Consider the following 72,089-nt stretch of genomic DNA (forward strand, 5'->3'; position numbering starts at 1 on the left):
TTTGTTGCACAGCAATAGAAAATTATTACACAAAAGTACAAGATTTATTTTACCAAGTCAACAAAATATAATTTAATATGAATATAATTAGTTCAAATGATTTAATAAAATTACACCCATGATTGTAAGTAGGCTTCAATTAATTATTTGGTTAACTGATGGCCTTAGGTGATTCTCAGGTAGATCTCTCTATGTGATTTTCTCTCCTAAATTGCTTATGTCAATCTATTTTTACATGATATTATCGGAGCAGCAAGAAAATGAGAGCAAAAGATGTAATGTTTCTTGATCCCTATTCAGAATTCATGCAAAATTCAATTCTGTGAATTCTGTTGATCAAAGCAAGTCCCAAATCAAGGGATAGGGAAACAATTATCTACATTTTAATGGGAGAAGCAGCAAATCATTTATAATCATTTTAATAATCCACTGAGATAATTTTGAAGATGACTCCTGTGCTTTTGACTGATATAAAACTGGTGAGAATTGACTATGCAAAGGAAATGGTTAGAGAAAGAATTCTCATCAGAATATAATAATAAGCATATGACATATACATAGAAATTGAAGATGTGAGATTTAGATATCAAGAAAAAAAATGTGGTACATCATATCTCCACATGGTGATGTATACTTTTTGGAGGTTTGAGAAGTTATCTTAATGCAACTGTATATACTAACCATACTCTTATTAAACAGCACAGAGAGAATGCCATGTGTGAGTGCAAGTGTTAGTGTGCAAAAGGAATAATGTAAGCATATTTTATGAAAAGGAAATTATATTTCCTACACACTTTTATTCCTGCTTGGGAAATTCCCATGGACACAGGAGCCTGGTAGGCAAAAGCCCTTGGAGTCACAAAGAGCTGGACATGACTGAGTGCCTGAGCATGTACACACTCACAAAATTAAATAGGTAATTTGCCACATAACTCCCATTCCACCCCTTTTCTAGTTACTTATAAAAACACAAATCCTAAATTTCCCTAGGGCAGAGTTATTAAATATATATGTATGTATACATATATTTGGAACCCACTATAAATCCTAAAACAGTTCTTAATAGAGTAAAAATTTTAATAAACATTTACCTTAAATGTAATTGAATATTTTTAATGGTAGAATAAAGATCAGTTATTTTAGAGAGGCTGCATTACTTAGATATCAGGCAGGATTCTATGATGGGCTGCCAAGATCAGTGACCAGAGTGGATGTGCCTAAATATTTCCAGATAGTGTGAATTTAATGCATTTTATTCCCATGACAAGGATAATGCATATGTCACATGGACTTAGGAAAGAGAGGTTATCCAAAGCAAAGCTGACCTAATTATGTGAATCCTTTAAATCTGGGTCCAGAGGTCAGAGCCTGAGGAAATCAGGTACTCTAAGAATGAGAGAGATTCGACAATGTAAGAAAATTTCTCCTGGCTTTAATGATAATGAGGACAACCCCTCAGTCCATGGAGAAACTTAATTCTGCCCGAAACCTGGAAGAAAACCCTAGCTGCAAGTGAAATGGTGCCTGTAGCACCTTCATTTCTGCCTTTTGAGAACCTCAGCAGAAAACCCTGGTAAACCATGCTCAGTGGTCCAATTTCTGACCTACAGACTGTGAGCTAGTACATTGAAATTGTTTTTACTTCCCTTGTGACTCAGCTGGTAAAGAATCCACCTTCAATGCGGGAGATCTGGCTTTGATCCGTGGGTTGGGAAGATCACCTGGAGAAGGGAAAAGCTACCCACTCTAGTATTCTGGCCTGGAGAATTCCATGCATTGTACAGTCCATGGGGTCACAAAGACTCAGACAAGACTGAGCGACTTTCATTTTCTCTAAATTTGTAGTAATTTGTTACAGCAGCAATAGAAAACTAATATATATAGAAAGGAATTAAAATATAGGAATTGAAATACTTTTGGAAGAAATACACTAAAATCATTATTCTTTGAAACCGCATTCCTCTATATTCCATGCAGATTAATAACAGGTTTTTTAGACTGTGAAAGTGAAAGTCTTTTAGTGATATCCGACTCTTTGTGACCCTATGGACTATACAGTCCATGGAATTCTCCAGGCTAGAATACTAGAGTGGGTAGCCTTTCCCTTCTCCAGGGGATCTTCTCAACCCAGGAATCGAACCCAGGTCTCCTGCATTGCAGGCAGATTCTTTACCAGCTGAGCCACAAGGGAAGCCCCAAAATATTGGGGAGGGTAACCTATCCCTTCTCCAGGGGATACTAATGACCCAGGAATTAAACTGGAGTCTCCTGCATTGCAGGTGGATTCTTAATCAACTGAGCTATGAAGGAAGCCACTTTTTAGACTGTAAGGTTAGCTAAATAATATGAGGTCTCTTTTCTACATAATTTCTTGTCAATACTTACAGGCTACAAGGCAAAATGTCTGACTTCCTGAAAGATAACATCAGCTACTCTTAAAGAGTTATGTCAATATTAATTTAAGAGGTGTTTTGCACAAATGTTAGCATTGATAAATTCATTTTGCTCTTCTCATTCATTTAGTTTACAGACTATATAACATGCTTCCATTTAAATTATGTATGTGAACATTTGTGTTTCTAATAGTTATCAATCATTTACAAGATGAATGTAAATGACAGTTTCACAATGCATGCTATAGATCTCCAGAAAAAAGAGATAGAATAAAATATAATCTAGGTGATTAAAAGGTTTCTGAACCAAAAACACCATTAAATATTTATTTGCTTTTGAGAAGAATGTGCTTCTTTCCCAGAGCAACTATTGATCTGTGTACTGCTTTTTTCCAATAAATGATTTCACATTAAACTCAACTTGGTTCATGATTTTCTCACACAGAACAGTTATCCCCTTCATCTAAATGACTGGGATTCATATTCTTACATTTTCTCTAAGGTTCAATTAAGTTTTAGCCCCCAAACAAAATATTTAGTTAAGTCTGTCTAAAGTAAATTCAATTCCAATGAAGTTATATTGACTTACAATGTTTAAGTATGTTGCAAATAATATCCCATCGCCATCATGACATTTTATATAATAAGTTCATTATAATATTTGTAATACAGCATTATTTTCTACTTACTGTGAGCAAAATACGTTCAGAGATAAAAACTACAGTAGGATGTCTGCTCAGTTCAGTTCAGTTCAGTCGCTCAATAGTGTCCGACTCTTTGCGACCCCATGAATCACAGCACGCCAGGCCTCCCTGTCCATCACCAACTCCCGGAGTTCACTCAAACTCATGTCCACAGAGTCGGTGATGCCATCCAGTCATCTCATTCTCTGTCGTCCCCTTCTCCTCCTGCCCTCAATCCCTCCCAGCATCAGAGTCTTTTCCAGTGAGTCAACTCTTCTCATGAGGTGGCCAAAGTATTGGAGTTTCAGCTTCAGCGTCAGTCCTTCCAATGAACACCCATGATTGATCTCCTTTAGAATGGACTGGTTGGATCTCCTTGCAGTCCAAGGGACTCTCAAGAGTCTTCTCCAGCACCACAGTTCAAAAACATCAATTCTTCGGCGATCAGCTTTCTTCACAGTCCAACTCTCACATCCATACATGACCCCTGGAATAACCATAGCCTTGACTAAATGGACCTTTGTTGGCAAAGTAACGTCTCTGCTTTTTAATATGCTATCTAGGTTTGTCATAACTTTCCTTCCGAGGAGTAAGCATCTTTTAATTTCATGGCTGCAATCAGCATCCACAGTGATTTTTGAGCCCAAGAAAATAGTCTGACACTGTATCCACTGTTTCCCCATTTATTTCCCATGAAGTGACGGGACCAGATTCCATTATCTTAGTTTTCTGAATGTTGAGCTTCAAGCCAACCTTTTCACTCTCCTCTTTCACTCTCATCAAGAGGCTTTTTAGTTCCTCTTCACTTTCTGCCATAAGGGTGGTGTCATCTGCATATCTGAGGTTACTGATATTTCTCCCAGCAATCTTGATTCCACTGGTGCTTCTTCCATCCCAGCATTCCTCATAATGTACTCTGCATATAAGTTAAATAAGCTGGGTGACATACAACGTTGATGTACTCCTTTTCCTATTTGGAACCAGTCTGTTCTTCCATGTCCCATTCTAACTGTTCCTTCCTGACCTGCCTGCATATAGGTTTCTTAAGATTTAGGTCAGGTGGTCTGGTATTTCCAATCTCTTTCAGAATTTTCCACAGTTTATTGTGATCCACACAGTCAAAAGCTTTGGCATAGTCAATGAAGCAGAAATAGATGTTTTTCTGGAACTCTCTTGCTTTATCCATGATGTAGTAGTAGGATGTCTGCTACTTGATTTATATTTTACACCAGAGATTTTATTCCTTGTGTTAGAAGACAACGTTTCTGCCTTAAGCTTAATTACTAGTGGAGGGCAATTAAAGTTTAAAATAAGAATATAAGAATAAGAATAAAATTCCATATAGTGAGTAATACTATACAAAAGTATAAGGAAAGAAAGAAGGTTGGGGATAGGGTATGATTGGGCTATGTTATTGGGTGATCAGGGAATCTCTTTGCACTACTACTATATGAGGAGAGACCAAAGTTATGAGAAAGATAGAGACAAGCAAAGAATAGCCTTAGACACACATATACAATAAATATAAAGGTCTTCACCAAGGACAGCTTAGAATACTCAAAAAATAGGAGAAAAGGCTGGAACAACTAGGTCATAGTGAGAAAAGGATAGAATGTTTTGAGATGAAGTCAGACGGGAAACAAATTATGGTGGCTTTTGAAAAACAGAAAATCACATATAGAAAAGTGATCTGGTTTATATATCTTTTATAATTCTCCATTGGTTGGCTGTGTAAAGAACTTCCCAGGTGGCTCTAGTGGTAAATAATCCACCTGCCAATGTAGGAGACAGAAGAAATGTGGGTTCAATCTCTGGGTCGGGAAGATCCCCTGGATAAGGAAATCTCAACCCACTCCTGTATCCTTGCCTGGAGAATTCCATGGACAGAGAAACCTTGTGGGCTACAGTCCATGGGGTCACAAAGAGTCAGACACAACTGAGCACATGAGTTCATAGAGAAGAAACTCTAGCAGATAAATGAAAGAAAGGTCATTATTAGGAGGTTAAAGTTATACTCCAAGGAATAGAATCTGTGTAGTCCAACCATAAAAATCATGATATTATAGTTTATTAGAGAAACAATAAAAGTGGTAAAGCAGGATTGTATTTGAAATATATATAGAAGATAAAGTTGCAGATGAGGTTCAGATCAATGGTTAGAGTGGTTCAGCTAGTAAAGAATCTGCCTGCAATAAGGGAGACATGGGTTCAATCCCTGGGTTGAGAAGATCCCCTGGAGAAGGGAATGGTTACCCACTTCAGGATTCTGGCCTGGAGAATTCCATGGACTGTATAGTCCGTGGGGTCACAAAGATTTTGTCATAACTGAGTGACTTTCACTTCACTTCACTTCAGCCACTATAAGGGAAGTCAAGGATGACAAACTTAATTTGGATTCTCCCCAAAAGTAGACTTTGAGAAAAGAATTCGGTTTCAGATAATTTTAGGATAAATAAATTTCATGAAACATGTGGAAAAGCGAGGACAGTGAGACAAGAAAGGAAGACAAACAAAATAGGATTGTATTCATTTAGGAACTCTATCCTATCTGGATCTCTGAGGAACACAGAGAGTGCTTTGCAGAATTAGTCATGTAAAGAACAAGAGACTGAGCAATTTGTCCACAATATTTTCTTCATCTTTGATGAATGATTGATGGTTTTTAAAGTTATGAGGCTGGAAGAGAGAATCTATGGAGAGAACACATATAGAAAACGAAAATCATCAGAGGGCTGAGACAGGGAGCAGTAAAATATTTAAAGTCAGGGGCATGAGGAGAATTTAGAAAAGGAGACTGACGTCAGTACAGTCAGGAGAAAGACAAGTTCAGAAACTTTACAATAAGATATGTGCTGAGTTACAAGGACAGGGTGGATTCAGTTGACTACATTTTCATGGCAGCTTTCTTCTTCCTGTCTACTGAAACAAAAATGAACAATGTAAAAGTTGTGAGTCAAGTTTTATTTGAGCACCTTAATTGTAATGATAGCCCAGGAGAACAGCCTTCAGACAGCTCAAAGGAACTGCTCAAAAGAGGTAAGGGAGGAGTTAGGATGTACATGAACATTTTTTTTTCCTGGGAAAAAGCATGTAGTTAAACATCAAAAGATTACTGTAAACCAGAACAGAAATCTCAAGATTAATGATATTACTGCTTTACTACTAGGCTTCCCTAGTAGGTCAGTTGGTAAAGAATCTGACTGCAATGCAGGAGACCAAGGTTTGATCCCTGGGTCCAGAAGATCCTCTGGAGAGGGAATGACAACCCACTCCAGTACTCTTGCCTGGAGAATTTCATGGACAGAGGACCTGGTGGACTACAGTCTATGTAATGGCAAAGAGTCGGACACGGCTGTGTGACTAACTCCTTTTTATGTTTTGGAAGATTCAAGAATTGGGGGCCATTGAGATTTTTCCTTAGATACATAAGTGTCTTAATTATCTAGGGTTCAGTGTATACAAAGCACAGAACACTGCATGTTATGTTCCACCCTGAATTTCCCCCAGGCTCACTGTTGGTGGGCAACTGCAGTGGTTCTTGGCTTGATTCTTATAGAATTGGGACAGCAGACCTTTTTTTTTTTTTTACAGTCACATATTATACCCTTTCTTTGTTGTCTTTTTCTTCATAGAACATATCAACACCTGAGATTATAAATTATTCTCCTTTGTTTTTCTATGATCTTTCTTTTCTTCTCTAGGATGTAATTTCCAGAACAACACAGACATTATCATTGTTACTGTTCTCATGTGCCTAGACTAGTGCTTTGCATTAAGTACATCTCATGAAATATTGATTGAACAACATAATCGTTAAAATCACTTACTAGTGAGCTGTGCTCAAAGCTAAGAATTCAAAACATGAAAGTAAGGAAATTGAGCATAGTAAACTTTCCTAAGTAGTTTTGTTATGATAATGGAACATAAGGGAGCAGTAGCTAGAAAGGAGGGTTGGATTTTGCATTAAGGAGTATTACAGCACTTAGTGGCTTTTCAGAAATGTTCACATAAAGAAGAAATCCGATGATGGAGTAGAGGAGTTACTTACAAGAGAATCCATTTAGTAGGCAAGAGGGATGGTGTCTCACTATAATTCAAGAGTCCATACTCCTAATGAAACTGGAAGGAAGCCAGAATTTGTAGGTAAGATGTAGGTAGACTGATAAATTTGACGGGGAGGAATTAGGTTGTTATATTACTGCTTCTATTTTCTTAGTGAAATTGGAAACATAGTCATCAGTAATATTAAGACAGAGATGTTGTAAGGTTGTTGGACATCTGATGATGAAAGAGACGATATGACTGTAACAGAAAAAGAAACTGAACAGATGAATAATAGCAATTACTTAGATATACGTTTTAGAGGGGTCGGGGGCAGGCCACATGGCCCAGCAGGCAGGATCTTACTTCCCTGACCAGAGATTGAATCCATGCCCCCTGCAGTGGAGGCACAGAGCCCTGAGCACTGGACCACCATTGAAATTCACAGCCCAGGAGCACAGATCCAATAAAAGACTGAGATTTAGTCATGTGATTATAAGAATGGTCCTCTCCCCCACCTCTTGTGATCACATCAACAGAGCTCCAGCATAATGTAGCCACAGATTACAGCTGAAAGAGGGCTTCCCCAATGGCTCAGAGATAAAGAATCTGCCTTCAATGCAGGAGACACAGGGGATGCACGTTTGATCCCTGGGTTGGGAAGATCCCCTGGAGAAGGAAATGAAAATCTGCTCCAGTATTCTTGCCTGGAAAAAGAGGAGCCTGGTGGGCTATAGTCCAAAGGTTTACAAAGTGTTGGATACAACTAAGCACACAGGAACAGCCAAGAGAGTGCAATCTCCAACCCTATTTTTAAAAACTCTTAAAGAAACACAAAGACAACAGAGGGATAAACAAGGACACTCAAGGAATTTGAAAATCCTTGGAACATAAAGCTACAGCACACATTTAAAAACAAGCCAGTTCCTAGCCAGATTAACAGATTAATTTTATTAACTTTAAAGGCCTATTGATCTCAGTGCCTTTTAACCAATAATATCTGACATTTGATTTATGAGGGAGCACATGGGACATTACATAATGATTAAGGGATCAACTGTTTAAAAATTTTATAAAACTTTTTCAAAGTGAAAAGACTGATACTGAGACTTCAGAAGTGATGAAGCTCGTGGTAACAACAAGTTCTCAGTTATGACCATGGGGGCTTATGGTTGGTACAATCACCAGTAATGTTGCCAGCACTTGGATGAAGAGGAAAGTAGTGAGAAATGGGCTAAAATCTTCAGTTTATGAAGTATTGGATGAATGACACAAGGATAGGGTGTAAAGAGGAGGAGAAATGGTAAAGAAGAAGAATTAGGATCAAACATCAACAGATAATACAACCTTTACACATTTTGCCTGAAATGGGGATGAAAGGGAAAAATAAACAGGAAAATACCTGGCCACACTTGGAAGAAATTTGGTATAAAATGTGTTGTTGAACCATAAAGAGTGTTCACTTAGATCAGGAAGGTAATGGAAATATGGAGTGGAAAAATGGATAACTTCATTGGAGGGACTGATGCTAAAGCTGAAACTGCAATACTTTGGCCACCTCATGCGACGAGTTGACTCACTGGAAAAGACTCTGATGCTGGGAAAGGTTGGGGGCGGGAGGAGAAGGGGACGACCGAGAATGAGATGGCTGGATGGCATCACCGACTCTGTGGACATGAGTTTGAGTGAACTCCGGGGGTTGGTGATGGACAGGGAGGCCTGGCGTGCTGTGATTCATGGGTCGCGGAGAGTCGGACACGACTGAGCGACTGAACTGAACTGAACTGAACAGGGTGTAAATGGATTATAGGGGATTATTTAAAACCTGAGATTCCACTGATGAATGAGATAAATAGCAATGAAATTCATAATGAAATTAGTTATGAGGGATTTTTTAGAGAAAAATGGTGACAAATTCTGCTTTTTTCTTGGAGGTTGGTTTGGTAGGCCTTGTGTAGTGGTGACACAAACAATGAATTCAGTCACAAAAACAGGTGATAGGGTACTTTTTGTTGTGTTGTTTATTCGCTAAATCATGTCCACCTCTTTGTGACCCCATGGACTGTAGCCCACCAGGCTCCTCAGCCCATGGGATTTCCCAGACAAGAATACTGGAGTGGGTTGTCATTTCCTTTTGCAGGGGATCTTCCCAACCAGTTTTAGGCCTCTCTCAAAACCCACAGAACTATGTGCAGCTTATAGGCCTAATATATATGTATATATGTACAGTGGAGAAATTGTTATATTCTCTACATTCTCTTCATTTTAGGATTTATATTTTAAGTTTATCATTCTGTAAAAAGTACTAATGGATTAATTATAAATTGTAATAAAAACTACACACCATAAAAATACTAATTTCTAGTAAGACTTCCATACAACTACTTCCCTTCATCAACACACATAACCTTAGCCTGTGTGTGTGTGCGTGTGCTCAAGTCATGTCCAACACTTTGTGACTCCTATGGACTGTAGCCTGCCAGACTCCTCTTTCCAAGGAATTTTAGCCTAAACATCATTATTTATAGTCATTCATATGTATTTCAGACATCATTTTCTGAGTAAGTCAGCATGTTTAAAACTTATTTTCATACAAATTGCATTTGTGTATTTGGTTGTTTTCCTTCTACTTTAGAATGATCATTTCCTAAGTACAGTGATAATTATGATGTTCTTTGGCAAAATGAAACTCATGATGCTTGAATTGAAATAAACGGAGCATTTGCTGTTGTGGGTATGAGAATTAGTGCTGCCATATATGCCATTTTCATTTGAGATAATCGATAAATCAGGAAGCTTTTTATTATTTCAAGGGAGAAGTCATAATATTTTTGTGTTATCTGGGAGAAGTCACAATATTTTCCAGTGTAGTTGTAACTCCCAATATTCTGTTAGCAGTGTGATTTTTATTTATTTAGTTTGATGTAAAAGAATTGCTTCTTCGAAAATTTGCTCCTTGTCACCTTGATACTTCTCTTTCTATTAGGAAATTCAAAATTTGCATCAAGCCCTGACAAGATCCAGAATTTATTCCGATTTTAGTCTTATGAAGGGAAGGAAATGGAAAATAAATTTGATATCTTGAGGCTTAGTCTTTTTTTTAACCCATTGCTCAAATGTGGACTAAATAATACTAAGGGGAAAATAAATTTGAGGTCCTAATTGTCAAAGCACTTCTATGTTGTTTAAATAATATTTTAAAATAAAACATATGAAAATATATTAATCAAATAATATTTCCTGTGAGCTGTAGTTTCTGAGAAGTGAGCAGCTCTCATTCCTGTAACTCTTGTAATCCAGTCATTCATGTGCCTCCTTCATGAGGATTCAGTACGTCTGTGGTGCTGTTATCCCTCTGATAGGAACTCTAACTCAGTGTAAAGCCCCAAAGATCTGTTACTTATTTTTATTTTATATTGTACTATATTTTATTTACAGTGTTGTGTTTGTTTCAGGTGTATAGCAAAGTGATACAGTCATATATATATATATATATATATGAATTAACAAAAGCAGTTCCCGTCTTTTGATGGGGTGCTCAAGGTTTATAGCATAAATGGCATTATTTTGAGAGAGGGATAACTTAGGTATGACATTGGGTTTTTTTTTCTTTTTGCAGCTTGATGCAGTTGTAAAATAACAATGTAGGTTTTTACAACAGTGTATTCTATAGTATTTTTTCATTTGGTGAAATTTTAACTATTAATGTTTTAGGCATTGTGCTTTGTACCATTTTGTAAATAAAAATTAAAAAAAGAAAATATATTAAATAAAAAAAGGAAAATGCGTTTATTGGGTTTGTGATACCTAAGTAGTATATAAAAAAGTAGATATTTCAATACTTAAATAGAACATATCTGAAATCTGAAAAATAGTCAAATGAAACTTTATATAATTCAGTAAAACCTGAACTATATAATTGTTTGATAGCAATTAAAATATAAAAAATAAAATAGAATTTGAGGTTTAAGTTGGTTATATATGAATTAAGATATAAGCATGCAAAAATGGCTAGAAGGCAATAAAACAGTACAAATAAGAAGCTGATAGAAGTATGAATTAGGAAAAGATAATCATACTTTATCATAAGGAAAGTACCAGTTAAGTTGCCAGAGATTTAGTATACTTTTGAAGGGTAGACCCTGATGCTGGAAAAGATTTAAGGCGGGAGGAGAAGGGGACAACAGAGGATGAGACGGTTGGATGGCCTCACCAATTCAATGGACATGAGTTTGAGTAAGTTCCAGGAGTTGGTGATGGACAGGGAGGCCTGGCGTGCTGCAGTCCATGAGGTTGCAGTCGGACCCAACTGAGCAACTGAACTGAACTGAGCTGAACTGAAGGTTTATAATTTGTGTCTCAATCCTTCTCCAATTACCACTATGTCTTAATAGCTAATTGTTAAAATGAGTTTTGTGACTTGTTTTTATACGTTAAAAACTGTTTTACAATCTATTGCTTTTCCATATAAATTTTAGAATTAATATTTATAAAATTCTTGCTGTAATTTTGGTTAGGAGTGCACTGAAAATATAGATCAAATAGAAATGTTTGACAGTTTAACAACATTGATTCTTCTAATCCTTGATCATAGAAATCTCTCCATTTATTCTTTGATTTCTTTCATTACTGTTTGTAGTTTTCTAGATACAGATCATTCACAACCATTGTCGAATTCATATATAAGCATTTTTTGAATGCTATTGCAAATTCCCATCTCTTTAAGAATTCTCCACAGTTTGTTGTGATCCACACAAAAGTTTAGCATAGTGATTATAATACGACTTTTTAAGTCCCATTATAAACTAAAGAGCCTCTTGATGAGGGTGAGAGAGTGAAAAGACTGACTTAAATTTCACTTTTCAAATACCTATTCCTTATGTAAAGGAAAGAGTTGATACATTGATACAGCATACTGTGACTGATAAACTCGCTTTTTAGTTCTTGAAGAGGTTTCTCTGTAGATTCTTTGAGAATTTACCAAAAACTATCATGTCAACTGTGAGTAAAGAAATTTCATTGCACTCTTTCTAACATTTTAACATCTTTTTAACTTTTTTTTTCTCTTGTCCAGTGGCATTAGCTAGGATTTATCATACTGTTGAAAAAGAGTGATGAGAGTGGATATCTTTGCCTTTTTCCCAATCTTTGGGTTGTGTGGTAGTTTTATGTTTTAACTTGGCAGCATACAGACTCCAACTACTCAATCACACACTAATCAAGGTGTTGTGAAGCTCTTATATAGTTAGTACCTACAATCTGTTGACTTTAAGTAAAAGAGGTTATACTTGATAGTCTGGGTAGGTCTTATTCAATCAGTTTAAAGATCCTGAGAGCAGAATTGAGATTTACTAAGGTCTGGCGTGCTGTGATTCATGGGGTCGCAGAGCCGGACACGACTGAGCGACTGAACTGAACTGAGAACAAGAAAATATCCTGTGAATATGCCAGGTTCTTCTGTATTATACTAGTTTCCAGTCTGCACTTTCTAACATCATGCCCTAAGGATTTCAGAGCCTAATGAGTCCTCACAGTTCCATAAGCCAATACATTTCAGGGTAAAGCTTATAATAAGGATAATATATTTCACTCAAGCAACAAGTTAAATATGGATATATTAATAGTAGGAATGATATAGAACCTCTAACTTTGCTGGTTATTTGAGTAAAGGTTATTTCATTTTCCATTATCTATCTATTATCTAAACCTATATATAGCTTAATGATTCTTTTTCTCTGCTGAAACCAGACTAATACAGAAGTATAGAACCTCCATTAACTATTATGTTAGATAGAAAATTTCAGTTTATGCCATTTCCTAGACTATATAAGAGATATTTAGAGATATGGGTAAATTTAAAACTGTTTAAAACATTTGTATATTTTTAGTATTTTATCTGTTCTTTTTCTTGCTCAGGGCTGGTAGGCTGGATCTGAAAAGTTAAAGGCAAATGTTTCAATAGGGTTTGATCCCTTTGAGTCAAATTAATTCTTGAGCATAAAGGAGGAAATGATGAACATTGACTGAGGCAATAAGCTAGTATAGTAGCATCTAGAAAGAGGCTAAAGGATGGAAAGACAGAGACATGGGTGCCATGTTGTGACCCATTGGAAGTTACAGCCAACATGACTTCCATGAAAGAAACTATGAGCAAAAGTGCACCATTCACTCTTAACTAAGAGATTTTACATAGGCAAACATTTCTGAAACTATAGATCAGTTATTTAGGATAGTCAAAGATTTAGAAAGGACTGATTAGGACTATGGGTATGTCTATTTTCTGCCTAATTATTGCTGTGAGGTTTGATTTGACCAATCTGGGCATTTTATTCATCAGTTCCCCTTAAAATGCACCAGGAAATAGGAAAAGAAAGAATAGCTGTATGGAGACTTAACGGTATTTTCTTACGTTGTAGGTAGTGTTAGATAGTGATTAAATCTCTAGAAAGAATTTAACAGCTGATTAGAACAATTTTAACCTGTGAAACATGTATTTTTTTCAACTTGGTTTAAAATTTTTATAAACACTAAGTAACCATGTTCCACATATTAAAATTGTTTTTTTTACAAATACATGTCTAAAATAAAGATTATATAAGGTACCCAGTGATTAGATTTGGCATTAAAACAAATGTTTGCTTCAAATCACAGCAAAATTATAATGACTAAATACCCTCACTTTGTATGGAAATTAATAATTCTATAAAATGAAATTGAAAATTGGTAGCAGTAAAAGAAAGAAATACAGGCTAAGTGTCTTCTTTGGGGATAAGGGGTGAAACCCATCTTACCTTTACTCTCAAGATTAACGGCACAAATGAAGCTTTTTGAACACCACTCTTGTGGGGACATCCATACGCTGATCTAGAAATTCAGGCTTCATAGTCTCAATTCTAGATCAATTAATGCCAGTTTCTCTCTGGCTTTTGCCTTGGAGAACCTGTTTAAGGAAACATAAGTAATCCAGAGCTGTGAAGAGTTAAAAGGCCCACTCACTCTCTCTGGGTCACCTGCAACCAATAATTGGATACCTTACTTACAATGATGCAGGAGAGATCCGAGTTTATGATGAGTTTCAAAGGCCATGTTCATTTAGGAACCAACTCTCTCTGGATTCTCCTGCTGAGTTCCAGCAGGGTGATGGGCTGAAATCCCACCCACAAGCAAGACACCTGTGGATCACCAACTAGGTATAGCTGAAGAAGGCTGAAGTGAGAACTTGGTTAAATGGAAGAAAGTATTGACAATAGCTGGCCTTCTCCACGCACTCAGTTTTAAAGCAGGAAATGGGATCATCAGGCAAAACAGATCAAGTCACTATTATTAAAGAAATCATCTCAATGTGGTTGATTTTGACATAGCTGCAATTATAGCATTTTCTCCTATTTTTTACACTACAAAAAGGAGGAAAACAAACTATTCATGGTCTAAGTAGCTAGAAAAGGTAGATTCATGGCTTGAAAAGGCAAATTCTAGGCATTCCTTCAAAGAGTCATATGTTAAATCAGTATTGATGTTTGTTTTTTTACACCTAGGGTTTTTAGCCTGGGTATGTAGGTTGAGGCCAAGTCCCTCTGCAGGAAAAGCTTATTTTTAAACTTAGAAAATGTCAATCATACTTCAACTTTAGCAAAAAGAAAAAAATCAACAAAAAGTATACTCTGTATGCTGGGATTCGAAGGTTCCAACATGCCGCTATAAATCTGTGGGGGGTTTCTTTCTTCTGATAATTCTAGAGCCTGTTACCATAGAAAGGCATTTCTTCAATGGCTGGTTGTAGTTAGTTCATGTTTTTCAATCAAAATTTGCAAATGTATTTGTTGCTGTATAGTGATTGTTTTGCAAAATAAAATTGCTTGTCACCTAAAAAAAAAAAAACATTTGTATATTTAATTATTCAATCATTTACTAAATCCTATTTTAGTCACTATGCTAAAGCCTTTCACTGTGTGGATCACAACAAACTGGAAAATTCTTAAAGAGATGGAAATAACAAACCACCTTATCTATCTCCTAAAAAACCTGTAGCAGGTCAAGAAGCAACAGTTAAAACCAGATATGGAACAATAGATTAATTCAAAATTGGAAAAGGAGTACAACAAGGCTGTGTATTGTCACCTTGCTTATTTAATTTCCATGCAGGGTACATCATGTGAAATGCCAGGCTGGATGATTCACAAGCTGGAATCAAGATTGCTGGGAGAAATATCAACAATCACAATATGAAGATGTTACCACTCTAATGGCAGATATTAAAGAGGAACTAAAGAGCAGAGGAGAGTGAAAAGGTTGGCTTGAAGCTCAACATTCAGAAAACAAAGATCATGGCATCTGGTCCCATCACTTCATGGGAAATAGATGGAAAAACAGTGGAAACAGTGTCAGACTTTATTTTTTTGGGCTCCAAAATCACTGCAGATGCTGATTGCAGCCATGAAATTAAAAGACGCTTGCTCCTTGGAAGGAAAGTTATGACCAACCTTGATAGTATATTAAAAAGCAGAGACATTACTTTGCCAACCAAGGTCCGTCTAGTCAAGACAATGGTTTTTCCCATGGTCATGTATGGATGTGAGAGTTGGACTGTGAAGAAAGCTGATCGCCGAAGAATTGATGCTTTTGAACTGTGGTGTTGGAGAAGACTCTTGAGAGCCCCTTATACTGCAAGGAGATCCAACCAGTCCATTCTAAAGGAGATCAGTCCTGGATGTTCATTGGAGGGACTGATGCTAAAGCTGAAACTGCAATACTTTGGCCACCTCATGCGACGAGTTGACTCACTGGAAAAGACTCTGATGCTGGGAAAGGTTGGGGGTGGGAGGAGAAGGGGACGACCGAGAATGAGATGGCTGGATGGCATCACCGACTCTGTGGACATGAGTTTGAGTGAACTCCGGGAGTTGGTGATGGACAGGGAGGCCTGGTGTGCTGTGATTCATGGGGTCGCGGAGAGTCGGACACGACTGAGCGACTGAACTGAACTGAACTGAAAGAGCCTCTTGATGAGGGTGAAAGATGAAGGTGAAAAAGGTGACTTAAAACTCAACATTCAAAAAAATAAGGTAGTGGCAGCTGGTCCCATCGGGCTAAGTCACTTCTGTCGTCTCCTACTCTTTGCAACTCTATGGACTATAGCCTGCCAGGCTCCTCTGTCCATGGGATTCTCCAGGCAAGAAAACTGGAGTGATTCACAATGCCCTCCTCCAGGGGATCCTCCCCACCCAGGGATAGAACCCACATCTCCTGCATTGCAGGTGGGTTCTTTATCACTGAGCTGCTAGGGAAGTCCCTGGTCCCATCATTTAATGGCAAATAGAAGGGAAAAAAGTGGAAAGAGTGACAGATTTTATTTTCGTGGGCTCCAAAATCACTGCAGACTGTGACTGCAGTCATGAAATTAAAAGATGCTTGCTCCTTGGAAGGAAAGCTATGACAAAGTTAGACAGCATATTCAAAAGCAGAGACATCACTTTGCCAACAAAGGTCCGTATAGTCAAAGCTATGGTTTTTCCAATCGTCATGTGGAGATATGAGAGTTAGACCATAAAAAAGCCTGAGTGCTGAAGAATTAATGCTTTCAAATCATGCTGCTGGAGAAGACTCTTGAGAATCTCTTGGACAGCAAGATCAAACCAGTCACTTCCAAAGGAAATCAACTTTGAATATTCATTGGAATATTAGCTTCAGCTAATGCTGAAGCTGAAGCTCCAAAATTTTGACCATCTAATGTGAAGAGCTGACTCATTGGAAAAGATCTTGATGCTGAGAAAGACTGAAGGCAAAAGGAGAAGGGAGTAACAGAGGAAGAGATGGTTGAATGGCATCACCGACTTAAGGGACATGTGTTAGAGCAAGTTCCAGAAGATAGTGAAGGACAGGGAAACCTGGAGTTCTGCAGTCTTTGGGGTGGCAAAGAGTCAGACATAATTTAGTGAGTGAATGACAGCAATTATAATCACATTGAACTTTACAGTACTGGCCTTTTGTTTAGACCTATATGACAAGTCAAATTAGAATTAGATACATTTGAGTAAAAATTCTACATCAGAGATGTCTAATTGAGTTTTACTGAAAAGGCCACCTATCACACAGAAGCTAAGAATTTTAACTTTTAGTTGTGATCAGAGTTAATCCCCACTACAGAGATGACTTCTTCCTACAGAGGCCTTAGCACAAAGGAAAGATGTCTTCTGTAGTAGGTTTGAAATAAACAAGTAAACAAATAAAACATACAAATCTGAATAAAATAACTATAGTCAAATTTAGCATATAAAATCTCCAGCATATGCTAAATATTTTCAACTGAAATATTCAGTATTGCTTTGTAATATATCTTAACATCAGTCATAAATGGACCATTCCTAGATTATTTAGATATGTTCATTAAAAATAAGTGCAATTTCAGCTGCTTGCTTATTGACTAATTTCCAATAAATAATATATATATAAATTTTAAAATAATACATGCATAAAATTTTATTAAGACATTAAACGATTTGTTTTCATGAATTTCAGTTGATATGATTTAGAAAACTACTAATTATTATTTGAATTTGTAAATATAAAAATTTAGTATCCTTCCAAAAATAGAATTACCTTTACTCAAATAGAGAACAAGGTTAGAGATTCTATATCCCTATTTTGCTTGTCACTCGAGTGGAATATATCGTCCTTATAATAAGCTTTGCTGTGAAATAACTGTGATTCAAATGTGTTTATGGATTCTCATATATCTTCAGCATAATACAAGTACTCTGTACAATATTGATCCAGAAATTGGATGCGGTCCAATCTCAAATATTTCAGGATTACTACAGGTCACAAAAAAATTCCTTAAGGTATGTAAGTCTTCAGGGAAAAAATTGCTCATACTTAAATTCCCATAAAAATAATTCAAAATCATTTTCCTAATATTCAGCAAAACTACAATTTTCATCCCTTGAGATAAACATTTTTGGGGAGGGAAGACAGAATCTCAGGTTTGGACAATATATCTCCCAATTCTTTTGCTTAAGGTGTACTTGTTTCATAGCTTTATGACTAAATTATGTATGAGATGAGAAAATCTGCTTATCTCTATTTTATCATGAGGATAGCGTATTTAGAATTTCTTTACTAAACCTTTTTATATTTAAATATTAGCTCCCAGTATTTTTGCATATCTTTATTGCTTCCCCAAATAACCACCAGCTAATCTTTATACACACCAACATACCTCTGCTTCGAGGATATGTCCCTATAATTTCTTCTACCTTATACATCTAGATTCTCAAATATATTCACTTCTGTTCCTTCTCATATTCAAATTATTTCCATGCAACCAGGCTTAAATTGAATGCCATTTCATTCTATAAAACATCCCCATGTGTAAGGGGAACAATCATTTAGTCCTTTTGTCTATTACCAAACTTGATAATTTTATACCACATTTGTGACACAATTTTCTATTATAATCATTTGCATATACATTTCCCATCATATACTATAATATTCTTTATATAAAAAAGTCTCTCCTTCACACAAACTGAAAATTTCTTTTCTTTTAGCTTTTTCTCTGGAATGTTTCTTTTATTCTTAATGTGCAGCAACCAAAATTTTATTGCAGAGTATTCCAGTAGAACTGGCATATGTTTTAGGATAGTAAATATGCAAGCTGTTTGGTTTATAACACTCTTTGTGATGAATTCTTCCATTTTGGCAGCTGTTTTGGCTACAATAGCTATTAGAATGTTGTCTTCAGAAAGAGAAAACACCCTCCAATATCCTCTTTATTTCATCTTTTACATTTGTTACTCATAACCTAGTACCAATCAAAATCTAAATACAACATTCTTCTGACCTTACTCAAAACAATGCTCCTTTTCTAGAAATTTTGTAAATATCTCCCAATAATACTTTATTAGTTCTAGATGTGATGAACATTTCTCTAAAAGCAAATGAATGATAAAGCACTAACACCCTCCTGTGATCTAAGAAATGCTATTTAGGACTGAATTAAACTTATTCTTATTGGGATATGTTTTATACACCATAAGATCTACTTCTTTGAGGAAATTCAGAATTACAAGTAGCTATTTCAAATCCTGAAAGATGATGCTGTGAAAGTGCTGCACCCAATATGCCAGCAAATTTGGAAAACTCAGCAGTGGCCACAGGACTGGAAAAGGTCAGTCTTCATTCCAATCCCAAAGAAAGGCAATGCCAAAGAATGCTCAAACTACCGCACAATTACACTCATCTCACACGCTAGTAAAGTCATGCTCAAAATTCTCCAAGCCAGGCTTCAGCAATACGTGAACCGTGAACTTCCAGATGTTCAAGCTGGTTTTAGAAAAGGCGGAGAAACCAGAGATCAAATTGCCAACATCCGCTGGATCATGGAGAAAGCAAGAGAGTTTCAGAAAAACATCTATTTCTGCTTCATTGACTATGCCAAAGCCATTGACTGTGTGGATTACAATAAACTGTGGAAAAATCTGAAAGAGATGGGAATACTGGACCACCTGACCTGCCTCTTGAGAAACCTGTATGCAGGTCAGGAAGCAATAGTTAGAACTGGACATGGAACAACAGACTGGTTCCAAATAGGAAAAGGAGCACGTCAAGGTTGTATATTGTCACTCTGCTTATTTAACTTATAAGCAGAGTACATCATGAGGAATGTTGGGCTGGAAGAAGCACAAGCTGGAATCAAGATTGCCAGGAGAAATATCAATAACCTCAGACATGCCAATGACACCACCCTTATAGCAGAAAGTGAAGAGGAACTAAAAAGCTTCTTGATGAAAGTGAAAGAGGAGAGTGAAAAAGTTGGCTTGAAGCTCAACATTCAGAAAACTAAGATCATGGCATCTGGTCCCGTCACTCCATGGGAAATAGATGGGGAAAGAGTGGAAACCGTGTCAGACTTTATGTTTTTGGGCTCCAAAATCACTGCGGATGCTGATTGCAGCCATGAAATTAAAAGAAGCTTACTCCTTGGAAGGAAAGTTATGACCAAACTAGATAGCGTATTAAAAAGCAGAGACATTGCCTTGCCAACAAAGGTCTGTCTAGTCAAGGCTATGGTTTTTCCAGTGGTCATGTATGGACGTGAGAGTTGGACTGTGAAGAAAGCTGATCGCCGAAGAATTGATGCTTTTGAACTGTGGTGCTGGAGAAGACTCTTGAGAGTCCCTTGGACTGCAAGCATATCCAACCAGTCCATTCTAGAGGAGATCAGTCCTGGGTGTTCATTGGAAGGACTGATGCTAAAGCTGAAACTACAATACTTTGTCCATCTCATGCGACGAGTTGACTCACTGGAAAAGACTCTGATGCTGGGAGGGATTGGGGGCAGGAGGAGAAGGGGACAACAGAGAATGAGATGGCTGGATGGCATCACCAACTCGATGGACATGAGTCTGAGTGAAATCTGGAAGTTGGTGATATACAGGGAGGCTTGGCCTGCTGTGATTCATGGCGTCCCAAAGAGTCGGACACCTCTGAGTGACTGAAGTGAAGTGAGTGATCGAAGGACAGATTTTTTTTCTTCAGGTCTCAAGCTATGTGTACCCTTCAGTTCAGTTCACTTCAGTATTCAATATCAAATAAAGAGCTATAATGTAAGACAGATAGAAATTTAAATTTAGTGCTTTATTGCTGAACAAAAACATGATTGCGTTCTTTATATATACTATTTACCAGTATTGTTTTTAACCACTGAAACCTACAATGAGTTTGAAGTGTCTTTACATTTCATTGATGTCATCATTATTATTTACAGATGGTTTTCATCCAAACATAAAAAGCATTTATTCTTTCTAGCTATGAACCAGGACCTGAGTTATGAGAAAGAAATATAATATCAAAAAAGTAATTTTTTGCCTGCTAGAATCTACAGATATAATGAGAAAGATAGGAGAATGAGTAAATAGTTGCTAAAAGATAATAGATGCTGTTTTAAAACTTGCTCAAGGATTATGGGAGATTAAAACAGAATCAACTGATTTGACCTTGATAGTTTTGGGTCAGACAGGTGATCTGGAAAAAGGGAAACAGGTGGTACCTATTTTATACTTGAGATATATTATTTTTTTTAATAATATTTTAATAGATTTTAAATGTTTTAGATATTTTGAAGTAATTATAGATGTGTGAGTGAATACCCATATGTTTCTCCTATTTCATTCACCTATAAGCACTATTTTTTTATGTACAAGCTTATTTTTATGCAAGACCAACTGGCCATCTGCATTTCTAACTAAAGTTTCAGTAGCACACTGCCATCTATCAGTTGAAGAATCTAGTACGAGTCAGACATAACTAAGCGACTTCACTTTCACTTTTCACTTTCACACATTGGAGAAGGAAATGGCAACCCACTCCAGTGTTCTTGCCTGGAGAATCCCAGGGACGGGGGAGCCTGGTGGGCTGCAGTCTATGGGGTCACACAGAGTCGGACACGACTGAAGTGACTTAGCAGCAGCAGCAGTGTATTCCTACTGCTGTTTGAGCTTCTAGGGGAGTCATCAAAACATTCTCTCAAGATTTCTTTCAAAAAAGTACATTGATTCTGGTAGTTTATGGAATCAAAACCTAACATATTTATTGACAACAGCTTAAATTTCGGTCCCAACTTCCTTTTTTTTTTTTTATTGGAGGCAAATTACTTTACATTAATATATTGGTTGGTTTTGCCATACATTGACACGAATCTGCCCCAGGTGTACATGTGTTCCCCCTCTTGAAGCCCCCTCCCACCTCCCTCTTCCCCATATCCTCCCTCCAGGTCATCCCTGTGCACCAGCCGCAAGCATCCTGTATCATGCTTCAAACCTGGACTGGTGATTCATTTCACATATGATAATATACATGCTACAATGCCGTTCTCCCCAATCATCCCACCTTCACCCTCTCCCATAGAGTCCCAAAGACTGTTCTATACACCTATGTCTCTTTTGCAGTCTTGTATACAGGGTTAAGGTTACCATCTTTCTAAATTCCATATATATGCGTTAGTATGCTGTATTGATGTTTTTCTTTCTGGCTTACTTCACTCTGTATAATAGGCTCCAATTTCATCCACCTCATTAGAACTGACTCAAATGTATTCTTTTTGATGGTTGAAAAATACTCCATTGTGTATATGTACCAAAGCTTTCTTATCCATTCATCTGCAGATGGACATCTAGGTTGCTTCCATGTCCTGGCTATTATAAACAGTGCTGCAATGAACATTGGAATACATGTGTTTCTTTCAATTCTGGTTTCCTCAGTGTGTACGCCCAGGAGTGCAATTGCTGGATCATATGGCAGTTCTATTTCCAGTTTTTTGAGGAATCTCCACACTGTTCTCCATAGTGACTGTACTAGTTTGCATTCCCACCAACAGTGTAAGAGGGTTCCCTTCTCTCCACACCCTCTCCAGCATTACTGCATGTAGACTTTTGGATATTGTAGAAGGAAATGGCAACCCACTCCAGTGTTATTGCCTGGAGAATCCCAGGGACATCGGAGCCTAGTGGCTGCCATCTTTGGGGTCGTACAGAGTCGGACACGACTGAAGTGAATCAGCAGTAGCAGCAGCAGCAGCAGAAGCAGACTTTTGGGTAGCAGCCATTCTGACTGGTATGAAATGGTATCTCATTGTGGTTTTGATTTGCATTTCTCTGATTATGAGGGATGTTGAGCATTTTTTCATGTGTTTGTTAGCCATCTTTATGTCTTCTTTGGAGAAATGTCTGTTTAGTTCTTTGGCTCATTTTTTGATTGGGTCGTTTAATTTTCTGGAATTGAGCTGCAGGAGCTGCTTGTATATTTTGGAGATTAATTCTTTGTCAGTTGTTTCATTTGCTATTATTTTCTCCCATTCTGAAGGCTATCTTTTCACCTTGCTTATACTTTCCTTTGCTGTGCAGAAGCTTTTGATTTTAATTAGGTCCCATTTGTTTATTTTTTCTTTAATTTCCAATATTCTGGGAGGTGGGTCATGGAGGATCCTGCTGAGATTTATGTCGGAGAGTGTTTTGCCTATGTTCTTCTCTAGGACTTTTATAGTTCCCAGTCTTACATTTAGATATTTAATCCATTTTGAGTTTATTTTGGTGTATGGTGTTGGGAAGTGATCTAGTTTCATTCTGTTACAAGTGGCTGACCAGTTTTCCCAGCACCACTTGTTGAAGAGACTGTTTTTTCTCCATTTTATATTCTTGCCTCCTTTGTCAAAGATAAGGTGTCCATAGGTGCATGGGTTTATTTCTGGGCTTTCTATTTTGTTCCATTGATCTATATTTCTATCTTTATGCCAGTACCACTGTCTTAATGACTGTGGCTTTGTAGTAGAGTCTGAAGTCCAGCAGGTTAATTCCCCCAGTTCCATTCTTCTTCCTCAAGATTGCTTTGGCTATTCGAGGTTTTTTGTATTTCCATACAAATTGTGAGATTATTTGTTCTAGTTCTGTGACAAATATCGTTGACAAACCACTAGCCAGACTCATCAAGAAACAAATAACCAAATCAATAAAATTTGAAATGAAAATGGAGAGATCACAACCGACAACATAGAAATACAAAGGATTATTAGAGAATACTATCAGCAATTATATGGCAGTAAAATGAATAACTTGGAAGAAATGGACAAATTCTTAGAAAAGTACAACCTTCCAAAACTGAACCAGGAAGAAATAGAAAATCTTAACAGACCCGTCACAAGCACGGAATTAGAGGCTGTAATTAGAAATCTTCCAGCAAACAAAAGCCCAGGTCCAGACGGCTTCACAGCTGAATTCTACCAAAAATTTAGAGAAGAGCTAACACCTATTCTACTCAAACTCTTCCAGAAATTTTTGAGGAAGGGAAACTTCCAAACTCATTCTATGAGGCCACCATCACCCTAATCCCAAAACCTGGTAAAGACCCCACAAAAAAAGAAAACTACAGGCCAATGTAACTGATGAACATGGATGCAAAATTCCTTAACAAAATTCTAGCAATCAGAATCCAACAACACATTAAGAAGATCATACATCATGACCAAGTGGGCTTTATCCCAGGAATGCAAGGATTCTTCAATATCCGCAAATCAATCAACGTAATACACCACATTAACAAACTGAAAAATAAAAATCATATTATCTCAATAGATGCAGAGAAAGCCTTCGACAAAATTCAACATCCATTTATGATAAAAACCCTCCAGAAAGTGGGAATAGAAGGGACATACCTCAACATAATAAAAGCTATATATGACAAACCCACAGGAAACATTATCCTCAATGGTGAAAAACTGAAAGCGTTTCCCCTAAAGTCAGGAACAAGACAAGGGTGCCCACTCTCACCACTACTATTCAACATAGTTCTGGAAGTTTTGGCTACAGCAATCAGAGCAGAAAAAGACATAAAAGGAATACAAATTGGAAAAGAAGAAGTAAAACCTTCAGTGTTCGCTGATGACATGATCCTCTTCACAGAAAACCCTAAAGACTCTACCAGAAAACTACTAGAGCTAATCAATGAATACAGTAAAGTTGCAGGATATAAAATCAACGCACAGAAATCCCTTGCATTCCTATACACTAATAATGAGAAAATAGAAAGAGAAATTAAGGAAACTATTCCATTCACTGTTGCAACGAAAAGAATTAAATACTTAGGAATATATCTACCTAAGGAAACAAAAGACTTGTACATAGAAAACTATAAAACACTTGTGAAAGTAATCAAAGAGGACACTAATAGATGGAGAAATATACAATGTTCGTGGATTGGAAGAATAAATATTGTAAAAATGCATATACTACCCAAAGTAATTTATACATTCAATGCAATCCCTATCAAGCTACCAACGATATTTTTCACAGAACTAGAACAAATAATCTCACAATTTGTATGGAAATACAAAAAACCTCGAATAGCCAACTTCCTCATGTTATTTTAATTCTAACCGTGGCCTTGAATGCTTTAACCAAAGGAATAATTAACAATGGAAGCTTCAGGTTATGTAATGGTGATCCTTTCTGGGTGATATATACTCTCAAATTATACCTTACAGTTAATCATTTCTAAAGTTCTTTAAGTGCAAAGTACAAATAATAGCCATTTGACAGGATGTGGTGGAGGGGGTGAGCTATAGATGAACGAGTACTTCAGTTCAGTTCAGTTCAGTCGCTCAGTCATGTCCGACTCTCCGCGACCCCATGAATCACAGCACGCCAGGCCTCCCTGTCCATCACCAACTCCCGGAGTTCACTCAAATCATGTCCATCGAGTCAGTGATGCCATCCAGCCATCTCATTCTTTGTCGTCCCCATCTCCGCCTGCCCCCAATCCCTCCTAGCATCAGAGTCTTTTCCAGTGAGTCAACTCGTCGCAGGAGGTGGCCAAAGTATTGGAGTTTCAGCTTTAGCATCAGTCCTTCCATTGAACACCCAGGATTGATCTCCTTTAGAATGGACTGGTTGGATCTCCTTGCAGTCCAAGGGACTCTCAAGAGCCTTCTCTAGCACCACAGTTCAAAAGCATCGAAGAGTATTTAGCTGGGTTCAATTCCTACCTCCACATTTGACTAAATATACAATATTGATCAATTTGGTTAAATTTTTATATTTCAAATTATCAGAAACATTTTCTTCACTTTGAATATGGCTTATCCTTGGAAGGAAAGTTATGACCAACCTTGATAATATATTGAAAAGCAGAGACATTACTTAACCAACAAAGGTCCGTCTAGTCAAGGGTATGGTTTTTCCCATGGTCATATATGGATGTGAGAGTTGGACTGTGAAGAAAGCTGATCGCCGAAGAATTGATGCTTTTGAACTGTGGTGTTGGAGAAGACTCTTGAGAGTCCCTTGGACTGCAAGGAGTTCCAACCAGTCCATTCTAGAGGAGATCAATCCTGGGTGTTCATTGGAAGGACTGATGCTAAAGCTGAAACTCCAATACTTTGGCCACCTCATGCGACGAGTTGACTCACTGGAAAAGACGCTGACGCTAGGAAAGTTTGGGGGTGGGAGGAGAAGGGGACAACAGAGAATGAGATGTCTGGATGGCATCACCAACTCTGTGGACATGAGTTTGAGTGAACTGCAGGAGTTGGTGATGGACAGGGAGGCCTGGCGTGCTGTGATTCATGGGGTCGCGGAGAGTCAGACACGACTGAGCAACTGAACTGAAATGAAAGCTTATACTATGAGATTTTAAGGAAGAAGTAGATAAACGTCATACTGCCAGCAGTAGTGATCTTTTTACTCTGTACTCTTTTCAGTATTCTAAGTAATAAAGCAGGTTCTAGTCATTAGCTTTTCCCAAAGGAAACCAAAACTTTGGCATGTTTTGTATGGTATTCAATTTCTCTTCTGTCTTGATTTAATGATTTCCTTTTCAAAAATCCTTCGATATGTTGCTTGCTGCTTTACATGTGCCCTTCTGCAGTCTTATAAGAGTCACACAAAGGTAATTAAACAAGCCAAATGTATGCATTCTGCAAAATTTGAACTCAAAAATGGAGCCCCTTGGTACCTATTAACTTATGCTTAAAGATCATGGCAACCAGGGTTGAAAAGTACATTGTTGAGTTCATATAAGTCCATACATTGATAGTAATAGTATAAATTATAACTCTTTCAAAAATCAGTTTGGTAAATGGTTTTCCAGCCACGGAAATGGTGATAAAACTTAAACTCAAATTCTTCATAGAAGATTTTTTATTTAAATAAATATTAATAATTATTTATTTAAATAAATAATTTAACGAAAATACATATGAAGATATTCATTGCCACATTATTAATAATTATAACAAAATTTAGATATATGAAATGTCTAATTTTGGCTCATTAAATTGAAGATATGATATACTCATTTTGATGCAGATGATATTACGGTTATTATGATTATTTTGAAAGTTACAAGAATTGGTAATACTATAAGGAGAATTGGTAATATTTATAGTAAAATGTCCCAGTAAAATGTTAAATAAAAAAATTCAAAATCAAAGCAGTATTTCTAATGCTGTTATACAAAATTACATAAAGTTGGGAAAATTTTTTAGAACCTTATCCATGTGTCGGGTGATGTGATTATAAGTGCTTTTATTATTCTTTCTTATAAGTTTTGCATATTTTAATTAGCCTGCAAAAAATGCAATAGATAAAAATATTTCTGACATATATAACTGCCTTTATCTATTGCAAAAAATGCAATAGATAAAAATATTTCTGACATATATAACTGCCTTCTGACATATATAAGCTCCTCTACAACTTTATAGTAATATAGTTAATGGTACTAATGAGTTTACAATTGACATATGCATTCTTAAATTAAAATGCTGATTATAGAACATGAGGAACCCCAGCAAGTTTAATTTCCTTTTTGTAACAAGAGATGGACTTGGTACTCTTTCAACAATTATTATGCTGGTTAGTATTTCCATATATGAATAAGCCTACTGACTGATATCTTGATAACATAGATATCATTATAGGACTGATGCTTTGATTGCTTGATTTTAGATTCTGCTAAAATTATGTGCATTTTCTACTTGCATACAGGTCTGCTGCTGCTGCTGCTGCTAAGTCACTTTAGTCGTGTCCGACTCTGTGTGACCCCATAGATGGAAGTCCACCAGGCTCCCCCATCCCTGGGATTCCCCAGGCCTAGCTCCAGTTAATTCTTTATAAGTTTGAGTTGCCAGTAAATCAGATATTTTGAAATTTTCTGTGTGAGTCTGTGTTTTATTCACATGAACAGAAGGCTATTTAAAAGACTAAATTTCATAATCACATTGAAAATACTACCTGAAACACAATACCACCATATGAAGACCACATTGAAAAAGAAGCAACGGTTATGTTTGCCAAATGGAGAATAGTTTCAGTTTGATTTTTTAAAAACATTAATGAGTAGGATTGTGAACATGTTCAAGAAAATGGCACCATTAATAATTTGATTTCCAGAGGTTGCTATAACTTCTCTTAATGTGTCACAAATAGAAAAATTAGTAAATTAATAATTTATCCATTGTCATCTCTAAACAAGTCACAATATGAGAAACTAAATAAAAGTTACCTCAACTCTCCTATTTGAGAGGATCAAGAAAAGAAGGATATGCAGGTATCATTTTATATACAGATAGAAGTAGAGCTGTTGTTGTTTAGTCACTAAGTCATGTCCAACTCTTTGAGACCCTATGTACTGTAGCCTGTCAGTCTCCTGTGTCCATGGGATTTCCCAAGCAAGAATACTGGAGTGGGTTGCCTTTTCCTTCTCCAGGGAATCTTCCTGACCCAGAGATCCAACCCACATCTCCTGTTTGGCAGGCAGACTTTTTACCATTGAGCCACCTAGGAAGTCAGAAGTAGAGTTAGAGATGATAAAGATAAATCTCTATGTCTATTCAAGTTGTCATAACCAAATACCATACATTTAGGGGATTAAACAGAAGTTTATTTTCTCACAGTTCTGGAGGTTCACAGTTCACAATAAAAAGGTGTTATCAGGGTCAGTTTCTGGTGATACCCCACCCCCTTCATGGCTTGTGGATAGCCACCTTCTTGCTATGTCCTTATCATGATTTTCCACCTGTTCATGATTGGCAGTGGGAAGAGGAAGAGAGATGTCAGAGTGTCTCTTCCTTTTCTTAAAAGGACACTGGCCTTACTGGATAAAGGCCTCACCTTGTTACATCACATAAACTTGACTATCTCTTAATAGACCCTATCTCCAAATAGGAGATAATCACACTGGTTTGTGTGTGTGTGTACTATTGCTGAGGAAAGGAAAGTAGGAAAGCAATATACAAGTTTAGTAACATCCAAGAAAGGTGTAGCCATACCAGACTTGAAATCTGTGGTCCATTTTGAGCATCGCTGATCTCCTTTTAAGTCTCCTTATTGCCATAACACTAATTGGGATAAGAAAGCAGTCATGATCAACTCAGAGTGATGTGGCACCATTTGATTTAGCTCTCACCCCATATATATTATAAACTTCATTGCTATGTTCTGGAAAAGGACTAGAAAACAGAAATCAGAGCACTGGAACTCAGTAGTTTTTCTAATTGGCAAGGTGTAGTCCATTAAACTTTTCCAATTCTGTCAATAAGAATGACATCTGGCCTATGAATTAAAGAAGTTGGAAGTCTATAGCTTTAATTTCCTGGAAACATTTCTGTGATTTTTTTTATAAAACAAGCAGATTTATTTCTACTGATAAAATATTAATTTTAAGAAAGATGTCGTTCGGTATCTTTTAGAAAAGAATGATCAATGAAAATTCAACCTATTGCTCAAAAAGAAAAGAAAGCAAAATATGGAATATCTTTCATATTAAATAAAGCAATTTCTAGTTTATACTGAAATCAATCTATTCTCAATGTAATTATTTTTTAAATAATGAATTCCAATATCAAATTAGACAATGCTACTTTAACGAGAGGGCAAATCCCCTACCACACTACATGCTGTTATTTTAAAACCTCAAGTTGGCTTTCTTCCAAAATAGCATAGATTTTGCCATTGAGCACAAGGACTGGCAAGGCATTTGTTTATGCCCAATTGATTTTTCACTTTAGAGTGGCCAGTTGATATCTTGTCCATATTTGAATATGAGCAGTTAAAGTCCTCTGACCCATAAAAACTTTAAGTGATGTCAGGTGAATATCAGAAAAGGGATGGCCCATTTATGATAATACAACATTTTGTAGATTTTTTGTGTGTGGCATTTGTCATAGTACATTCCATTCAATCTCTTTTTATATATCCCTTATACTCTCTTGTATGAGACCAGGTAGGCTATTTTTTCACCATTTTCTTCCTTATCCAAAGATTGTCATGTCAGAGGTACTTAATTGTGTTGAATAATGAACAGAATAAAATTCTAAAAATTTACTAGGGACCTTTCTCACACTATATAATGCTCATCTGGAGTATTATAGAAATCATTTTGTTTCCTTTAAGTGCATGAAATTTCGTTGTGTTGTTCAGTCACTAATCACGGCAGACTCTGTGCAAACCCATGGACTGCAGAATTCCAGGCTCCTCTGTCTTTCACTGTCTCCTGGAGTTTGCTCAATCTCATGTCCATTGAGTTGCTGATTCTATCCAACCATCTCATCTTCTGTTTTCCTCTTCTCCTGCTGCCCTAACTTTTTCCCAGGATCACGGTCTTTTCCAATGAGTCACCTCTTTGCATCAGGTGGCCTAAATATTGGAGTTTCAGCTTCCAATGAATATTCAGGGTTTATTTCCTTTACGTTTGACTGCTTTGATCTCCTTGCTGTTCAAGGCCTCCCAAGAGTCTTCTTAAGCACCAGTTTGAAAGCATCAGTTCTTCGCTCTCAGCCTTCTTTATGCTCCAACTCTCACATTCTTACATGACTACTGGAAAAACCAGAGCTTTGACTGTATAGACCTTTGTTGGCAAAGTGATGCCTCTGCTTTTTAATACACTGTCTAGATTTCTCATAGCTTTCCTTCCAAGAGTAAGCATCTTTTAATTTCCTGGCTGCAGTCACAGTCTGCAGTGATTTTGGAGTTCAAGGGAGTACCAGAAAATAAAATCTGTCATAACTTCCACTTTTCCTCCTTCTATTTGCCATGGAGTGATGGGACTGGATGCCATGATCTTAGTTTTTTAATGTTGAGTTTCAAGCCATCTTTTTCACTCTTCTCTTTCACCCTCATCAATAGACTCTTTACTTCCTGTCCACTCTCTGTCATTAGAGTGGTATGATCTGCCTATCTGAGATTGTTGATATTTCTGCCCTCAATTTTGATTCCAGGATGTGATTCATCAAGCCTAGCATTTTGCATGATGTACTCTGTATCTAAGTGAAATAAGCATGGTAACAATATACAGCTTTCCCAATTTTGAACAAATCCGTTGTTCCATATTTGGTTTTCATTGTTGCTTCTTGACCCACATACAGGTTTCTCAGGGGACAGGTAAGGTGGTCTGGTACTCATTATTTAAGTATTTTCCACAGTTTGTTGTGATCCACTCAGTCATGGGCTTTAGCATAGTCAGTGAAGCAGAAGTAGATGTTTTTCTATAATTCCCTTGCTTACTCCATGATCCAACGAATGTTGGAAATTTAATCTCTTCTACCTCTAAATCTAGCTTGTTCCTCAAGAATTTCTTGGTTCACATACTGATGAAGCCTAGCTTGAAGAAATTTGAGCATAACCTTACTAGCATGTGAAATGAGTGCTTAGTATAGCCTCAATTTCAATATTCTTTGGCATTTGAACCCTTCTTTGGGATTGGAAGGAAAACTGACATTTTCCAGTCCTGTGACCACTGCTGAATTTTCCAAATGTGCTGTTATATTGAGTTCATCACTTAACAGCATCATGTTTTAGGATTTGAAATAGCTCAGCCAGAATTCTGTCAGCTTTATTTATAGTAATGATTCCTAAAGCCAACTTGACTTCACACCCCAGGACGTCCTGCTCTACGTGAGTGACCAAGGCATTGTGGTTATCCAGTTCATTAAGACATTTTCTGTATAGTTCTTCTGTGTATTCTTACCTCTTCTTAATCTCTTCTGCTTCTCTTAGGTCTTTTCATTTCTGTCCTCTATCCTGCACATTCTTGCATGAAATGTTCACTTGATATCTCCAATTTTCTTGATAAGATCTCTAGTTTTTCCCTTTCTGTTGTTTCCCTATACTTCTTTGCATTGTTCATTTTTTTTTTCTTTTTTTAAAATTTATTTTAATTGGAGGCTAATTACTTTACAATATTGTATTGGTTTTGCCATACATTGACATGAATCCGCCCCTGTGTACATGTGTTCCCCATCTTGAACACCCCTCCCACCTGCCTCCCCATACCATCCCTCTGGTTCATCCCAGTGCACCAGCCACGAGCATCCTATATCATGCATTGTTCATTTAAGAAGGCTTTTTCCTCTCTTCTAGCTACTCCCAGAACTCTGCATTCATTTGGGTATATCTTTTTTCTTTCTCCATGGCTTTTTGCTTCTTTTCTTTCCTTGGCTTCATGTAAAACCTCCTCAGAAAACCACCTTGCCATATTGCATTTCTTTTTCTTTGGGATGGCTTTGGTCACAGTGTTACAAACCTCTGTCCTTGGTTCTTCAGACATTCTGTGTACCAGATCTAATAGCTTGAATATATTCATCACCACCAATGTATAATTATAAGGGATTCGATTTATCTCATATCTGAATAGCCTAGTGGTTTTCCCTGCTTTCTTCAATTTAAGCCAGAATTTTGCAATAAAGAGCTGATGTTCTGGGCCACAGTCATTTCCAGGTCTTGTTTTTGATGCATGTATACAGTTTCTCCCATTCTAATATTTCCTACTATTTCTTTACATTGATCACTGAGGAAGACTTTCTTATCTCTCCTTGCTATTCTTTGAAACTGTGCATTCAAATAGGTATATCTTTCCTTTTCTCCTTTGACTTTAGCTTCTCCTCTTTCCTCAGCTATTTTTAAGGTCTCCTCAGACAACCATTTTGCCTTTTTGCATTTCTTTTTCTTGGGAACGGTTTTGATCCCTGACTCCTGTACAATGTCACAAACCTCTGTCCATAGTTCTTCAGGTACTCTCTCTATCAGATCTAATCCCTTGAATCTATTTGTCACTTCCACTGTATAATCATAAGGGATTTGATTTAGATTATACCTGAATTGTCTAGTGGTTTGCCCTACTTTCTGCAATTTAAGTCTGAATTCGGCAATAAGGAGTTCATGATCTGAGCCACAGTCAGCTCCTGGTCTTGTTTCTCTGAGTGTATAGAGCTTCTCCATTTTTGGCTGCAAAGGATATAATCAATCTGATTTCAGTATTGACCATCTGGTGATGTCCATGGAGAGTCTTCTCTTGTGTTGTTGGAAGATAGTGTTTGCTATGACAGTGCGTTCTCTTGGCAAAACTCTATTAGCCTTTGACCTGCTTCATTTTGTACTCCAAGGCCAAATTTGCTTGTTATTCCAGATTTCTCTTGACTTCCTACTTTTCCATTCCAGTCCCCTATAATGAAAATGACATCATTTTTCGGTGTTGGTTCTAGAAGGTCTTATAGGTCTTCAAAGAACCACTCAACTTCAGCTTCTTCAGCATTACTGGTTAGGGCATAGACTTGGATTACTGTGATATTGAATGGTTTGCTTTGGAAATGAACAGAGATCATTCTGTCATTTTTAAGATTGCATCCAAGTAGAGTCTGATGCTAGGAGGGATTGGGGGTGGGAGGAGACGGGGACTACAGAGAATGAGATGGCTGGATGGCATCACCGACTCGATGGACATGAGTTTGAGTGAACTCTGGGAGTTGGTGATGGACAGGGAGGCCTGGCGTGCTGTGATTCATGGGGTCGCAGAGAGTCAGACATGACTGAGCGACTGAACTGAACCGAACTGCATTTTGGACTCTCTTGTTTACTGTAATAGCTACTCCATTTCTTCTAAGAGATTCTTGCCCACATTAGTAGAAATAATGGTCACCTGAGTTAAATTCACTCATTCCAGTCCATTTTAGTTCACTGATTCCTAAAATGATATTCACTCTTGCCATCTCCTGTTTGACCACTTCCAATTTCCAGATGTTTGAGCTGCTTTTAGATAAGGCAGAAGAACCAGAGATTAAATTGTCAACATCTGCTGGAACATTGAAAAAAGTGAGAGTTCCAGTAAAACGTCTATTTCTGCTTTATTGACTATGTCAAAGCCTTTGACTATGTGGATCACAATAAACAGTGAAAAATTCTGAAAGAGATGGGAATACCAGACCACCTGACCTGCCTCTTGAGAAATCTGTATGCAGGTCAGGAAGCAACAGTCAGAACTGGGCATGGAACAACAGACTGGTTCCAAATAGGAAAAGGAGAATGTCAAGGCTATATATCGTCACCCTGATTATTATAATTATATGTAGAGTACATCATGAGAAACGCTGAGCCTGGAAGAATCACCAGCTGGAATTTAAGATTGCTGGGAGAAATATCAATAACCTCAGATATGCAGATGACACCACCCTTATGGCAGATTGTGAAGAAGAACTCAAAAGCCTCTTGATGAAAGTGAAAGAGGAGAGTGAAAAAGTTTGCTTGAAGCTCAACATTCAGAAAACTAAGATCACGGCATCTGGTCCCATCACTTCATGGGAAATAGGTGGGGAAACAGTGGGAATAGTGGCTGACTTTATTTTTTGGGCTCCTAAATCACTGCAGATGGTGACTGCAGCCATGAAATTAAAGACACTTGCTCCTTAAAAGGATAGTTATGACCAACCTAGACAGCATATTAAAAAGCAGAGACATTGCCTTGCCAACAAAGGTCTGTCTAGTCAAGACTATGGTTTATCCAGTAGTCATGTACGGATGTGAGAATTGGACTATAAAGAAAGTTGAGTGCCGAAGAATTGGTACGTTTGAACTGTGGTGTTGGAGAAGACTCTTGAGAGTCCCTTTGCCTGCAAGGAGATCCGGCCAGTCCATCCTAAAGGAGATCAGTCCTGAGTGTTCTGTGGATGGTCTGATGCTGAAGCTGAAACTCCAATACTTTGGCCACCTGATGTGAAGAGTTGACTCACTTGAAAAAACCCTGTTACTGGGAAAGATTGAAGGCAGAAGGAGAAGGGGATGACAGAGGATGAGATGGTTGGATGGCATCACCAACTCAATGGATGTGAGTTTGGGTAAACTCTGGGAGTTGTTGATGGACAGGTAGACCTGATGTGCTGTGTTCCATGCGGTCACAAAGAGTCAGGTATTACTGAGCTACTTAACTGAACTGATAGAGTTTCTCCATCTTTGGGTGCAAAGAACATTATCAATCTTATTTTGGTACTGACTAGCTGGTAATGTCCATTTTTAGATCATCTCTTGAGTTGTTAGAAGAGGGTGTTTATTATACCCAGCGTGTTTTCTTGACAGAATTGTTAGCCTTTGCTCTGCTTCAGTTTGTACTCCAAGGTAAACTTTCCTATTATTATCTTTATCTCATAATTTTCTACTTTTGCATTCCAATCCCCTATAATGAAAAGGACTTTACATTTTTGTGTCAGTTCTAGAAGATGTTGTGGACTTGCCTGGTGGCTAAGAATGGTAAAGACTCTGCTGAATTGTGGGAGACCCTGGTTTGATCCCTGAGTTGGGAAGAATACTGGGAGAAAGGAAATGCTGCCCACTCCAGTATTCTTGCCTGGAGAATTCCACGGACAGAGGAGCCTTATGGGCCCCAGTCCATGGGTTTGCAAAGAGACCGACACAACTGAGGGACTAACATTTTTCACTTTACTTTAGAAGGTGTTGCAGGTCTTCATAGAACTGGTCAGCTTCGGCTTCATTGGCATCAATGGTTGTGCCATATATTTGGATTACTGTGAGGTTGAATTATTTGTCTTGGAAACAAACTGAGATCATTCTGTCATTTTTAGACTGCACCCAAGTACTGCATTTCAAACTCTTTTGTCGACTGTGAAGGCTACTCCATTTCTTCTAAGGAATTCTTGTCCACAGTAGTAGATATAATGGTCATCTAAGTTAAATTCATTCATTCCCATCCATGTTAGTTTGCCACTTCCTAAGATGTTTATGTTCACTTTTGCCATCTCCTGCTCAATCATGTTCAATTTACCTTGATTCATGGACTTAACATGCCAGGTTCCTATACAATATTGTTGTTTACAGCATCACACTTTACTTTGACCACCAGACACATTCACAAATGAGCGTGTGTTCCACTTTGGCCTGACTGCTTCATTCTTTCTGGAGCCATTATTAATAGTAATTGCGCTTTGCCTTTTCCCAGTTTAATATTGGACACCTTCCTAGCTAGGAGGCTCATCTTCCGGTTTCATATGATCATATAATTTTGCCTTTTCATACCACTCATGGTGTTTTCTTGGCAAGATTATTGGAGTGAGTTGCCATTTCCTCCTACATAAAATACTCACATTCAAGTTAAAGTCAAAGAATGTAAACAATTTGCAGGTTCAGTATTTATCTGCTTTGTTCATCATGCTCCATTGTGAGGATCAGTGTCACTCTAGATTCACCATACCTGTTTTTAATGATTTCTGTGGTGCCTGTCAAATGCTTTCATTTTTCAAGTGATTTTTGCTGAAAGAAATCACCTTAGAAATTAGCTGCTATTTTAGTAGTATCATCATTAGAATCAGGCCAAGGATGTCAGTGTAAAGGAGCAAGCATATTCACCAATGAAGATTTCACTTCTACCATTTTCCCCACCTCTCAGAGATCACAGCTGCTACACATAGATTTCATGCTAGAGATCTTCTTCTGAAAGAGGTCACTGGCCCTGTCTGGCTAGACTCTGGATTTCACTGACTTAAACCCATAATGCCTGCTTTTTCCAGAATTGCCTGCAGTAGACTTAATATTTGCCAACTCCTCTTTTCCTGACTGATATTTCCATTTCTGTTTGCCTCTCTCAAATGCTTTACCTGCAAAATATTCCAGTCTTTTCCTGGTTAATTCTGCCCTACCATCCTCAGTGTAAAAATATAGCACTTGAGGAGAGATATGCATGATATCATCTGTGTGAATAGGCCTCCAACATACTGTGAAATAAATCACAGAGATTTTCTTTCGGTTGAAAGTAATATTATCACTACATTTGTCTTTGTGAAGCTCATGTGTGGGTTTTCAATTTTCCACACCAGAGCATTATATAGAATTTTCTAATCACAGGAGATTAGAGCCAGAAGTATCTTTAAATTTTTATCTTTTGAAATGTATTTGTACAGTAAATCTTTTGTGAAACTATGGAAGACAAGGGACTTCCCTTGAAGCTCAGTCAGTAAAGAATCTACCTACAATGCAGGAGACCCAGGTTTGATTCCTGGTCGGGAAGATCCCCTGGAGAAGGAAATGGCAACCCACTCCAATATTCTTGCCTGGGAAATCCTATGGACAAAAGAACCTGGCAGGCTACAGTCCATGGTGTTGCAAGAGTCGGACATGACTTAGCGACTAGATCACCACAACCAGAAATTGAGTAGAACTGTATTGCCTGAAGCAGAGAAGGCAATGGCAATCCACTCCAGTACTCTTGCCTGGAAAATCCCATGGACGGAGGAGCCTGCTGGGCTGCGGTCCATGGGGTCGCTAAGAGTCGGACACAACTGAGCGACTTCATTTTCACTTTTCACTTTCATAAATTGGAGAAGGAAATGGCACCCTACCCCAGTGTTCTTGCCTGGAGAATCCCAGGGACGGGAGAGCCTAGAGGGCTGCCGTCTATGGGGTCGCACAGAGTCGGACAACACTGAAGCGACGTAGCAGCAACAGCAGCAGCAGTATTGCCTGAAGAAGGATAGGCAGGGAGCTCCAAAGCCTGATTTTGCCTCATCATTTTGGCTCTCATTCATACTCCATTGGTCACTATCCTGTCCAGTTTGAGTAAAATTAATACCTTCTCAGAATATTTTACATTTGAAGAAAACTGAGGCCCAGTGAGATGCAAATTAGTAATAGAACTTAGACTGAAAATAAAGTATCTTAATATATCAGGAGATATATATCTAATATTCAATCTATGAATGTCATGTAAACAGATATTAACTTTTCTTTGTTTAGTACATTGGAGTATAGCTGATTTACAATGTTGTGTTACTTTCTGCTGTGCAAACAAAGTGACTCAGTTACATGTATGTGTGTGTGTATATATATACAGAGAGAGAGACAGATAGATAGATGGATACTTTCTTTTTTATATTCTTTTCCACTATGTTTTATCCCAGGACAATGAATATAGTTCCCTGTGCTATATAGGATAACCTTGTTTTCCATCCATTCTATACACTCCCAGTCCATTCCTCTCCCAACACCCACATCCTTGGCAACCACAAGTTTATTATTTATGTATGTGTGTCTGTAACTTTTAAGTCAATGGCATTATCCTTCTTCCTTGCTCTCAAGCAACAATACTTCTACCATAACACCAGAAAAAGCACTCATTTATTGTCAAGTTTCAATTATCTTGTTGTTGTTGTTCAGTCTTCCAGTCATGTCTGAATCTTTGCAACCCCATGGACTGCCTCATGCCAGGCCTCCCTGTCCTTCACCGTCTCCCAGAATTGGAGCTTCAGCTTCAGCATCAGTCCTTCCATTGAATATCAGGGTTGATCTCCCTTATGATTGACTGGTTTGATCTGATTGCAGGCCAAGGGACTTTCAGGAGTCTTTTCCAGCACCACAGTTCAAAGGAATTAATTCTTTGGTGTTCTGCCTGCTTTAGGATCCAGGACTCACAGCCGTATATGTCCAGTGGGAAGACCATAGCCTTGACTATACAGACCTTTGTCGGCAGAGTAATGTTTCTACATTTCAACACGCTGTCTAGGTTTGTCATCATTTTCCTGCCAGGAAGCAATCATCTTCTGATTTCATGGCTACAGTCACCATCTGCAGTAATTTTAGAGCCCAAGAAGAGGAAATCTGTCACTGCTTCCACCTTTGCCCTTTCTATCTGCCATGCAGTAATGGGGCTGAATGCCATAATCTTGCTTTTTTATATAATTAATCTTTAGCTATGGGCTTCCCTGGTGGCTCAGATGGTAAAGAATCTGCCTGCAGTGTGGGAGACCCAGGTTCGATCCCTCGGTCAGGAAGATCCCCTAGAGGAAGAAATGACAACCCACTCCAGTATCCTTGCCTGGAAAATTCCATAGACTCAGGAGCCTGGCAGGCTACAGTCCATGGGGTTGCAAAGAGTCGGACAAGACTGAGTGATTTAACTAACTAACTAACCTTAGGCAGGCACTTTCAGTCTCCTCCTTCACCCTCATCAAGAGGTTCTTTACTTTCTCTTTGCTCTCTGCCATTAGAGTGGTATCATCCACACATGCAAGGTTGTTGATATTGTTGATGTTTCTCCCACCTATCTTGATTACATATTGTAACTCATCCAGTCTGCCATTTCTCACAAACAAACAGGGTGACAGCAGACAGCACTGTCATACTTCTTTCTCAATCTTGAACAAATCAATTGTTCCACACAGGGTTCTAAGTGTTGCTTCTTGACCCACATACAGGTTTCTCAGGAGACAGATAAGATGGTCTGGTATTCCTGTCTCTCTAAGAGCTTTCTGCAGTTTGTCATGATGCACAGAGTCAATGGCCTTAATGTCGTCAATGAAACAGAGATAAATTTTTTTCTGAAATTCCCTTGCTTTCTCTATACTCCTGCGAATATTGGCAATTTGATCTTAGTTCATCTTACTTTACCACAGGAAAGGAAAAGGTCAATTCTCATCTCAATTCCCAAAAAGAGTAGCATCAAAGAATGTGTTAACCATCAGACAGTCACACTCATCTCCCATGCTATTAAGGTCGTGCTTAAAATCCTTCAAGCTAGGCTTCAGCATTATGCAAACCAAGAACTTCCAGATGTCCAAGCTGGCTTCAGTTACCAAATAGAATTCAATTAAAAATTATCAATTTCAATTGTCTAAAGAATATCATATATCAATAAAACTTCAGATATTACTATTATATTATTAGTATATTATATAATTTATTATATTATTTCATTCGTCCTGACAAATGTACATTAATTTACATATATTCAGTGCTCTACACTTAAAACCTTTACGTTATTTACTCTTCCTCTTCTCATAAAAATGTATGCCTTATTTTAATGATTTTACAAAAGAATCTCAATCATATATTTTGTGAGAAGCAGCACTTAGACAAAAACTCAGAAATAATACAATCCATCTCAGTGCTCTTGCTGTGCTGTGTGTGCTTAGTCACTCAGTCATGTTCAACTCTTTGCGACCCCAAGGACTATAGCCCACCAGGTTCCAATACACCATCAAAAGTCATTCTCTTTTTCTTGATGTGTGCAAATATGCACTCTTACACAGAGCAGTGGAATCTCCTCAAAACTTTTCTTTCATCCCACTAATTGCAAGGATATTTCAAGAATAAAGTTTCAGTTACACAAGATGAGAAAATTCTAGATATCTGCTGCGCAACATTGAGCCTATAGCTGACAAGACTGTATTGTGCACATAATAATTTATTCAGAATTTTTTTAATTTGTCAATTTCATGTGTGTTCTTAACAATTTTTTTTTGTAATTAATTTATTTTTTATTGGAGGCAAATTATTTTACAATATTATATTGGTTGGTTTTGCCATACATTGACATGAATTCGCCCAGGGTTTACATAAGTTCCCCCTCCTGAACCCCCCTCCCACCTCCCTCCTCCCTTTATCCTCCCTCTGGGTCATCCCCGCACGCCAGCCCCGAGCATCCTATAACATGCATCGACCCTGAACTAGTGATTCGTTTCACATATAACAACATACATGTTTCAATGCCATTCTCCCAAATTTAAAATAAAAGATTATGGAATCAGAAGTATATGTAATCCTTCTTTATAAGCTTGTCAATCCTACCAAATTTCAGTAAGCAAAGATATATATACTATAAAGGGAAATTGTTTGTCTTTTCTTTTTTATATCACTATAATAATAGCTTTGCTGTAAATGTCATTATCATATATGATTTTAGAGATAACCTCCCCTGCAGCTGACAAAATTAGCCAGACATGGATTGACTAGGGTGATTTACATGTTATAGGAGTTCAAAGAATGAGATCTATTTCATTTACGATGTAGAACCCTTTATAACATTTTTCTATTTTCATTTTTATTTTAAATGGGTAATTAAATATTATTTAGTTGAAATAATTAGCTGCAAACAATAGGGGAAATTTAAGTTTTTTAATTAAATTAGAGCAAAGGTGATTATAGGAAAGATGATATGACTTAGAAAATGTAGGTTGGGAGATAAGGCAGTTGATATGTATAACCATTCTTCAGGCTAAACTAAATGCAGATGGGTCAGCTTTTCTCCAAGTAAGCATAAAATGGTTTCCAGAATTCTGGAAAGGTCTAATGACCTTCATACTGTCTCTCTGATATCTGACCCACAACATTCACACTTCAAATACTTTATAAAATGTAAATGCCCTTCAGAGAGTCCTCTAAGCTGTGATCAGTCAGGTAGTACTTAGTGTGTGTGAAGAGATACTGCAATAGACTTTAACGAGTAGGAAGTAGAGAAACAGATTTCACAAGGGGAAATAAGGGAATATGGACAACATCCAAAGTTACGACATATTCTAAATCCTATCTAAAATTTCTCCTGATCAGTACAGTAGAATTCTTTCCTCTTGGTTTAATAAACTTGTAATTAATATAGCTATCTAGAAGATATATATGATGTATATGTGTAAAATCTGTCAGATGTAATCATTTCACAGACACACACACTTTGATTTCATGTACAGCATTAAATTTATACACTACTTTATCAAGCACCTCATCTATTCACCTTCTGTCCTTAAAAATATCTCTCACTTATTTTCCTTACACTAATGTGACTTATGATTAATGCTGATATAATGTGGCTTTACTTTTACAAAAAATAAGTTTCTTCCCAAATTCATTTTCCATTTTGATAAGAAATTGATATATGGTCTGATGAGGCAAAAAATGCCTTTCCCCACCAGAATCGTGAGACCAAAGTAATTAGCAAAGTGTGAGATTAAAAATATACACTTTCCTATTGGGTCTTCGATGCTTGCCTCCTCAACTTTTAAAAATTCTTTATAAATTACCGATATTAGCACTCCATAGTACATGTCTTGAATATTCTCCATTATCTTTTGACTTTATGCTGCTTTTGTCATGTAAATGGTTTCTTGTTTGTTTGATTTCTTTTAATAAAGAAAAGCTAACTTTCTCTACCTTTTAGAAGAATGAAAGACAAAATCTCTAAAGAATATTCAATTGAGGAAAAAATTGAAGGATGTAATATGTGAAATCTGGAGAAAAAGTCATTCAACTCTAAATGAAAGAATATATAATGTTGTCTGAACATTTATTCTTATCTCCTTTGGCAATGTGTCTAAGTAAGACATTTTTTTCAAAAGTAAAATGAAAATGTTTTTTAGTATTACGAAGGCAAAATAAATCTATAAGATATATGATATTTATGATATAGATTATTTGTTTAGATGTTTTTCTTATTTTTGTCCACTTGATGTGTCTTCTACTGAGAGAGCTGATTAGATTTCCTAGTATAGTGACTTTCTTTCTAGTCTCCTTGAAATGCTTGTTGTTTTAATTTCATGAAAGTCATTGTTGTGTTATTTGATGCACAAATATTTCTAAGTATTACTCTATCTCCACAGCAGGTTGTAGATTTGAGCATCAAATCATATATTTCTTCGACATCATTAATGCTTGTTGTCTTATTAGGACCACTATTGCTGCTGCTTGTAGTTCCTATTTGTCTAATACTTTTGTCTATCCTTTATATTTAGCCTTTCTGAATTCTTTATTTTACATCTGTAAAATATATAGCATACCTTTAATATACAACATATAGAAGAGTTTTATCTGCTGTGGTAAATTGAAACTCAAATTTTACTAACAGATCATTTATTTTCTTCAGATTTGTTTCTTTGTGACTCTATCAAAGTATTTTATAATTATGTGCAATTTGTTAGATATGCTGTTTCTTGCGGAGAAGGCAATGGCAAGCCACTCCAGTACTCTTGCCTAGAAAATCCCATGGACGGAGGAGCCTGGCAGGCTGCAGTCCATGGGGTCGCTACGAGTCAGACATGACCGAGTGACTTCACTTTCACTTTTCACTTTCATGCATTGGAGAGGGAAATGGCAACCCACTCCAGTGTTCTTGCCTGGAGAATCCCAGGGACGGGGGAGCCTGGTGGGCTGCCGTCTATGGGGTCGCACAGAGTCGGACACGACTGAAGTGACTTAGCAGCAGTAGCAGCAACAGCAGCTGTTTCTTGATGAGATATGTTTTTTTGCTCTTTAAAAAGGTTTATATTTTTCTTCTAGTGATGATTTTTGTATTTATTCCTCTTAATGCACTTTCCCTGTTTTCCTATTTCTTTTTTTACTGTCTGATTTACCAGCTGTTTGGCTGTCCTTTATATCTACATATTTTCTGTATTTAAAAAAAAATCACCTTTTTTTTCTATTTTCACTTTTATATTAAAAATGATGTCCATTTCCTTTCTATTCTTTCTCTTCCAATGTTGTCATTGTGTTATTTCTACTTTGTCACAGTGTATAGTATTCATACATTAATATTCCACTACCACCATCTTTTTCTTATAGGTGCATTCATATATATTTAAATGTCCACCATCAGTCCTCCTGCTGAAGCTTTCTTTATCATCATTTGGCTAATTGAAGCCGTCATGTAGTATAGAGGTTGATAGACTATACCCTGTGCTCCAAATACAGCCCATCATGTATTTTTATGAATAAAGTTATACTGGAACACAGACATTCCCACTTGTTTACATATTTTCTATATCTGCTTTCACACTAAAATGGAAAACTTTAGGAGCTGCAACAAAGAGTATATGACTGACAAAGTGAAAATTATTTCTTGCCTGGCCACTAACAAAAAGTTTTGCCTACCTCTGATCCAGTATATTTCTCAGAAAAGCAAATAGGTTCTGAAATCTCTAAGTTCTTGTGTGTTGAAAGGAAGCTCATTTAGCATAGCCTCGATGATTTAGTTGGAGCTTAAGCTAACTGCACATAAACGTGTTGGTTTACCCTTTCACTTATTTTATTTTCCTATGCTGCTCCCTTTCTCCCTTGCTTTGATGGTGGCCTTAAAAATGCTGACATTAACATAATTATTGTGCCTTTGTACATTATTTTATCTTTTCATGGAGTCCTGGAAGGACTCCATCTTTATCTGTTAAATCTAGAGGTTTTCTCAGGTTATGGTTCAGAGTTAATAGTTCTATATTTTTTCCCTAGAAAGTGTTACTGGATATTGGTTTTAAATATTCACTGTTACATTTTTTTTTCATTTAATTTAAATTTTAAAAAGTGATCATTCCTTCATTTCTTGTTTTCTATCTCCACTAAATCTTCTGTCGTTTAATTCATCTTTTTGTTGTCATGTGTATATTCAATCCCCATTTTAAGGCTTTTATTTGAGTTAATTATCTCTTGGATATCATATAATTTATTCTTCATATGTGAGGTAATTTTCTTTTTTTCTATCACTTCTTAGAATTCTGAGTTAAATCAACTTTTATTTTGACTTCTATTTTTGTTCATTCTACTTTTTTGTTTTTGAAAAATGTAATTCAAAGTGACTTTCCATATCCTCATGTGAATGATTCTGTTCAACAACATAGTTGATTTTCTTGTGGACAAGGGGAGGATTAGAGGTGTGAAGTTATGTTTCCTTGTTTTCTGAAATACTTACGGACTTTATTTTCCCTTTATTAATTTTGTGATACTGATTTGCTTTATAAGATTCTTCGTTTCATGGCACCCTTTTCTGTCAGTTTAGCACAGTCTAAGCACTTTAGTGAAAATGCTTAGTGTCGGAGGGAATTGCCCACAGTCACAGAAGGGTTCCCTGGTGGCTCAGACAGTAAAGAATCCACTTGCAATGCAGGAGAACTGGATTCAATCCCTGGGTTGGGAAGATCCCCTGGAAGAGGGCATGGCAACCCACTCCACTATTCCTGCCTGGAGAATCACCATGGACAGAGAAGCCTGGCAGGCTACAGTCCTTGGGGTCACAAAGAGTCGGACACAACAGAGTGACTAAGCACAGCACAGCACACAGAAGGGTGGCCTCTGATTTTGTGATTTACTTTTGTCTTGAAGGACCCTAAAGTTTCCATTTTTTCTTGTTTCTCCATGTCAAAGAGGGGTAATTCCTTTCATTTAAAAAAAAAAGTCTCTCGGGGCTATGTGTTTTGAAAACAGTACTTTTAAGATATTCCTGTCCACCTTTTTCTAGCAAACCTCTTCTATTTTTTCAGAGCCGTTTTCTGTGCCTATTCATGTAAGTTAATTTACAAAAAAAAAAAATTCTGTCAGTATGGACAAAATCATTAAGGTGCAATATAATACATGAAAGATAGTTTTTTTAACTGATGGAATAATGTTAAATACTTACATTGATCTCATGTAATATAAATGCAAGTTTTTTCCAGTTACTGGAATTGACCAAACTCATTTTTACCTCTTCAGTGGTGTTAGTCATGTACTACCTGTCTTCTTGTGTGTCTGCTTAATAATCTGACATGCTACTGATTCTGGCAGGCCAGTTTGTTTTTAAAATATGTTCCTGACATTGTTTTCCTTTTTTTATAGCAATCCCACTAAATTGTGTCTTTGGTAGTTAAGATGCTTTGTTTTAATATGGTTTTGATTCAACAATTAAAATGATAATTCTATCTAAAACTGTTTGTTTCTTTGGAAATATTTCATTTTTATTCCTTGATGAGATGCTAGAGTATACTATCAAAAAATAAAATCTTACTGGAATAAATGTAATTAGGATAATAATTTGCAAAATACAATTTTCAGACAAGTCATTTAGAAAAGAACAATGCATGACAGTTACACATAATTTCAAACATTTTTTCTGTTTCAAGTGATTCTCTTTTTGCACATTTTATGCACTTGTAACATTAAAAACTGAAAAGGTCTATTCATAATTTCTACAAAATATAGTCACTTTTCATTAAATATGTCTGATTTAAATACAAAATATACTACTTTAATGTAATGAAAATGCATTTATGTTTGTTTTACAATAAAACAAATCAAGTTTATCAACACAGCTACCTTAAATGCTGCTACTGCTAAGTTGCTTCAGTCGTGTCCGACTCTGTGCAACCCCATAGACAGCAGCCCACCAGGCTCCCCCGTCCCTGAGATTCTCCAGGCAAGAACACTGCAGTGGGTTGCCATTTTCTTCTCCAATGCATGAAAATGAAAAGTGAAAGTGGAGACTCTCAGTCGTGTCTGACTCTTAGTGACCCCATGGACTGCAGCCTACCAGGCTCCTCCGTCCATGGGATTTCCCAGGCAAGAGTACTGGAGTGGGTTGCCATTGCCTTCTAGAGTTACACTATTACAATCATTGATCATATATTGAGCTATATATTTTATCAACTGATTCAAGTCTAGTCATCATTTCCATTGAAGGCTCAGTCATATACTTGGTAATACAAGAAATAATAATCTTGTGAAACAAGCAAAATGCAAATGGTATAGTTAATAACATTAGTGGAATTAAAAGTAAATATTTTAGCCATGAGCCTCCCACACCAGTTTTTTTTCTTTTTAAAGATTGTCAAGACTAGGGAATGGGTCAATTAGATCAGAAATCTGATTTTTTAAGCCACTTAATGGTGCCCATTAAATAAAACTTAAATTTATTAATTAAGGGAAGTGCCCAGGTGGCTCAGTTGTAAAGAACCCATCTCCCAGTGCAAGAGAGGCAAGAGACACAGGTTCAGTATGTGTGTGGGGAAGAATCCCTGGAGAAGGAAATGGCTAGCCCACTCCAGTATTCTTGCCTGGAAAATTCTAGCCTGGTCAACTAGAGTCCCTGGAGTCACCAAGAGTCGGACACAACTCAGTATGCACCCACAATGATTAAACAAATATTCTAAATGCTGCATAATTGTATATGTCAAAGAGTATTTCAGTCACCCCTACTGTAAAACTGGCATTAGCTCCATATTGTCACACATATGTCAAAACAAGATTCACAGTACACCAGATACAGTACTTTTATAATGGAATTAGAATATCCTGAAAAATACAAAACTAACTACTAAGAAGGAAACTTTTCAACTTTGGGAAGTAATTAAACTTCATTAATTTAATTTTCATGCAGATATTATTAATATATTAAAGCAATTTTATCCCCATAGAAGTCTGGATTATTTAAAAATAGTTCTGCATACTAGTATTGCTACTCCTGCTTTCTTTTGGTCTCTATTTGCATGGAATATCTTTTTCCAGCCCTTCACTTTCAGTCTGTATGTGTCCCTCGTTTTGAGGTGGGTCTCTTGCAGACAACATATATGGGGGTCTTGTTTTTGTATCCATTCAGCCAGCCTTTGTCTTTTGGTTGGGGTATTCAACCCATTTACGTTTAAGGTAATTATTAATAAGTACGATCTTGTAGCCATTTTCTTTATTGCTTTGGGTTCGAGTTTATACACCCTTTCTGTGTTTCCTGTCTAGAAAAGATCCTTTACTATTTGTTGGAGCAATACTCATATCAGATAAAATAGACTTTAAAAAAAAGGCTGTGAAAAGAGACAAAGAAGGAAACTACATAATGATCAAAGGATCAATCCAAGATGAAGATATCTCTCTCTCTCTCTCTCCAGTCGCTAAGTCGTGTCCGACTCTTTGCGACCCCGTGGACTGTAGCCCACCAGGCTTCTCCGTCCATGGGATTCTCCAGGCAAGAATACTGGAGTGGGTTACCATTTCCTTCTCCAGGGGATCTTCTCGACCCAGGGATCGAACCCGGGTCTCCCACATTGGAGGCAGACGCGTTAACCTCTGAGCCACCAGCTGTGTAGATGAAGATATAACAATTATAAATATTTATGCACCCAACATAGGAGCACCGCAATATGTAAGACAATTACTAACAAGTATGAAAGGGGAAATTAACAATAATGCAATAATAGTGGGAGATTTTAATACCCCACTTACATCTATGGATAGATCAACTAAACAGAAAATTAACAAGGAAACACAACTTTAAATGATACAATAGACCAGTTAGACCTAATTGATATCTATAGGACATTTCACCACAAAACAATGAATTTCACCTTTTTCTCAAGTGCACACAGAACCTTTTCCAGGATAGATCACATCCTGGGCCATAAATCTAGCCTTGGTAAATTCAAAAAAGTTGAAATCATTCCATGCATCTTTCTGACCACAATGCAGTAAGATTAGATCTCAATTATGGGAGAAAAACTATTAAACATGCCAACATATGGAGGCTAAACAACATGCTGCTTAACAACGAACAAATCATAGAAGAAATCAAAAGAGAAATCAAAATATGCATAGAAATGAATGAAAATGAAAACACAACAACCCAAAACCTCTGGGATACTGTAAAAGCAGTGCTAAGGGGCAAGTTCATAGCAATACAGGCACACCTCAAGAAACAAGAAAAAAGTCAACTAAATAACCTAACTCTACATCTAAAGCAACTAGAAAAGGAAGAAATGAAGAACCCCAGGGTCAGTAGAAGGAAAGAAATTGTAAAAATTAGGGCAGAGATAAATGCAAAAGAAACAAAAGAGACCATAGCAAAAATCAACAAAGCCAAAAGCTGGTTCTTTGAGAAGGTAAATAAAATTGACAAACCACTAGCCAGACTTATCAAGAAACAAAGGGAGAAGAACCAAATCAATAAAATTAGAAATGAAAATGGAGAGATCACAACCGACAACACAGAAATACAAAGGATTATTACAGAATATTGTCAACAATTATATGGCAACAAAATGAATAACCTGGAAGAAATGGACAAATTCCTAGAAAAGTACACCTTTCCAAAACTGAACCAGGAAGAAATAGAAAATCTGAATAGACACATCACAAGCACGTAACTAGAGGCTGTAATCAGAAATCTTTCAGCAAACAAAAGCCCAGGTCCAGACGGCTTCACAGCTGAATTCTACCAAAAATTTAGAGAAGAGCTAACACCTATTCTACTGAAACTCTTCCAGAAAATTGCTGCGGAAGGGAAACTTCCAAACTCATTCTATGAGGCCACCATCACCCTAATCCCAAAACCTGGTAAAGACCCCACAAAAAAAGAAAACTACAGGCCAATATCACTGATGAACATAGATGCAAAAATCCTTAACAAAATTCTAGCAATCAGAATCCAACAACATATTAAGAAGATCATACATCATGACCAAGTGGGCTTTATCCCAGGAATGCAAGGATTCTTCAATATCCGCAAATCAGTCAATGTAATACACCACATTAACAAACTGAAAAATAAAAATCATATGATTATCTCAATAGATGCAGAGAAAGCCTTCGACAAAATTCAGCATCCATTTATGATAAAAACCCTCCAGAAAGTGGAAATAGAAGGGACATACCTCAACATAATAAAAGCTATATATGACAAACCCACAGCAAACATTATCCTCAATGGTGAAAAACTGAAAGCATTTCCCCTAAAGTCAGGAACAAGACAAGGGTGCCCACTCTCACCACTACTATTCAACATAGTTCTGGAAGTTTTGGCTACAGCAATCAGAGCAGAAAAAGACATAAAAGGAATACAAATTGGAAAAGAAGAAGTAAAACTTTCACTGTTCGCTGATCACATGATCCTCTACACAGAAAACCCTAGAGACTCTACCAGAAAACTACTAGGGCTAATCAATGATTACAGTAACGTTGCAGGATATAAAATCAACACACAGAAATCCCTTGCATTCCTATACACTAATAATGAGAAAATAGAAAGAGAAATTAAGGAAACTATTCCATTCACTGTTGCAACGAAAAGAATTAAATACTTAGGAATATATCTACCTAAGGAAACAAAAGACTTGTACGTAGAAAACTATAAAACACTACTGAAAGCAATCAAAGAGGACACTAATAGATGGAGAAATATACCATGTTCATGGATTGGAAGAATAAATATTGTAAAAATGCATATACTACCCAAAGTAATTTATACATTCAATGCAATCCCTATCAAACTACCAACGATATTTTTCACAGAACTAGAACAAATAATCTCACAATTTGTATGGAAATACAAAAAACCTCGAATAGCCAAAGCAATCTTGAGGAAGAAAAATGGAACTGGGGGAATTAACCTGCCGGACTTCAGGCTCTACTACAAAGCCACAGTCATCAAGACAGTATGGTACTGGCATAAAGACAGAAATATAGATCAATGGAACAAAATAGAAAGCCCAGAGATAAATCCACGCAACTATGGACACCTCATCTTTGACAAAGAAGGCAAGAATATAAAATGGAGAAAAGACAGTCTCTTTAACAAGTGGTGCTGGGAAAACTGGTCAGCCACTTGTAAAAGAATGAAACTAGAACACTTCCTAACACCATACACCAAAATAAACTCAAAATGGATTAGAGAGCTAAATGTAAGACCAGAAACTATAAAACTCCTAGAGGAGAACGTAGGCAAAACACTCTCTGACATAAATCACAGCAGGATCCTCCATGACCCACCTCCCAGAATATTGGAAATAAAAGCAAAAATAAACAAATGGGACCTAATTAAAATCAAAAGCTTCTGCACAGCAAAGGAAACTATAAGTAAGGTGAAAAGACAGCCTTCAGAATGGGAGAAAATAATAGCAAATGAAGCAACTGATAAAGGATTAATCTCCAAAATATACAAGCAGCTCCTGCAGCTCAATTCCAGAAAAATAAATGACCCAATCAAAAAATGGGCCAAAGAACTAAACAGACATTTCTCCAAAGAAGACATGAAGATGGCTAACAAACACATGAAAAAATGCTCAACATCCCTCATAATCAGAGAGATGCAAATCAAAACCACAATGAGATACCATTTCACACCAGTCAGAATGGCTGCTATCCAAAAGTCTACATGCAATAAATGCTGGAGAGGATGTGGAGAGAAAGGAACCCTCTTACACTGTTGGTGGGAATGCAAACTAGTACAGCCACTATGGAGAACAGTGTGGAGATTCCTCAAAAAACTGGAAATAGAACTGCCATATGATCCAGCAATCGCACTCCTGGGCATACACACCGAGGAAACCAGAATTGAAAGAGACACGTGTACCCCAATGTTCATTGCAGCACTGTCTATAATAGCCAGGACATGGAAGCAACCTAGATGTCCATCTGCAGACGAATGGATAAGAAAACTTTGGTACATATACACAATGGAGTATTATTCAGCCATTAAAAAGAATACATCTGAATCAGTTCTAATGAGGTGGATGAAACTGGAGCCTATTATACAGAGTGAAGTAAGCCAGAAAGAAAAACACCAATACAGTATACTAACACATATATATGGAATTTAGAAAGATGCAAATGATAACCCTGTATACGAGACAGCAAAAGAGACACAGATGAATAGAATAGTCTTTGGGACTCTATGGGAGAGGGTGAGGGTGGGATGATTTGGGAGAATGGCATTGAAACACGTATGTTGTCATATGTGAAACGAATCACTAGTTCAGGGTCAATGCATGTTATAGGATGCTCGGGGCTGGCATGCGGGGATGACCCAGAGGGAGGATAAAGGGAGGAGGGAGGTGGGAGGGGGGTTCAGGAGGGGGAACTTATGTAAACCTGGGGCAAATTCATATCAATGTATGGCAAAACCAACCAATATAATATTGTAAAATAATTTGCCTCCAATAAAAAAATTAATTACCTAAAAAAATAAAAAATAAATCATGTTTATCCAAAAAAAAAAAAAATAGTTCTGCATACTAAAGGACTGTCCAAAGTTGCCTTTTATTCACCTCAACTTACCACACACTTTTTTCTTTTGTCCTGTCTCCATCCCCTTCACTTTTTCATATTTCTTTCTCAATCAGTTTTTCTTCAGATACAAAAACTTGTTTATCACTCTTCTCCATATTTTATAAGTATATTTCATTTAAAAGTCATCTTTGTGTCTTTTGTCAACTGAATAGCGTTAGAAGAGGTCAGAAAAGAGAGGAGACCTAGATGAATGAGTAAGGTAGTAGAGTATTATTTCCTGAAAATCTACAACAATTCCTTATGTAATAAATGATAATTATAAAGCACCATATAGAGATAACTTTTAAATAAGGATATATCTGAAGTTTTTTTCCCTAAATTTTAAGATATGGGGTCAAAAGGCAGAACAAAATGTGCTTTGCATGAGATCAATGTTAAATTTGATGATTCTAAACCTAGAGAAAAAATAAAAACAGAAATATCTTTCACTTCAAAGTAAGTTTTTCATCTAGATGAGTTGAAGTTATATCAAGAAAACCAGTAGGAATCATTTGTAACTAGACTATTATACTATTTGTTAATGCAATAAATCTTGAGTTAGCTACGAGGACAATCAATGTAGAAAAGTAATATTTTCCTTATCTATTGCCATTCAATAAATCAATATTAATTGACTCAAGGATAAGTTACAATTAGGCCGCTTAATAAAGCTTGTAAATTGTTGTACTCTAGCTTATTATGTGGAGAAGGAAATGGCAACCCACTCCAGTGTTCTTGCCTGGAGAATCCCAGGGACAGGGGAGCCTGGTGGGCTTCCATCTATGGGGTCACACAGAGTCGGACACGACTGAAGTGACTTAGCAGCAGCAGCAGCTTATTATGATTGAATATGCATTTATATGGGCTTTCCTGGTGGCTCAGTGGTAATGAATCTGTCTGCCAATGTTGGAGATGTGGGTTTGATCCCTGGGTCAGCAAGATCCTCTGGAGAATGAAATGGCAACCCATTCCAGTGTTCTTGCCTGGAAAATTCCATGGACAGAGAATCCTAGAGGGCTAGGGTCACAATGATTGGACATGACTTAGAGACGAACAACAAAATACATTTATATAGGCCTTGAGGTGTTTATTTTATCATTGTTGTTGTTTAGTCACTAAGTCATGTCCAATTCTTTGCAATCCCATTGACTTTAGCCCTGTCCATGGGAATTCCCAGGCAAGAATACTGGAGTGGCTTTCCATTTCCTTCTCTGGGGGGGTCATTCCAACCAGGGATTGAACCTCTCTCTCCTGCTTTGGCAGGCAGATCCTTTACTTCTGAAGTATCAACAAGACCTTATTTTGTCATTATTCTCACTTTAATGCATATATTCTTACACCATTGATGAAATGATCTTTTGAATATCATGTATAAAAAGGAAAACAAAACCTTCAATATGTCAACCATTTGCCAACTGACTACTTCTCTGATTTTAATATTTCTTTCACTTTCCAACTGAGCTTTGATCAACAGACAAAAGATTAAAAGTTGAGATAAAATCAGTACTTGCTCTGTACCATAAGAGAAATATTTGGTAGAATGCTTTTGTTCTAACAACATATATCCAATTTTATTTTCTGTCACTCTATCAGTCCTTTGTTTTCTAAAATTGAATCCTTAAAACTTTGGAGATAAGATGCATGGTGACTGTAGTTAACGCTCCCATCTTGCATATTTGAAAGCTGCTGAAAGAGATCTTAAAGTTCTTATCTCAAGAAAAAAAATGTAACTATGTATGGTGACAGATATTAACTAGATGTTTTGAGATAACCACTTCGCTATATATTTTATACTATATATAATGGCAAGCCACTCCAGTACTCTTGCCTGGAAAATCCCATGGATGGAGGAGCCTGGTAGGCTGCAGTCCGTGGGGTCGCTATGGGTCGGACACGACTGAGCGACTTCACTTTCACTTTTCACTTTCACACATTGGAGAAGGAAATGGCAACCCACTCCAGTGTTCTTGCCTGGAGAATCCCAGGGATGGGGGGAGCCTGGTGGGCTTCCGTCTATGGGGTCACATAGAGTCGGACACGACTGAAGTGACTTAGCAGTAGCAGCATGTATGAACAATATATATAGAATCATTATGTTATATACCTGAAACTAGTATAATTTTACCTCAAAAGTAGATGGAAGATTTTTGAGTGGGGAAGTCTAATTACACTAAAAGTAAAATTTCACTTACCCATGGAAAAAAAACCCAGTAGTTACATTACTATAAAAATTTGTCATAAGTTATAGTTTAAGATATACATAATACTAATCTACATGAAAATATTGTAAAGTTAAAAGAGGTAAATGAATTTTAAAGTATTCCAAGTTTCTACTCTACTGTGGAACTGATAAATTATTTTCATTGACTACAATGTTCAAGAATGCATATTGTATGTTTATAGGTAATGACTCTCAGTGAGAGAAAATTTTGCCCCCTAAGATATATTTGACAGTATCTCACATACTATTTGAACGTCTCAAATGGGGAAAATGGTGCAACAGGCAGTGAGCAGAATAGAGATTATACTAAATATTGTATAAAATGCAAGAGAGTCTCTAAAAAAAGAATTTTTCAGACCAAAATATCAACAGTGACAAGATCACTCTAGAGTGACCACTAAATTATATAAAGGGATGAAAAAATAAATAAATTGCTAGAAAAATATGATAACAAAATAGATGATAATTTAAAAACAGAGCAAAAGAGAAACAGAATACCGATGAGTTAAAAAGAAAGTAAACAGGATGATGACTGACAGATAAAGACACAACCGTATCAGCAATTAAAATACATGTAGGCTGAGAAGGCACTGGCAAGCCACTCCAGTACTCTTGCCTAGAAAATCCCATGGACGGAGAAGCCTGGTAGGCTGCAGTCCATGGGGTCGCTACGAGTCAGACATGACTGAGCGACTTCACTTTCACTTTTCACTTTCACACATTGGAGAAGGAAATGGCAACCCATTCCAGTGTTCTTGCCTGGAGAATCCCAGGGACGGGGGAGCCTGGTGGGCTGCCATCTATGGGGTCACACAGAGTCGGACACGACTGAAGTGACTTAGCAGCAGCAGCAGCAGGCTGACTACTCCAAATAAAAGACTAAGATTTAAAATTGGGAAACCAAACATATACAAGACACACTTAAAATATAAAAACTGAGAAAGGATGAACACGAGTGGATGAAAGAAGACTTATAAGGCAAATACTAATCAAATGAGTATATTTTGTTGCTATACAAAAGTAAACTGAATTTCAAGGCAAGAAGTATTAATAGAGAAAAATATGGACATTTTAGTCTGAGATAGTAAATCTAACAGAAATATATTACAATCTTAAATCTATATGCTCATATTAAATAGCTTTAAATGATATGAATCATAATCTGGTGGGGATCAAAGGAAAAATAAAAGAATCTATAATAACAGTATGAGATATTAGTGCATTTCTCTCAACAGAAGCAAAAGAAAATTATTTTTTCAGTTTGCAGAAGATCTGACTAACACATTGGTAAACTTGGTCTATTTGACAAATATAGAGAATTGAATTCAATGATTACAGAATTCAAATTATTTTCAAATGTACATGGATTGTGTACCAAAGTCAAGAGCGTGCGATAATATTGCATATAATAATAATAGCCTCAAAGAATATCAAATATTTACAATCATTCAAAAGTTATTTTATGACCGAAAGTAATTAAACTGCACCTAGATAATAAATCTCCTATTACATAGACAATAAAAAATGCACTCTTGTATAACAAAGAAACAAAGAATTTACGAGGAAAATTATTTTATACATATAAAAATACATCTTTTGTAATTATACTAGTGTTCTGTTCTTTGATCTGGGTTCTTATTATATGGGATTTTAAATTTGTGCAAAGTGTAAATTATGAATTATATTTATAATCTGTGGAGCATGTATATATATTATATTATAATATACTATATTATATATATACACATACTATATGTGAACATCACTCAGTCATGTCTGACTTTGTGATCCCATGGACTATGCAGTCCATGGAATTCTACAGGCCAAAGTACTGAAGTGGATAACCATTCCCTTCTCCAGGGTATCTTCCCAACACAGAGCTCAAACCCAGGTCTCATGCATTGTAGGCAGATTCTTTACCAGCTGAACCATCAGGGAAGCCTAAGAATACTGGAGTGGGTAGCCTATCCAATCTCCAGCTTATCTTTCTGAGCCAGGAATCCAACCAGGGTCTCCTGCATTGCAGGCAGATTCTTTACCAGCTGAGCTACCAGGGAAGCTCTATGTGTATCAAGCCCCTGTATCAGTTCAGTCACGCAGTCGTATCTGACTCTGAAACCTCATGGACTGCAGCATGCTAGGCCTCCCTGTCCATCACCAACTCCCAGAGCTTGCTCAAACTCATGTCCATCAAGTCTCATCTCATCTTGGATGCCATCCAATCATCTCATCCTCCGTAGTCCCCTTCTCCTCCTACCTTCAATCCTTCCCAGCATCAGGGTCTTTTCCAATGAGTCAGTTCTTCACATCAGGTGGCCAAAGTACTACAGTTTCAGCTTCAGCATCAGTCCTTCCAGTGAATATTCAGGACAGATTTCTTCTAGGATTTACTGATTCAATCCCCTTGCAGTCCAAGGGACTCTCAAGAGTCTTCCCCAACACCACAGTTCAAAAGCATCAATTCTTTGGTGCTCAGCTTTCTTTATGGTCCAACTCGCACATCCATGCATGACTACTGGAAAAACCAGAGCTTTGACTAGAGGGACCTTTGTTGGTAAAGTAATGTCTCTGCATTTTAATATGCTGTCTAGATTGGTCATAGCTTTTCTTCCAAGGAGCAAGGGTCTTTTCATTTCATGGCTGCAGTCACCATCTGCAATGATTTTGGAGCCCAAGAAAATAAAGTGTGTCACTGTTTAGATTGTTTCTCTATCTATTTGCCATGTAGTAATGGGACCGGATGCCAGGATCTTAGTCTCTCCCATCAGGACGCTTCCATAAGCTCTTATCCTTATTCATAGAGGGCAGACAGAATGAAAACCACAATCAGAGAAAACTAACCAAACTGATCACATGGACCACAGCCTTGACTAACTCAGTGAAAATATGAGCCATGCCATGTTGGGCCACCCAAGACGGGGGTCATGGTGGAGAGTTCTGGCAAAACATGGTCCACTGGAGAAGGGGATGTCAAACCATTTCAGTATTCTTGCCTTGAGAACCTCATGAACAGTTTGAAAAGGCAAAAAAGATGTATGCATGTATAGTGATATATATATGTGTATATATATGAAATATTTGAAAAATAAGTTTTAAACTAATAAGGGTAGTCAAATGTCAATTGCTTTCTTCAATTTATGAACGTAATTTAACACCAAATCTCACAAATTACCGAGGAAAAACATACTCTAAAGCTAACCTGATATTATTTTACTTAGATCATTTTCATTTAATGTAATGATATTTGAGTTTTAGGTACTATCCCACTCTGTTTTTGTTAGTTTGCTTTTCTCACTGTTTACGGTTATCTCTTTCCCTTCTTCTGAAATATTGAATTTGTTATTATTATACTTTACTATTCATTTAGTGGCTAAACTAAAATATAAAATAAGTGCATGTGGCTGTATCCCTCACTTATTGCAACCCAATGTAACAATGCTTTTACTGCCTGGCAGATAATACTTGGATCTTCGTGTAATTTATCTCCATATATTAACTGACTGTTACATTATTGTTGTTGGCCATATTTGTTCTACATTTACTTTATGCTCTAGATGACATTATTTTCACTGTTTTTAAATTCAATATTGATTTTATATCCTTATATTTCTACTCATATAGCTTTTTATTTCTTGCATTTCTCTGATTCCACCTTGGGTCACTTTCTTATGCTTCCAAGAAATCACTATTATAGTTTTAATGCAGCAGAATGTTGGCAGTGAATTTGCGTTATCCTTTGTCTAGAAGTACCTGCAGTTTACATTTGTGTGCTTCTAGATCTAAGTTAATATGTAGGTATAATGAATATAAAAATGCTCACATTTACATTATACAATTTAACAAAATTGTTTATATATATATATATCATGAGGTTGCAAACAGTCGGACACAACTGAGCGACTGAACTGAACTGATCTATATATACTGCCATGAAGTTATAATCACTCTCAGGATAACAATGATTTACATCAATTTCAGAGTTACTTTGTGAACAGTTGTAAGCCATGTCTTCCTTCTTTCACTTCAATGTCAGGGAGTCAATAACACTTTATTTTTGTCATGATAAATTGCTTTGCTTTGTCTTGTTTTTAGTCACTGAAAGTTGTGTCCAACTCTTTGCAACCCCAAGGACTGCAGCATGCTAGGATTCCCTGTCCTTCACTATCTCCCAGAGTTAACTCAAATTCATGTCCATTGAGTCGGTGATGCCACCCAACTACCTAATTCTCTGTCACTCTCTTCTCCCCCTGCCCTTAATTTTTTCCAGTATCAGGATCTTTGCCAGTGAGTTGGCTGTTTGCCTCAGGTGGCCGAAGTATTGGAATTCCAGCTTCAGCAGCAGTCTTTCCAATGAATATTCAATATCCTTTAGGATTGACTGGTTTCATCTCCTGGCTGCCCGAGGGACTCTCAAGACTCTTCTCCAGCACCAGTTTGAAAGCATCAATTCTTAAGTACTCAGCCTTCTTTATGGTACAACTCTCACATCCATGCATGACTACTTGAAAACCCATAGCTTTGACTACATGGATCTTTGTTGGCAAAGTGATCTCTGCTATTTAATGCACTGTCTAGTTTTGTCATAGCCTTCCTTCCAGTGAATAAGCATCTTAATTTTATGGCTGCAGTCACCGTTGACAGTGATGTTGGAGTGCAAGAAAATAAAATCTGCCACTGTTTCCATTTTCCGCCAACTATTTGCCATGAAATGATGGAATCAGATTCCATGATCTTAGTTTTATGAATGTTGAGTTTTAAGAGTTTTCCACTCTCCTCTTTCACTTTTGTCAATAGGCTCTTTAGTTCCTCTTCAATTTCTGCCATTAACATAGTATATCAGCTGCATAACTCAGGTTGTTGATATTTCTCCCAGCAATATTGATTCCAGCTTGAGCCATCCAACCTGGCATTTCACATGATGTATTCTGCATATAAATGAAATAAACAGGGTGACAATATACAGCCTTTAAGTACTCCTTTCCAGTTTGGAACCAGTCTGTTGTTCCAAGTCAGGTTATAACTGTTGCTTCTTGACCTGCATGTCTCAGGAGACGGGTAAGGTGGTCTGGTAGTCTCATCTCTTTAAGAATTTTCCACTGTTTGTTGTGATCCACACAGTCAAAGCTCTTCTATAGTCAATGAAGCAGAAGTAGACATTTTCTGGAATTCTCTTGCTTTTTATATGATCTATCAGATGTTGGCAATTTGATCTCTAATTCCTCTGCCTTTTCTAAATCAAGCTTGTACACCTAGAAGTTCTTGGTTCACATACTGTTACAGCCTAGCTTGAAAGATTTTGAACATTGTCTTGCTAGCATGTGAAATGAGTACAATTTTGCTGTACAAAAACAATTGAACATTCTTTGGCAATGTGGTTCTTTGGGATTGGAATGAAAACTGACCTTTTCCAGTCCTGTGGCCACTGCTGAGTTTTCCAAATTTGCCGACCTATTGTGTGCAGCACTGTAACAGCATCATCTTCTAGGATTTTAAGTAGCTCAACTCACCTCCACTAGCTTTGTTCATAGTAAAACTTCCTAAGGCCCACTTTGACTTTGAACCCTAAGATGTCTGCATCTAGGTGAGTGACCACACCATCATGGTTATCGGGGTCCTTAAGTCCATTTATATATAGTTCTGTATATTCTTGCCACATATAATTATTATCTTTTTCTTCCGTTAAGTCCATACCATTTTTGTCCTTCATCGTGCCCATCTTTGCATGAAATGTTTCCTTGATATCTCTGATTATCTTGAAGAGATCTCTGTTCTTTCCCATTCTGTTGTTTTCCTCTATTTCTTTACATTGTTCACTTAAGAAGTCTTTCTTATCTTTCCTTGCTATTCTTTGGAACTCTGCATTCAGTCCGGTATATCTTTCCCTTCCTCCTTTGCGTTTCGCTTCTCTTCTTTTCCCAGCTATTCGTAAAGCCTCCTCAGACAACCATTTTGCCTTCTGGCATTTCTTGTTCATTGAGATGATTTTGGTCACCACCTCCTGTTCTGGTCAGTTGCTCAGTTGTGTCCGACTCATTGTGACTCCATGGACTGCAGCACACCAGGTTGAAGCACATCTGTCCTTCACCAATGCCTGGAGCTTGCTCAAACTCATGTCCATTGATTTCATGATGCCATCCAACTATCTCATCCTCTGTGATCCCCTTCTCCTCCCACCTTCAATCTTTGCCAGCATCAAGATCTTTTCCAATGTGTTACTTCTTCGCATCAGGTGGCCAAAGTATTGGAGATTCACCTTCAGCATCAGTCCTTCCAATGAATATTCAGGACTGACTTCCTTTAGGATTGACTGGTTTGATCTCCTTGCATTCCCAGGGACTCTCAAGAGTCTTCTCCAATACCACAGTTCAAAAGTGCTCAGCATTCAGCTTTCTTTATAGTCCAACTCTCACATTCATACATGACTACTGGAAAAACCATAGCTTTGACTAGATGGACCTTTGTCAGCAAAGTAATGTTTCTGCTTTTTAATATGCTGTCTAATAGCAACCCACTCCAGTATTCTTGTCTGGAAAATTCCATAGACAGAGGAACCAGGTGGGCTATAGTCCATGGGGTTGCAAAGATTTGGTCATAACTGAGCACATCAGCACAGCATGCTGGTCATAACTTTTCTTCCAAAGTGCAAGCATCTTTTATTTTGATGATTGCAGTCAGCATCTGTAGTGATTTTGGAGCCCAAGAAAATAATGTCTGTCACTGTTTCCATTATTTCCTCATCTATTTGCCATGAAATGATGGGACTGGATGCCATGATCTTCACTTTTTGAACATTAAGTATTAAACCAACTTTTTCACTCTCCTATTTTACCTTCATCAGGAGGTTCTTTAGTTCCTCTTCACTTTTTTCCACAAAGATGGTCTTATATGCATATCTGAGGTTATTGATATTTCTCCTGGCAATCTTGATATACAGCTTGTGCTTCATCCAACCTGGCCTTTCACATGATGTACTCTGATTGTAATTAAATAAGCAGGATGACAATATACAACCTTGATGCACTCCTTTCCCAGTTTGGTTCTGGTTCCACCTCCTGTACAGTGTTATAAACCTCCATTCTTATTTCTTCAGGCACTCTATCAGATCTGATCCCTTGAATTTATTTGTCACTTCCACTGTATAGTCATAAGGTATGTGATGTAGGTCATATGTGAATTGCCTAGTGGTTTTCCCTACTTTCTTCAATTTAAGTCTGGATGTTGCAATGAGGAGCTCATGATCTAAGCCATAATAGGTTCCAGGTCTTGTTTTTGCTGACTGTTTAGAGCTTCTCCATTTTGGGCTGCAAAGAACGTAATCAATCTGATTTCAGAGTTGTCTCTTGTGTTGTTGGAAGAGGGTGTTTGCTGTGACAAGTATGTTCTCTGGCAAAACTTTGTTAGCCTTTGCCCTGCTTTATTTTGTACTCCAAGACCAAACTTGTATGTTACTCCAGGTGTCTCTTGACTTCCTACTTTTGCATTCCAGTCCCCACTGATGAAAAGAACATCTTTTTTTGGTATTCTAGAAGGACTGGAAGAGGTCAGTCTTCATTCCAATCCCAAAGAAAGGCAATGCCAAAGAATGCTCAAACTACCGCACAATTGCACTCATCTCACACGCTAGTAAAGTCATGCTCAAAATTCTCCAAGCCAGGCTTCAGCAGTATGTAAACCATGAACTCCCAGATGTTCAAGCAGGTTTTAGAAAAGGCAGAGGCACCAGAGATCAAATTGCCAACATCCGCTGGATCATGGAGAAAGCAAGAGAGTTTCAGAAAAACATCTATTTCTGCTTCATTGACTATGCCAAAGCCTTTGACTGTGTGGATCACAATAAACTGTGGAACATTCTGAAAGAGATGGGAATCCCAGACCACCTGACCTGCCTCTTGAGAAACCTGTATGCAGGTCAGGAAGCAACAGTTAGAACCGGTCATGGAACAACAGACTGGTTCCAAATAGGAAAAGGAGTGCGTCAAGGTTGTATATTGTCACCTTGCTTATTTAACTTATATGCAGAGTACATCATGAGGAACGCTGGGCTGGAAGAAGCACAAGCTGGAATCAAGATTGCTGGGAGAAATATCAATAACCTCAGATATGCAGATGACACTACCCTTATGGCAGAAAGTGAAGAGGAACTCAAAAGCCTCTTGATGAAAGTGAAAGAGGAGAGTGAAAAGGTTGGCTTGAAGCTCAACATTCAGAAAACAAAGATCATGGCATCTGGTCCCATCACTTCATGGGAAATAGATGGAAAAACAGTGGAAACAGTGTCAGACTTTGTTTTTTTGGGCTCGAAAATCACTGTGGATGCTGATTGCAGCCATGAAATTAAAAGACGCTTGCTCCTTGGAAGGAAAGTTATGACCAACCTTGATAGTATATTAAAAAGCAGAGACATTACTTTGCCGACCAAGGTCCGTCTAGTCAAGGCAATGGTTTTTCCCGTGGTCATGTATGGATGTGAGAGTTGGACTGTGAAGAAAGCTGATCGCCAAAGAATCGATGCTTTTGAACTGTGGTGTTGGAGAAGACTCTTGAGAGTCCCTTATACTGCAAGGAGATCCAACCAGTCCATTCTAAAGGAGATCAATCCTGGATGTTCATTGGAGGGACTGATGCTAAAGCTGAAACTCCAATACTTTGGCCACCTCATGAGACGAGTTGACTCACTGGAAAAAACTCTGATGCTGGGAAAGGTTGGGGGCGGGAGGAGAAGGGGACGACGGAGAATGAGATGGCTGGATGGCATCACCGACTCTGTGGACATGAGTTTGAGTGTACTCCGGGAGTTGGTGATGGACAGGGAGGCCTGGCGTGCTGTGATTCATGGGGTCGCGGAGAGTCGGACACGACTGAGCGACTGAACTGAACTGAACTGAACTGAGAAGGTCTTATAGTGCATAGAACCGCTCATCTTCAGCCTCTTCTGCATTGGTGTTTGGGGCATAGATTTGCATTACTGTGAGGTGGAATGGTTTGCCTTGGAAACACACCAAGATCATTCTGTCATTTCTGAGATTGCACCCAAGTATTGCATTTTGTACTCTTGTTGCTTTGTCTAGAATTTTATATAAATGGAATAATTCACTGTGTATTCCTTTGATATGTTTTCTTTTCCTTGATCATTTTTACTAAAATATAGCTTCAAAAAGGCAATCAATTTTGTCCATCCTCTCCCTTCTCTGGTATATTACAGCAAACCAAGTGATTACCTGGCACAAAAGCTAAAACTTCAATAAACATTTGAGTGAGGGATTATGTGACTCATGACCCGTTCTCTGCTGAGACTAAATGAGACCTTGGTCTCAGCAACCTGGGACTCTGGGTAGATACAGCCTACTAAATGCTGTCAACAAATGAAAGGAAATCTGATTGTTTTTCTGTAGTTAATGATAATATAGTTTCTTTTAGATCTAACATACTATTATTCTAAGTCTATTATATGGAAAATATGGTCGGTTATTTTGCCACCAGAAAAATAAAATTCCTCTAAAAATTTTAGTATATCTGTTTGTTTTAAATATCCAAGAAATACCCTCATACTGACAAGAAGATGGAGATTTTCAGTTTTTCTTTCTTCCTTAAATAGAAACACCCATATGAACATCCATACAGATAATGTTCTGTTCTTTTGAAGTTCAAGAAAACACAGCAAAGACCTTTTATAATTCCCTAAGAAACAGCATGTTGTTTTTAAACTACACATATGTTCCCTTTGCCACAATGTCATCTTTCATGATTTACAATTCTCTTCTCATTAGTTAAAATTCAAGTTCATTTTTTTCCTTTAGGAATGTTATTCTGACAGTCAAGCAGAATTTAATTCTTTCTCCATTGCACTGATTTATACATTCCAACATTATTGCATTTAGATACTGGGATTAGTTGTTGATATGTTTGTCTCCCCTATGACAATTCAGATTTCTTTAATACGAGAACTCTGTCTTACTCATCTTTAGATCATCAGCATCTATCATTGCCTGGCATATATTAGACTTCCAAAACTATTTTTGAATGTGTAATTGCCCAATCGGAAGAGGTGGATGCTTTTTCTTAATTTATTTTTAAAATTTATTTTAATTGGAGGATACTTACTTTGCAGTGTGGTGCTTGTTTCTGCTGTACAACAATGCACATTATTTATAAGTATAGGTAGATCCCCCTCCCTCTTGAGCCTTCTTCCCACCTCCCCCTGATCCCAGCCTCTAGGTCATCACAGAGCACAGAGCTGAGTTCCACATTCTATACAGCTGCTTCCCCGCTAGCTATCTGTTTTGAAAATAGTAGTGAATATATGTCAGTGCTACTCTCTCAGTTCATCCCACCCTCTCCATCCCCCGCCGTGTCCACAAATCTGTTCTCTATGTCTGCGTCTCTATTCCTTTCCTGCAAATAGGTTCATCAGTACTATTTTTCTAGATCCCATGAATATGCATTAATATATGATATTTCTTTTTCTCTTTCTGACTTACTTCACTTTATGTAACAGGATCTAGGTTTATCCACTTCACTTCAACTGACTCAGACACGATCAACTAGTTAGACTCTTTCTATGGTAAATATAAAGGAGTCCAGGATGATTTTCTTTTAGATGTTTTGCAGTTCTGAACCACAGTCTGTAAATTTCAAGTGTGTTCTGCCTGGCCCTAAGTAATGTCACAGAATGATTATCATTCAGCCTCACATATTCGGATATCTAATTATTATTGAGACACTGGGGACAGACTCTCACTTTGTAATCCCTGGCTAGTTACCAAGACAACTCCCACCTCCAGACTTCCTGATGCCTCTGGAGTCATATGATCCTGATACGCTTAAGACTTAGTGTTTTTCAGGAAGGCGAGAAACCATGAAATCAAATTCATTTGAGCATTTGCTTCTTCTCTGTATGCCTCTAAGAAGCAACGTGAAGACTCTAAGGGCTTTCTGAATCATACTCTCACAACTAAACAACTTAAGAGGAAACCATGCTCATCTTGGTAATGCTGGCTAATAAAATATTTACTGCTCTCCATGTGGAGTATCACAGTTTGAAAAATTCATTTATCTATTTGTTTAATATTGACACAACAGTATATTAGATAGACCATTTACTTATGCAATGAAAATTCCATTTATGTAAGGAAGGTAGACTATTATTTCCTATAAGTGTGCTAAGTATTATGACAGAAAACTAGAGCTGTCTGTGGGGCATAATCAGTCCAGTTAGATGAGAGAGATAATGAGGAATAGTTTGGAAGTGGCAATGTGTAATTTGAGATATCAAGAATGCACAGAAAACGGGTTAATGTTGATTGTATTGTCACACACACAAAGATAGAATTTTAAGGAAAAAGAAGCAAGTAAAGTCAGTGTGACTGGAACACAATTGTACACTATTAAAAAATTGAGAACAGAGGAGGGAGAGGTAATAGGGGCCAGATGTGAAGGTCTAAAACTTAGCCTAGTAGCAATGGAAAGACAGCAAAGAGGCATCTTAAGATGTCTTAATGTTTGCCCTTTAGATATACAACTCCATATGCAGAGATCACTTAGGAATCTAATTATAAAATTATAAATGATGCTTACTAGAGTAGGGATTGTAGAAAGTATAGAGTATTGAAAACAAAAAATTACAATTAGGAAATAGGATCAGTAATATCTGATTATTGATTGACTGTGAAGATAAGGAAGAAGGAGAATAAATAGGAGAGTAAGTGATGGTGGCCTGGACTCTAGCACGGGCTTTCAGGACTTTCATTGAGAGGTCATGCTGGAGAAGCAAGCTGATAAACTGTTTTGAATATAGTTGATGTGATTAACTCAAGAAGAAGTGTCTAATGGCAGTCAGATATATGAGAGTCATATCTAAGTTGGTAGAAATAAATTTAGAAGTGATCAGACATAGATAATAAATGAAGACAGTAAGTGAAGTGACTGAGAGAGTGGGAGTGAGAATACTCAAAGACACGAAATAGCACCTGAAAGAATGCTAATATCTACTGTATACGCCAAGGACGTGAAGCATATAAGTTTCCTGAGAATTAAAAGCCAGTTAAAAATAAAGTAAACCCAGTGAGTATAATAGTTTAGAAGACAGGAGAAGGCAGTGCTTTCAGAACGTGAAAGTCAAAAGCATAGAGTTAAACTGTCCTGTAATCACATAATATCAAAACATTTACACATACCTTTCAAGAAAATAAACCTTTCAAGTATTGACCTAAGATACTTTTATTTTCTCTGTATTTTCAAAACTATCCTCAAGACAATTCTGGGAAATGAAATCAATTCTTACATACACATATTTTTTAATCAAGAAGACAGTCTAGGTTGGAAACAAAAAGCAAAAGCACAAAATGATTTTTGAACTTCCCCACAAATGTTTAACTCAAGAAAATTAGTAAGCTGATTTCTGATATTTTTGTAGCACATTGAGGGGAGGCAGATCTATATTTATGCTCTCTACACATTTTATTGCCTTTACTGATTCTTTTTTTTCCTCCCATTTTTTGTCCTCTCTGTGAGCTGAAATTCAATTTAAATCAAGGTAAGGATGAATGAAGCATTGGACCCAGCAAGTGCAACCACCAACATACACAGGGTTTTCAATAACCAGTTTTTCACACTGAAGGAAGTGAGATATTAGCATTCATCTCACATAGAAAGTAAGCCGAAAAGGCACAGTTATACCTTTTTTGTGCTTGTTTATTTGAAGTGTAAACTCACAAACTATAGTTTTACAGAAGAATACAAAATGCACAGAACAGAAACTGGATTTTTTTTTTTCCTATTAAATGCAGGGTCTATTCACTAGGCATATACCTAAAAGGTTTGACTTTGAGTTCAGAATGCCATACATTTTAATTGGTTCATTGATATTCATAAAAGGTGTTGGTGTCCTAAACAGATATTATATGGAGGGAGGGGGATGGGAAGAGAGAGTGTGTCTGACTCTTTGTTCATACATCTTATCCTCTGTATAAAACCAAGCTAAATATAACATTAACCTGAGTTCTGAGCTCTGAAAGACTTCAGCTGAAATAAAATAAGAAAGCAAATTTCATAGAAAAAATTTTGACTGTGTTCTGCAGCCTCAAATACTATCAGCCCAATCCTCCTATATGATATAATCCAATTATTGTGAGCCTACCAATTTATGGAGATAACAAATACAAATGAAGGAAAAGCAAATTTAAAACTCAGTGCCCTCTATTTAAGTCAACTGATACTAGAAAAATAAAATGATGTTTCTCTTTCCTTTACTCATCAAAATATCACCCTTTCAATTAAAAAAGTAAACTTTGAATACAACCATTTGAAATGTGCTTACTGCTTTTTAAAAAAGAATTTTAAATAATATTTTAAAGACAAACATTTCATGAATAAAAAGAACATTTTCTGAAAATGCTTAGTTTGAAATACAGTAAATTTAAATAAATGCTTAAACAGATCATTTCTCTGACTATTGAAACTGAGCAGTTCATTTCAAATGAAACTGTATATAAGTAATTAAAAATATTCATTGATTTTGAATTGTGTACATGACATTGTACCAAGTGGTAGGGAGATTAAGTAACACAAAGAACTTTTGCCCTCAAAAAATTTCTCTGCTAATAGAGGAGAGGAGTTTTAAAACATAGCTGACACGGAAAAGAGCAGGCAATGAAATAGGTACCATAACAGTGTTGAACCGATAAACACTGAGGAGACTATCATTCAAGATAGATACTTATTGCTGATGTTACTTATTTGTATGGTCTGAGATGTTAGTCACTCAATTGTATCTGACTCTTTGCAACCCCTTGGACTGGGGCTGGCCAGACTCCTCTGTCTATGGAATTCTCCAGGCAAGAGTACTGAAGTGGGTTGCCATTTCCTTCTCCAAGGAATCTTCCCAACCCAGGGATCGAACCCAGGTCTTCTGAATTGCAGGCAGATTCTTTATCATATGAGCCACCAGAGAAGCTCTTTTGGAAAACGTTCAGTGTTACTTCTGATAATGCTGACATTAGAAAATTTAATGTAAAAGAGAAATGAGACTGGTAACCTTCCATCCTTAAATCTCATCAAGATTCTAGGAATATCTCACCTGAGGGATAGTTTGGCTCTCCAAAGCAAGCACTCTTACCTGGATCATTGTCTCATGCCAGGTCCAGATGACAGAAGGAAGGAATGACAGATAATTATTATCATTATTATACCCAACTGGGAAATGTCCTTCACCAATAAGGTGAATCATTTTTTCTTCAATAAATGCATAAGAAGGAGAGTACAAGGTATCAAGAGAATTCATGTAAAAATTCCTCCACAAAAAAAAATCAAGAGATGCTAAGCTAGGCCCTGAATATCTCCCACGTCTTTGATCTCTTAAACAGTGAAATTTAGCCTTTATGCCTATGTTCTTCCTTCATGTAACTACTCATATAAAACCAGCCACTATTCCTTTATGGAAACTCCATGGACCATTTGTGGTCAAAATTAATTTTACTTCCCGAAAGATGACAAGCTACATTATATCAAATAATATATGTTGTCTTCATCAGAGATTATACAATGAAAATAAATAAAAATGTACCTACTTCAACAAAGGTTTAATGCAGATACTTGAAATTTGAATATAAATTCTACCCCATTTTGGTATACCCAGGAAAATAAAAATAATAAGTCTAAAATTACTAAGAAACTGAAGTCAAGAACTCTTAATTGAAGTCCAGAAATTCTCCATGAGTTAATGTATGGAGAAAAATTGAATATACCATGTTTTTTTACAATGCGTACCTTCTTTTCAATATGTATTCAAGTTGTTTATTATTTGTATGTAATAGCACCAACAAAAAAACAAACAGTGCTTCCAGAGACAGCCTACTTACAAATGGAAAAGAAAGTAATAAATGTCTAGGACTACTTACTGTGGGTCATCTCTTTCCTTTCTTAAAAATGAACCTTCTAAGCAGAACAAGACTTTATTTTTTGGGGCTCCAAAATCACTGCGAATGCTAACTGCAGCCATGAAATTAAAAGACCTTTACTCCTTGGAAGGAAAGTTATGACCAACCTAGATAGCATATTAAAAGGCAGAGACATTATTTTGCCAAAAAAGGTCCGTCTAGTCAAGGCTATGGTTTTTCCAGTGGTCATGTATGGATGTGAGAGTTGGACTGTGAAGAAAGCTGATCACCGAAGAATTGATGCTTTTGAATTGTGGTGCTGGAGAAGACTCTTGAGAGTCCTTTGGACTGCAAGGAGATCCAACCAGTCCATTCTAAAGATCAATCCTGGGTGTTCATTGGAAGGACTGATGCTGAAGCTGAAACTCCAATACTTTGACTACCTCATGTGAAGAGTTGACTCACTGGAAAAGACTCTGGTACTGGGAAGGATTGGGGGCAGGAGGAGAAGCGGACAACAGAGAATGAAATGGCTGGATGGCATCACTGACTCAATGGACATGAGTTTGAGTGAACTCCAGGAGTTGGTGATGGACAGGGAGGCCTGGCATGCTGTGATTCATGGAGTCGCAAAGAGTCAGACACGACTGAAAGACTGAACTGAACTGAACTGAAATGAAGCTGAACAATGCCCTTGGTGAGGACAGCCTCCTCTTGAACTCCTTTTGGAGTTTCCTAATCATCGGTGCTTCCCTGGTGACTCAGAGGGCAAAAAAGTTTCCCGCAATGCAGGAAACCGAGATTTGATTCCTGGGTTGGGAAGATGCCCTGGAGAAGGAAACAGCAAACCGCTCTAGTATTTTTGCCTGGGAAATTTTATGAACAGAGGAGCCTGGTGGGCTACAGTCCAAGGGGCTGCAAAGAATCAGACATGACTGAGTCACTAACATTTTAACTTTCACTTTTAATCACGGTTGCAGTGAAAAATCAGTAATAGACTCCAAATGGAATTTTCACCACCCTAGGTCAGTCTGTGACAAGTACGGTCATCACTTTATGTTAGGTCATGGCACTGTTGATATTCCAGCCTAAACTGAAAGGATAAATGTTATGAATAGAATTGTGTCCCCCTGTAATTCATGTTTAAGCACTAACACTCAGTGCAATTGTTCTTAAAGGGTTCAGTTCAGTTCAGTCCCTTAGTCATGTCTGACTCTGCCACTCCATGGACTGCAGCACGCCAGGCTTCCCTGTGCATCACAATTTCTGGAGCTTGCTCAAACTCATGTTCAATGAATCGATGATGCCATCCAACCATCTCATCCTCTGTTGTCCCCCTTCTCCTCCAACCTTTCCAGCATCAAGGTCTTTTCCAATGAATCAGATATTCGCCTCAGGTGGCCAAAGTATTGGAGTTTTCAGCTTCAGCATCAGTCCTTCCAATGAATATTCACGACTGATTTCCTTTAGGATTGACTGGTTTGATCTCCTTGCCATCATCCAAGGGACTCTCAGGAGTCTTCTCCAACACCACAATTCAAAAGCATCAGTTCTTCAGTGCTCAGCTTTCTTTATAGTCCAACTCTCACATCCATATATGACTACTGGAAAAACCATAGCTTTGACTAGACGTACCTTTGTCGGCAAAGTAGTATCTCTGCTTTTTAATATGCTGTCTAATTTGGTCATAGCGTTTCTTCCAAGGAGTAAGCGTCTTTTAATTTCATGGGTACAGTCACCAACTGCAGTGATTTTGGAACCCCAAAAAATAAAGGGTTCTTGAGGGTGAGGGTTTTAAAGAGGTAATTAAGTCTATATGAGGGCTCCTAAATGTGGAGCCAAGGAAACGGTAACCCACTCCAGTATTCTTGCCTGGAGAATCCCATGGACGGAGAAGCCTGGTAGGCTACAGTCCATGGGGTCGCATAGAGTCGGACACGACTGCGCGACGGAACGGAACGGAATCCAATATAACTTGTCATAACCTTATGACAAGAGAGACAGACACCAAAGAGGTATGCAGAGAGGTCCTGTGAGGACATAGTGAGAAGGTGGCTATCTGTAGGACAACGAGAGAGGTCTCAGGAGAAGCCAAATCTGTCAGCACATTCATCTTTGAATTCCAGTTTCCATACTGTGAGAAAATAAACTTCTGTTTTTTAATCCCTCCAATCTATGGTATTTTGTTATGATAACACTAGCAAATTATTACAATAAATACTTTATCAGTATGTTGCATGAAATATCAGAATTGGGGGCAGGAGGAGAAGGGGACGACAGAGAATGAGATGGCTGGATGGCATCACCGACTCGATGGACATGAGTTTGAGTGAACTCCGGGAGTTGGTGATGGACAGGGAGGCCTGGCGTGCTGTGACTCATGGGGTCACAAAGAGTCGGACATGACTGAGCGATTGAACTGAACTGAAACTCTTTCAGACACCAGATATGTGAAGGGCAAGTTTTCAAGAGTCTAGATCAAATCCAAAGTTTTGTGATTTTTTTATTATTAATCTTTAATTGATAAAAATTCATATGTTTGAAATGCACAGACCTAAATTATTTCAATTTATAATTGTTGCAAATATGTACAACACGTAAGCGGTACTCTTATCATGCTATAGAATATTTTCATGAATAGAGGCATTTTTTTCTTGCCCCTTGAAATGATTTTCTGCATATTGTAGACAACCACCATACTGATCTTTTTAATAACCAAAGATTAATTTTATTCTTTCTTTCCTATTTATTTTTAAATTTTTGTCTTGGAATATAGTTAATTTATAATATTGTGTTAGTTTCAGTTGTATAGCAACATAATTTAGTTATACATGTACATATGTCTATTCTTTTACAGATTCTTTTCCCATATAGATTATTATAAAGTGATAAATAGAGTTCCCTGTGCTGTATAAAAGGTCCTTGTTGATTATTTATTTTATAAATAATCAAGTGTATATGTTAATCCCAACCTCCTAATTTACCCTCATTTCACCTTTCCCTTTTGGTAACCATAAATTTGTTTTCTAAATCTATGAGTCTGTTTCTGTTTTGTAAGTAAGTTCGTTTATATCATTTTTAAGATTCCACATACAGGTGGTATCTTTGTCTTTACCTGTCTGACTTCACTTAGTATGATAATCACTAAGTCCATGTTGTTGAAAATGGCATGACTTTACTCTTTTTATGGCTAATATTCCAATGTATATATGTATGTACTCCAATGTATGTATTTATGTGTACCACAACTTTTTAATCCATTCATCAGTCAATGGACATTTAAGTTGCTTCCATGTCTTGGCTATTGTAAATAGTGCTACTATGACCATTGGGGTGCATGAGTATTTTTTAATTATACACTATACACTAATTATAGTTTTCTCCAATTGTATGCCGAGAGTTGAATTGATGGATCATATGGTAGCTCTGTTTCTAGTTTCTTAAGAAACCTCCATGCCATTTTCTATAATGACTGTACCAATTTACATTCCGACCAACAGTGTAGGAGAGTTCCCCTTTTCTCT

The sequence above is a fragment of the Moschus berezovskii genome, chromosome 3 (assembly GCF_049115385.1).
Source record: "Moschus berezovskii isolate FMDL1 chromosome 3, NW_MosBer_1.0, whole genome shotgun sequence".
NCBI lineage: Eukaryota > Metazoa > Chordata > Mammalia > Artiodactyla > Moschidae > Moschus > Moschus berezovskii.